Below are 72,089 nucleotides of genomic sequence, written 5' to 3'. Positions count from 1 at the left end.
GGGGCCGGGCTGGTCCTCACCAGCCCTGATGGAGTGATAGCCGAGTATGCCTTGAGGTTCGGATTTTCAGTGACCAACAACGAGGCGGAGTATGAGGCCCTAGTCACGGGACTCAAACTCACCAAGGAGCTCGGCATCCGGCGCCTGAAGGTCTTCACCGACTCCCAGCTGGTGGTCGGGCAGGTCCGTGGGGAGTTCGAAGCCCGGAACCCGACCATGCAGAATTACGTCCGGAAGGTGCAAGCACTCATTTCCGACCTCGGCAGTGTCGACATCCAGCAGGTCCCAAGAAGTGAAAATGCCAGGGCCGACAGGTTGTCCCGCTTAGTGAGCGCAAACGCGCACAACTTGTCGAGGGCGATCTACCTGGAGACCCTGGATGCCCCGAGCATCGGAGAGGCTGGAGCGGTGATGGCGATTGATCCGGAGCCGTCTTGGATGGACCCGCTTGTCGCCTACCTCGCCGAAGGGATCCTCCCTGAAGACGAAGATCAAGCTCGGCGACTTGTTATGAAGTCCGCCCACTACGTACTCAATGAAGGGAGGCTGTATCGGACCTCGTTCACCGCCCCCCTCTTAAAGTGCCTCCGCCCCTCGGAAGCGGCCTACGTCCTCGGCGAAGTCCACGAAGGCGTTTGCGGATCACACTTGGGGGCTAGGTCCTTGGCGCACAAGATCATGAGGCAAGGCTATTATTGGCCTACCTTGTTGGAGGACTCAAAGGATCATGTACGGAAATGCGACGCCTGCCAGCGCCACGCCAACGTCCAGAGAGTCCCTTCTGTCCCCTTGGCACCAATCACTGCACCCTGGCCCTTCGCCCAGTGGGGAATGGATATCCTCGGACCATTCTCCGTCGCTTCAGCTCAGCGAAAATTTTTGATTGTTGCAATCGACTACTTCACCAAGTGGGTGGAGGCAGAGCCGCTGGCCACTATCACGGAGGTGCAAGTCCGGAAGTTCGTGAAGAAGAACATCATTGTCCGATTTGGGGTACCTCGGGTCCTCATCTCGGATAATGGCCGACAGTTCGACAACAAGCATTTTCGTGACTTCTGCGAGGAGTTCGGGATCGAGCATCGGTTCACATCTGTGTCGCATCCCCAAACCAACGGCGAGGCCGAGGTCACAAATCGGACAATCCTCCAAGGAATCAAAGCGCGAATCGGTCGGACGGGGCAAGCTTGGGTCGAAGAACTCGAGAATGTCCTTTGGGCGTATCGGACCACGCATCGGACCCCTACCGGGGAGACGCCTTTCAGCCTAACCTATGGCACGGAAGCCGTTGTCCCCGTGGAGCTCGGACTCCCCTCACCTCGGGTGGCCGCGCACCGACCCGAGGCCAATTCGGAGCAACTCCGAGGGAACCTGGATCTCTTGGAAAAAGCGAGGAAAATGGCGCAGGTTCGGATGGCGATGTATCAGCGGAGGGTGGCCCGATATTACAACTCTAAGGTCCGACCGAAGCTTTTCAGAATCGGAGATCTGGTGCTAAGGCGAGCTAAAGCATCTCAACCTGCGGAAGGTGGGAAGCTAGCACCAAATTGGGAAGGCCCGTATAAGGTTCGCTGGGTAAACCGACCTGGCTCCTACCAGTTGGAGGCCCTAGATGGTCGAGAAATTCCAAGGAGCTGGAATTCCGCTAACCTGCGGATGTATTACCAGTAGAACGACGATGCCAGAAAGACAGTTCAAAAATGTATAACACTTTGCATTTCAATAATTTCTGGTTACAACGGCGTGCTCGTGTGATTACAAGGAATTCCCAGAGGGGAATTAGGGTGTAAAGAAAGTAAAGAAGAGGCGGAGACTCCGAGGAGCTGAAGATCTGGGATCCCGAAACCTCCATCCGAAGCGGCTGCAATCCCGCCGGAAGTGGGTGCTTCCAACCGGAGGCGCCATCGGCGTCTCACGAAGAAGACGAAGAGCCGGCGCGGATGAAGAAGAAGTAGACGAAGGAGAAGTCTACATTGCTCCTACCCAGAGGCGCCATCCACGCCTCACGAAAAAGACGAGGAGCCGCCGCAGACGAAGCTCCCGCTGCCTCCAGGGGAACGCCACCTCCAAGGGATATTCCGGTCCTCCCCAGTGTTAGGGGAGAGAAGGAATACAAGGGGGAAGAGCATATGGAGGCGCGGTCCCGGATCAAGCACCTGGTGCGGAGCTCAATCGGGAGGCCGAACTTCAAGGAGGGGAGACGTGATCCCGGATGAAACGCCTAGAGCGGAGTTCCGCCGGAGAGAACCTCCTTGTTGATCCCAGATGAAACGGCTAGTTGGCGGAAGTCGCGAAGGGCGCGCCTCCCGTTCCTTCGGCAGGGGTCTCTCAACCATGCGCCGGAGAGGAGGCCCACGATCCATGGCAACCTGAACAGCTCCGGCTTGGCAGGCTCCATCGCACCTGCACCTATATTTATAGCCAAACTGCGGCCCCCCGGTCGTTCCGATACGGGTGGCTCCAATAAATGCGGGCGCATTGAATCCGGAGCCGATCCGGCTCTCGAGGCGTATCTTCCCGCGATTTCCTAAGCGTCATTCTCCTTAATCGCATTTTTTGTGCAGGACACTCCGGGTGGCCTGTACCCCTAGGTCCACGTATCTCCGCTCGCGCCCCAGGCCGCATCCGCCTCGAAGAACGTGCGTATCGCGGCCGCTTAACTGACACTCCTCGCAAGCAGCAACTGGCGATCCGATTTCCCAGGTAACCCCTTAATTAGCATTTAATGCCCATCTGGTGTTCCCCAGGCGACGCTTGGAGAGGAGGAGAAATACGATCGCAGCTGGCCATGGAGAAATCCCGTCGGGCGGCAAGCGACAGGCGCACGACCAGCGAGCGGAATTTTCCGAGGCTCGGCCCTCGGATGCCAGGCTAACTCGATGATCATCCCGGGAGCAGACTAGCCTGAAGCCCCGACCGGTCGCCTCGGCTTGCGCCAGCCTTGGCCGACCAACGAGCGGAATTTCCCGAGGCTCGGCCCTCGGATGCCAGGCTAACCCGATGATCATCCCGGGAGCAGACTAGCCTGAAGCCCCGACCGGTCGCCTCGGCTTGCGCCAGCCTTGGCCGACCAACGAGCGGAATTTTCCGAGGCTCGGCCCTCGGATGCCAGGCTAACCCGATGATCATCCCGGGAGCAGACTAGCCTGAAGCCCCGACCGGTCGCCTCGGCTTGCGCCAGCCTTGGCCGACCAACGAGCGGAATTTCCCGAGGCTCGGCCCTCGGATGCCAGGCTAACCCGATGATCATCCCGGGAGCAGACTAGCCTGAAGCCCCGACCGGTCGCCTCGGCTTGCGCCAGCCTTGGCCGACCAACGAGCAGAATTTCCCGAGGCTCGGCCCTCGGATGCCAGGCTAACCCGATGATCATCCCGGGAGCAGACTAGCCTGAAGCCCCGACCGGTCGCCTCGGCTTGCGCCAGCCTTGGCCGACCAACGAGCGGAATTTCCCGAGGCTCGGCCCTCGGGTGCCAGGCTAACCCGATGATCATCCCGGGAGCAGACTAGCCTGAAGCCCCGACCGGTCGCCTCGGCTTGCGCCAGCCTTGGCCGACCAACGAGCGGAATTTCCCGAGGCTCGGCCCTTGGATGCCAGGCTAACCCGATGATCATCCCAGGAGCAGACTAGCCTGAAGCCCCGACCGGTCGCCTCAGCTTGCGCCAGCCTTGGCCGACCAACGAGCGGAATCTCCCGAGGCTCGGCCCTCGGATGCCAGGCTAACCCGATGATCATCCCGGGAGCAGACTAGCCTGAAGCCCCGACCGGTCGCCTCGGCTTGCGCCAGCCTTGGCCGACCAACGAGCGGAATTTCCTGAGGCCTAACCCTCGGATGCCTGGCTTAGCGTCGGAAGAATTTCCTGAGGCCTAACCCTCGGATGCCTGGCTTAGCGCCGGAAGAATTTTCTGAGGCCTAACCCTCGGATGCCTGGCTTAGCGCCGGAAGAATTTCCTGAGGCCTAACCCTCGGATGCCTGGCTTAGCGCCGGAAGAATTTCCTGAGGCCTAACCCTCGGATGCCTGGCTTAGCGCCGGAAGAATTTCCTGAGGCCTAACCCTCGGATGCCTGGCTTAGCGCCGGAAGAATTTTCTGAGGCCTAACCCTCGGATGCCTGGCTTAGCGCCGGAAGAATTTCCTGAGGCCTAACCCTCGGATGCCTGGCTTAGCGCCGGAAGAATTTCCTGAGGCCTAACCCTCGGATGCCTGGCTTGGCGCCGGAAGAATTTCCTGAGGCCTAACCCTCGGATGCCTGGCTTAGCGCCGGAAGAATTTTCTGAGGCCTAACCCTCGGATGCCTGGCTTAGCGCCGGAAGAATTTCCTGAGGCCTAACCCTCGGATACCTGGCCTAGCGCCAGAAGAATTTCAAGAGTCGGGAGTCAGCGAGACGCTACCAAGAGTTAAAAAGAAGAAGGACGAAAGTGAAATGAAGAAACTCTATTTGCATTAACTTTCATTGTTTCAGGGCCAAGACCCATACAACTTGGCAAAATGCCAACACACAAAGAAAAGAACAAAAATACAGAAGGTCAGCTTGGAGGAACCCCCGGGTCGAGAACGTCGGGCACGTCCGTAGGGGGTAGGGAGACGGTTGGAGAAGCAGCAGGCAATGGCGCCGGAGGGGAGTCGAGAAGGGAGATCCCACTCAGGTCAATTTCGGGGTACTTAGCCGACACCCTTGCCAGGCCTTCCTCGAAGCCTAAGACAAAGGAGTCGGACCCCGCGTCCGACATGTCACGGACGAACTCGTCGGACTGACGATAGGCCTGTATCGCCTCCGACATATCACGGGTGAACTCGGCGGACTGACGATAAGCCTGTACCGCCTGACGCCCGATCTCCGCACTCTTCTCGGCCAGCGTCGCCTCTGCCCGCTCCATAATCTGAGCCTTCGCCTCCAAGACCTTCGCCACAATCCGGTCATCCGCCTCGGAGGAGACCCTCAGCAGATCAGCCTGAGCCTCCTTGTGCTTCGCCTCGACAGCAATGCGAGCAGCCTCAGCCTCCTCCAGGCGCGAATGAAGCTCCTGGTCGCTCGCGCGGAACTTCTCCAAGGCCGACTCCAATTCGCCCAGCTTGGCTTCAAGAGACCGGGTTCGGTTGCGGGCGTTGTCGGCTGACCGCTGGGCCTTCTCCCACCTCTCCCGGTAGTCGGCAGCCTTCCGGGACTGCTTCTCGGCCCGCTCCTCCGCCTTCTTGATCTCGCCCTCGAGACCCGAGGCAACCTTGAGTTGCTCCCGAGCCTCCAACAGTTGCTTCTCGAGGGTGGCGAAGCCGAGTGCCCGCTCTTCGGCCACCTGGAGCCTCGTCTCGAGGTCCCTGGTCGTCCTCCCCGCCGCAGCCTGACCTCCCTCCTCTACTGCCTTCAGTTGGCTCTCGGCCCTCGCCAGAAGCCTCGCCTATTCCTCGTAGCACTCCTCCAGGCGGACCATGTACTGGGCGAGCTAAGAGATAGGAAAAACGAGGGCGTCAGGCGGGGATCAACAGAGCCTATAAATGAGGAAAGTGACCAAAAGAGCACTCACCGACATGAGACAGACGCAGCTGGCAGCCCCAACGTCAGGGACCCTCATCTCCCGGACCCGCCTGCGGTCCTTCTCCAGCAGCACCGTCTCGATGAGGTTTCGGGCGCCGGCGAAAGTGAAGGCCGACCTCGACTTCTCCCCGGAGTCGGACGGTGGTTCTGCAGCCTTACCCTTACCCATCGCTTGGGGAAGAGTCATGCTGACCATGTTCGGGGCGGGGACCGCCCCTGGAATTGACAGGGTCCCGCTCGGCCGGGGCCTCGGCGCGTCCCTCCTCGTATCATCCGGAGCCGACCGAGTCGAAGGCTGGGCTGGGGACCGATCACGTCCGACCCGTCCATCTCGGGCGCGCCCGGGTGATGCCTCCGGAGAAACGGTAGTCTCGGCATTGGAGGGCTGATACAGCGTCAACTCCCGGTCCGCGCCCACGGCGTCCCCCTGATCGGTGGGTCCGGACCCGTCTGTCGGCGTCGGAGTCGCCTGCCAGCGGGACTTCTTCGCCGGTGGGGCCCCGCTCGGAGGAGCTCGTTTCTTCCTCCGGACTGCTTCCAGTAGGGACGTCCTACCAACAGCCGTTGCCTTGTCCGACCGCATGACGTCGTCGATCTCTGCAAAAAGGACGAGGTGGTCGGAGGTTGAGAAACTGAAGGAAAGAACGAGACGAAAGAGGAGAAAAGAGCTAAAAAAGAAATGGTGGCGGGCTCACGGTCAGCGGGGACCGAGCTCAGACCGACGTTCACCAAGGTATCCTCGAAAATAAGGCGAGCCACCGGGGGGAGCCGGCCCTCGGCAACCAACTCCTTCAAGACGGCGACGCCATCGGATTCCTCCCTCGACAACCTCGATAGGCCAATCGGGGACTTCATCGGCGTCTCCCAGGTTGCCCTGATTCCCCAAGAGGGATCTGCGTCAACGAAAAAGAAGCGCTCCTTCCAGCCGTGAATGGAGGTAGGAGCCTCCTTGACGAGGCCGCACCCTCGCCGCGCCGCAAAGCACCACCACCCTTTATCCTGGGGGTGGCCGCTCAGGCCGTAGCATTCCCAAAAGACATTCAGGGTGGCGGGAACCTCGTGCATGCGGCAGAGAACCTGAAAGGCCGTCAGGGCGCGCCATGAGTTCGGCACCAGTTGCGTCGGCGCCACTCTTAAACCCCGAAGCACCTGAACGACTAAGTCCGAGGGGGGAAAGCGGAACCCGGCCTGAAGAATGCCCTCATTGATGGCAACCTTCCCTGGAGGAGGATGGGACATCCTCTCCTCAGGCCCCGGGAGTGTAACATTGCAGGCCTCGGGAAGGTGGTATCGAGCCACGAACCTATCTAGGTCTTCGGCGACCAACTCCGACTTAATGCGGTCTGCTCTCACTTCGCCCATCCCTAATGGCCAGTGAATCTACGGTCAGGACAGGGTCAAGAAGGGGGAAAGGACCGGAACGACTGGAGTACACTAATACAAAAGGAGAGTATGGAGAGCTCTAAATTAAAGAATGCGGCAACTCACCGGAAGAGAAGGAAGAACGGCTCCGAGAGCGTCAAAGGAGGAGCAAGCGAACAGTCCGACGGCGATGACGGCAGCGCAAAGGAGAAACTCGAAGATGTCTGTAAAGAGAAAGGCGGACGGAGGAGGACCCCCGATTAAATAGGCGGAAAGGTGGGTGACGCCCCGGTGACGCCAGAGGACGCCTGGCTGCCGAAGGGTCGCTCGCGCCCCAAAGGCGAATCGACGCCATTAAGGAAGGATGTCCGCCGAAATCCTCAGACTGCCAGGTCAGCAACAACCGCCATACGCAATAAAGAAGACGGGGAGCTCGAAGCGCGCGCGCCTCTCCGAGGGATGGTGGCAATCTCGAAGCATCACTTCCTTCACCCGTTCCCCTTCTGGTTCCAGGCTCGGAAGTGGGGGGCTACTGTTACGGGGGAACTCAGCCACCATGCCCCACGTGACCGACACGCGCGCCCAAGAAGACTACAGCCGCCCCTTGATCCAGTAACCCGACCCCGAGTCGGATATCTTCGGCTTCGCAGCCCGACCCCGAGTCGGCTGCCCCTTGATCCAGTAACCCGACCCCGAGTCGGATATCTTCGGCTTCGCAGCCCGACCCCGAGTCGGCTGCCCCTTGATCCGGCAATCCGACCCCGAGTCGGCAATCTCTCGACAACGACAGGCTGTTCCCCTGAAGCACGCCACGACCCTCTGCTCCACTACTCCCTGCAACGGTCGTATCCGGCGCTGCTCCACGATCTCCTGTAACAGCCGTACAAAGCGGAGCTCCACTACGCCCTGTCACGGCCGTACCCAGCGCTGCCCCACGACGCCCTGTAACGGCCATGTCAGTGGCAACTCCATCGTGCCACACGATGACCAACCCCCCAGAAGGACCCCCCAGCCTGGTATATATGCTGCGGGGGGGAGAAGGGGGGAGGTAAGCAAGAACTTCCAGTGCATTCTCCTACTGGCTACAATTATCTCTCCTTCTCCTCCAATCTCCTCTGACTTGATCGTCGGAGGGCCCCCACTACCCCAGTGGTGGTGCGAGGCTTGCTTGCAGGTTTTTCGGTGGAAAGTGGAGCGTAATCAATACCAACCAAGGCGACTCAGACGGAACCCCGTTCACACCGCTGTGCCAATCGTTCTCGGTTTGGACCACCAGCAACAGAACCGACTACTCATATTGGAAGGCTAGGATGAGAATATTTATCCAAGCACAAGACTATGAGATGTGGACCACCATAATTAATGGACCATACATCCCATCAATTTTTGTAGAGGGTGTTACTATACCCAAACTTGAAAAGGATTGGGATGACAATGATATAAGGAAGGCACAACTAAATGCCAAAGTAATGAATGTGCTTTATTGTGCTTTAGACCGAAATGAATTCAATAGAGTCTCGACTTGCAATTCTGCAAAAGAGATTTGGGATAGACTTGAAGTGACCCACGAGGGCACAAATCAAGTAAAAGAATCTAAAATAAATATATTAGTTCATAAGTATGAATTATTTAAGATGGATTCCAATGAAACTATCACTTGCATGTTTACTAGATTTACTGACATTGTCAATGGCCTAAAAAGCCTTGGCAAAAATTATACTAACAGTGACCTTGTCAGAAAAATTCTTCGTTGTTTGCCAAGGTCATGGGAGGCCAAGGTGACGGCAATCCAAGAAGCCAAGGACTTGAACAAGCTTCCACTTGAGGAGCTTCTTGGATCCCTAATGACGCACGAGCTCACAATGAAACAACACAGCGAAGAAGAATCCTCTCATAAGAAAAAGGTAATAGCTCTCAAATCTACTTCTTCTAACAAGGATTTATCTTGCAGTAGCAGCAGTGAAGAAGAAGATCATGAGGAAGATGATGATGAGGCTCTTCTCGTGTGTAAGTTCAGAAAATTCATCAACCGAAAGAAGTCCTTTCATCAAAGGAGAGGTCCCTCAAGTTCCTATTACAAGGATAAAGGTAAGAAAAGGGAAAATGAGGGAATCGGATGCTACGAATGTAAGAAGCCGGGACACTTCAGAGCGGACTGTCCTTTGCTCAAGAAGGCCAGCAAGTACAAGAAAAAGAAAGTCCTCGTCTCCATCCTATCGGATTCCGATTCATCATCATCATCATCGGATGAGGAACAAGAGGAAAAGATCAACCTCTGCTTTATGGCAAACGAAAATGAGGTAACATCTGAAACACAGTTAGATTTTACCTTTGATGAATTGTATGATGCATTTAATGAATTAATGGATGAATATAAGACAATAAATCTTAAGAATAAAGAGCTAAAACTAACCAATCAATCTCACCTCCATAAATACGATAAATTAGTTAAGGATAAGGATTTTATCATTAAAGAAAATTTAGAACTTAAAACAAGCAAGCAAATGTTAATTCAAAAAACTAATACCTTAATTAAAGATAACGAAAAACTAACCAAGAAAATTTCTGAACTTAAAAAGGATAAACAAATTGTTGCTGGAAATTGGACCCGGGGGCAATCTTCGGTCGAGGAGAGGGAGCGGAAGGTGGTTACTCACGGCGAGGCGGTGGTCCGTCGACGGGCGGCGTCCTCCGTCTGGGGCGATCGGAGAGAAGGAGCGGCTGGTTCCCGTGGCTGGGCGACGATCCGACAGTGGGCGGCATCCTCCGTCTGGGTGCCTGCACACGAACCGGTGGCCGGGTCTTCCGGCGCCGGCCCTCCGACGCTCAAGTCAGGGAGGGGGCAAATCGTGTAGAGTAGAGGTAAACAGTGCTTGTCTTGAGTATCGATTTTCCAACCCCCTTTTATAGACCGGGGGTTGGTTTACCTGCGATGTAACGGGGCGAAGCCGTAGTACGGCTCGGCATGTCGTTCAGGTCGGCGCTTGGTCAGGCGAATCATTGCACTGATGTCGGCGATGAGGGCGTCGTACAACCCGAACTAGCACGCTACCAGGCGAATTTATTGCATCAGTGTCGGAGGTATGGCCGAGATCAGAGACTTATCACAGTCGACTAGACTCTGCTGGGCTTATTTGCCGTGGAGAGCTGGGAGTCCGTAGATGACAGGAGTCATGTGCATTAATTGTTGAGTGAGCCGGAGATCCACATTTATTGTGGAGTAAGCCGGAGATCCGCATTTATTGTGGAGTAAGCCGGAGATCCACATTTATTGTGGAGTAAGCCGGAGATCCGCATTTATTGTGGAGTGTGCCGGAGGATCACAGCGGTCATGCGCAATAAATGCCGGAGGGGCGTCATAGTACGGTCTCTGGCCGGACCTCGGAGACGTACGGCCGTAGTAGGTGGCTGACAAAAGTAGGCCTCGGACATTGGGGTTTCTCTTAGGTCGGAGGATCCGAGTTCGGATGCCGACTTCGGCCTTCCAGGGTCGACGATTGTGCGGCTTCTTAGGGGCATTCGTGTCATTTGGGGGGAAAAACCTTATTCCCCCAACACTACCCCCCGACTTCCGAGTTCGAGCGGCTTGTGGGCTCGGACGTAGGAAGTAAAGTCCATCGTTAAAGTTGGGGGGCGAACTTCGTCCGCACCCTCATGTTTCTTGGAATTTTCATGGTAGGTCCTGCGCCCTTGGGCGTTTTGAGGTTACTTTGTTCGGCGAATTAATGATGGGGTCCATATCCCTACGTCTTTCGAGGCGACTATAGCGGGGGCGGTGTCTCTTGGATTACCGAGGTTGCTTCGCGAGGCGGACCCAGGATGAGGGTCCTCGGGTTCAACGAGGCGGCGCCTCGGCCCCACAATCGAGAGTTCCCGCTCATCAATGAGCGTGCCATTTCGGGTTTCAAAACGGACACGCGGCATGACCAGGGGTCGGACGCTTCCGATTTCGTGTTACCGGGTCATAATTTCGGGGGGGTGGAGGCCACACCGGGGCTCCACGTGTCCTAGATTTTATTAAACGAGGGGAGCGGGGGTGCCGTCCGCTCATTCTTTGAGGCGATGGGATTCTGTGGACCCATAATGAGGTCCGGAGATCCGATGGGACAACACTTTGATTTCGTATTCGATTTATTGATCCGGAGTGGATGCAGTGCCTCGGCCTCAGAGGTCGCCACGTGGCGCAGCCCGATCGGGAGATGGGAACCGACCCCATCGATCTGGGCCGTCAGGGGGATCTATATAAACCCCACGAGTCTGCCCTAAAGGTCTTGTTTGGCTTCCCCTCATTTTCGTCGTCTTTTTCCCCTTGTTTTCTCCCTCAACCGAATTTTGCCGGCGGTGCCCGAAGCAATTTCCGGCAATGTCCAGTAGGTTTTCTTCCTGTTTTCACTAGAGTTTCCTCTTTTCTTCTCCTCGCCAACTTCCATTTTCTGCTCTTAATTTTTACTTCATTCTTCTGTGAGAATGGGTCTCGGTCCCGAAGAAGTTGGGTCGAATATGTCAGAGGAGGAACTGGAGACAATCCGCTCCCGTTTCTTCTTCCAGCCCGGGTTTCGTCTTGAAACCGTAGGGCCGGGGGACAGGGTGACGCAGCCGCCCCCAGGTCGGATCGCGGTTTACCGCGAGACACTCTGGGCGGGCCTGCGTTTTCCCACCCATGGGTTCGTGAGCAGCTTGCTGGCCGAGTACCAGCTCGTCCCGGCGCAGTTGGCTCCGAACTCATGGAGGACCATAATCGGGTTTTTGTCCCTGTGCCTCGGGCACGGGATCCCGATCACGGTAGGCCTTTTCCGCCGGTGTTTTCTGTTAAAGAAGAACCCGGCGGACGCAGGGTGGCTATATTTCGCCTTTCGGGGCGGTATGTCACTCTTCCGGGGCGCCCCTTCCTCGATCCATGAGTGGAAGTTGAAGTTTTTCTTCCTGGCGTCCGCGGCGCCTTGGGGGTTTGAGCCGAGGTGGGGACACCCACGGCTGAAGGCCCTCAACAGACTCTCCGAGCCCACGGGGAGGGAGCTGAGGATCCTAGACTCTGTGCGAGCCCTCGGGAGGGACAACGACCTGACCGAGCTCCTGCGGGAGGACGCCCTGGCGAGCGTGGGTCTGAGCTCGGCGCGCCCCGAGGGTAAGGGCGGCTACGTTATTTTCATTCTTTGTCTTTCGCTTTTACTGCCACTGGCCTGACACTTAACAAAATTTTTGATTTCAGATATTCCCCGTATGCCGACCAGTAACACGTCGCTTTTTTCCCGCCTGAGGAGGCGGGAGGCCGAGGCCGGGGGGGCTAATCCCCAGCCTCGGAGGAGGGCGAGGACAGACGGCGCTTCCTCGTCGGCCGGGACGAGTGGCCCCGAGGCGGGGGCCCCTGCGGCCGACCCGAGGCGGGAGCGGGTGGTCAGTGGTGCGGGCCCATCGGCCCCTCCTTGCCCTGCCCCCCTTGCCCGGCGGGGGGAATCGTCCGCGGCCCGGCCGCAGCAGCCAGGACCCGGGCCTGCCCGAGGCCCCGAGGCGAGCGGCTCCGGGACCTCGGGTTCGATCGTGCCGAGCTCTTCCCGAGCTTTCCGAGAAGAGTCGGTTGAGCCGGACTCTTCCATTCCTGAGGGGAGCTCGGCCTTTCAGGACGCTGAGGTCGCACGCTCCATGTTGCGGCGTGCAGTGCTTCCAGCGGACCGGGCCGTGTTCCGGGGAATTTCGCTGGAGGAGGTCGCCGGCAGTGCTTACTGCAGCACCGCCCGGGTAAGTTCCCTTCTTAATTTTCCGGAGTTATTAGCGTGCATACGTGCCTTTCAACTCACAATACCCTCGCTTTTTTTTTTTTTTCAGCATATTCTCGAGCTCGACACCATGGCGTTCCTCGCCCACGGGTATCGGGAAGAAGTTCGGCAGCTCGGCCAGCAGCTGGAGCCGGCCAAGAAAAGAATCGCCGAGCTAGAAGCGGTGTCGGCCGCGGCCGAGGCTCGGTGGGCGGCCACCGAGGCCGAGCGCCTTGCCGTGGTGGGGGCGCTTGAGGAGGAGAAGGCGGCTCACGCCATGATCAAGGCAACCATGCGCGGCACGGAGGCGCGCTTGGGGGAGGTCCAGGCCAGGGTCGCGGCCCTCGAGTATGAGGAGAGGGCCCTTCGCCTCCGACTCGAGCAACTTGAGGCCCGGGAGAGGAGGGCTCTCGAACGAGCCGAGCACGCCGTGGAGCTCTTCAAAGAGTCGCAAGAGTTCCGCGATATGTTGGAGGAGGAGACGGTCGACGGTTTCCTTCGAGGCTTCGAGAACTTCCGAGAGCAGGTGCGCCTGTACTGCCCTCAGTACGACTTCTCGACGGTCCGTCCGAGGGAGGACCGGGGCTGGGGGTCCGACGTGCGAGCCCTTCCCACCATCCTGACATCCGAGGCGGGAATATATGAGCAAGAGCCCGCCGAGCCTTCGACGGGGGTAGCCGAGGCGGACGGTGTCATGGAGGTAGCTCTGGCGGCCGAGAGGGACGCTGTCCCGAAGGTGGTGCCCGAAGCTCCTGCTCCCGACCCCGAGCCTGTTCCGGAGGAAGGTCTTGAGGTCATCAATGTGCCGGACGACCCCCCGGATGTGGCTCCCGCCGCTTAGGACTTAGCATATTTTTCTTTTCTTTTTCATTGTATCCGGGGTCGGCCCTTGAGCGGCCGACTTCCAATTTTGTAATTGGCCTTCCGGCCTTTTGTTAATGAAAAAATATTTTTGCCATTCCGTGTTCATCTTTCCCTCTGTTGTCGTGACCGAGGCCAGGGCCTTAGCGAACCGCCTCGATGGCCTAGCTTTGCATTTTAATTTCCGGGCTGCTTAACGAAGTTGCCCTTCTTCCCGGGCTACGTCTTAGCCTTCTCGGGTTCCAGTCATCCCGACGAAGAGGAGCTCCGAGTCTTGAGTTTTTTAGAAAATTTCTCTAAGTCCTATAGCTCGGATTTGGGAGTCGTGGAGGTCATTGCGTTTAGCCTTTAGGGAAGTCCCAAGGCGTCGAGGTCGGGCCTTAGCCCTTTAACTAAGATCGGACTAGGTCTGTGCGTGCCGCTAATCGGGGAGTTTAGTCGGGTCTCCGAACTTAACTCCAAACCCCTCAGAGGGAGCGCGGGCCAATAGGCAGGTTATTACCGAAGGTTTTCGTAGTTATTGTTCTCGGACTCTGCCGAGGCTTCGGTGAGCAAGGCTGGGGTTTCCAGAGATTGCCTTGGTACCCGTGTTTGGCTGGCACATTCGTGGCCGGGACCACTTTTTCAGCCGGACGTAGGAGTTTACGTCGAAGAGCCGAGTTGGGCACTAATTTATGAAATCCTCTGTACCAGTTTCGGAGACTTGACGAACGGTGCATGCATAATGTAATTAGGAGGTCGATCCTAAGCCGACCCGTTAGAGAGGCCCGACTTTGGGGCGAGATAAGGCTCCAACATTAAGATTCCGCTCAGCAATATGTAAATAAAATTTGACAAGGAGGGCGTCCAGTTGAATGTACCTCTTTCATTCTCAGAGTTATGCTTCGCATGGTGGAGTAGGCTGCTTCCCTTCCTCGTCGACCTGCGGAGTCATTTTTGACTTTAAGGGGGCTCGGGCTTCTCACGGACCCGACAGCACCCGCCGAGGTTGAGAGGGCTTGGGGAGACTTTATTGATTTGTAGCTCTTTGCGAGGTCGAGGGAGTTTGAGACCCTGTGGTCGGACCTCGGGGCACCTCAACTTTGGTCGAGGGGTCTTGTGTCGGGTCGGCGGGTCTGCGGACGCTTTGCTGACCTGTGGTACCTCCCGAAGTCGAGGGAGTCTGATTCTCTACGGTCGACCCTCGGGGCATCCCGACCTTAGTCGAGGGGGCGCTAGGGGGGGCCGCGAAGGTACTACCCCGTTGTTGGTGAAGAGCGCCACGGGGGGCCACGAAGGTACTACCCCGTCTTCCCGAAGTGTCGAGGGGTCTGGGTACGCACTGTCGACACTCGGGGCATCTCGACCTTAGTCGAGGGATCGCTCGCTTCGGGGATCGGGGATCGTCGACCGCTCCTGGGGGTCCACTTCGTGGCGCCCCAGGTGGAGCCACCCTTTCCACCCCTCACGGCGCCTTTCCGAGGTCGAGGGAGTCTGGTTCTCTACGGTCGACCCTCGGGGCATCCCGACCTTGGTCGAGGAATCGTTCGTCAAGTCGAGGGGTCTGGGTACGCACTGTCGACCTGCGACGCTTTCCGAGGTCGAGGGAGTCTGGTTCTCTACGGTCGACCCTCGGGGCATCCCGACCTTAGTCGAGGAGGCGCTACGGGGGGCCGCGAAGGTACTACCCCGTTGTTGGTGATGAGCGCCACGGGGGGCCGCGAAGGTACTACCCCGTCTTTCCGAAGTGTCGAGGGGTCTGGGTACGCACTGTCGACACTCGGGGCATCTCGACCTTAGTCGAGGGATCGCTCGCTTCGAGGATCGGGGATCGTCGACCGCTCCTGGGGGTCCACTTCGTGGCGCCCCAGGTGGAGCCACCCTTTCCACCCCTCACGGCGCCTTCCCGAGGTCGAGGGAGTCTGGTTCTCTACGGTCGACCCTCGGGGCATCCCGACCTTGGTCGAGGAATCGTTCGTCAGGTCGAGGGGTTTGGGTACGCACTGTCGACCTGCTTAGGCACTGTCGAGGAGGCGCTACGGGGGGCCGCGGAGGTACTACCCCGTTGTTGGTGATGAGCGCCACGGGGGGCCGCGAAGGTACTACCCCGTCTTCCCGAAGTGTCGAGGGGTCTGGGCACGCACTGTCGACACTCGGGGCATCTCGGCCTTAGTCGAGGAATCCTGCTCCATTCCACGTTTCATCGTCTTGCGATTCTTCCCGAGGTCGAGGGAGTTTGGGACTCTACGGTCGAGCCTCGAGGCATCCCGATTTTGGCCGGGGAATCTGAGGATCACAGACGACCCAATATTAAAAGAGGATTACAGTTATCAAGGTGAGAGAAGTATTTGCAGAAAAAGGAGCTGAGTCCATTGTCCTGATTGTTTTGAACTCCTTAGGGTTTCATTGGTAATACATCCGTAGATTCTCGGAGTTCCAGCTTCGTGGGATCAGAGTCCCCTCCAGGGACTTCAATTTGTACGCCCCTGGTCGTTGTACCCGGGCGATTTGATACGGCCCTTCCCAATTTGGGGCGAGCTTTCCTTGCTCGGTCGGTTGAGAAGCCTCGGCTCTCCTGAGGACGAGGTCCCCTACTTTGAAGAGCTTGGGCTTGACTCTGGAGTTGTAGTATTGGGCCGTTCGCTGTTGGTATCTCGCCATGCGAACCCGGGCGACCTCTCTCGTTTCTTCGACAAGGTCCAAGTTGCTCCTTAGCTGGGAAGAGTTGGTGTCGGGGTCGTAATGCTCCACTCTGGGAGAAGGCAGGCCGATCTCCAACGGGATGACGGCCTCAGTGCCGTATGCTAGGTTGAAGGGGGTCTCTCCCGTGGGTAGTCGGAACGTGGTCCGGTACGCCCAAAGGACATTGTACAAGTCCTCGACCCACTGTCCTTTGGACCGATCAAGCCTAGCTTTAAGTCCCTGCAAAATAGTTCGGTTAGTTACCTCGGTTTCCCCGTTTGTCTGGGGATGGGCAACCGAGGTGAAACGATGATCAATGCCGAGTTCAGAGCAAAACTCCCTGAAATGAATATTGTCAAATTGTCGACCATTATCAGATATAAGGATACGGGGTAGTCCGAATCGGCAGATTATAGACTTCCACACGAAATCCCGCATCTTTTGCTCGGTGATCCGGGCGACAGGTTCGGCCTCGACCCATTTGGTGAAATAGTCGATGGAGACGACCAGGAACTTTCTCTGTCCGGTGGCGAGGGGAAAGGGCCCCAGGATGTCGATCCCCCATTGGGCAAACGGCCTGGGGGCGATGATGGAGGTCAGCAGAGCTGAAGGTCGGCGCTGGATATTGGCGTTTCGCTGGCACCGATCGCACTTGCGGACGAAATCTGTTGCGTCTTTTCGGAGTGTGGGCCAGTAATATCCCTGCCGCAGGATCTTATGGGCCAAGGCCCGGCCCCCCAGGTGATTTCCGCAGATCCCTTCATGGACCTCTCGGAGAGCATAGTCCGCCTCGGAGGGGCGGAGGCATCTGAGAAGGGGGGAAGTAAATGATCGTCGATAGAGCCTGTTCTCGTATAGGACATACCGGGGGGCCTGGCGCTTGATTCGGCGAGCCTCCATCTCGTCATGAGGTAGGGTTCCGTCCTGAAGGTAGCAAACGAGCCCGTCGATCCAGCTTGGCTCGGAGCCGATGCACATGGTAGGCTCGGGTTCCTCCGTGCTGGGGGTCTGAAGATACTCGAGCGCGGTTTCCTTAGGAAGCTCGCTCATGCGGGAGGTTGCCAGCTTGGATAGCTGGTCTGCCCTGAGGTTTTCCGTTCTGGAAATGTACTGGATGTTGAAAGAATTCAGGGCAGATATGAGTTCCCGCACCTTTTGGAGATACTTTTGCATGGATGGCTCTTTAGCTTCAAAATCTCCTTGGACCTGGTTCACCACCAGCTGGGAGTCGCTGAATGCCGTCAGGTCTTCCACGTTTAGTTCTTTCGCCAGTTTGAGCCCGGCGATGAGGGCCTCATACTCGGCCTCATTGTTCGAGGCCGGAAACTCGAGGCGCAGGGCTTGCTCAGCCACCACTCCGTCTGAACTAGTGAGGATAAGTCCGGCCCCGCTACCCCCCGAGGTTGAAGACCCGTCCGAGTGCAGGACCCATGGCTGCCTCGGGGCCTCCTCCGCGGGTCCAGATGGCAGCTCGGGGTCGTCCGGAAGGGTGCACTCCACGATGAAGTCGGCGAGTATCTGAGCTTTGATAGCCGGCCTGGGCCGATATTCGAGGTCGAATTCCCCGAGCTCGACCGCCCATTTGGCGACCCTCCCCGCATGATCCGACCTCTGCAATATTTGCTTCATGGGCTGGTCGGTCAATATAGCTATCGTGTGGGCTTGGAAGTAAGGCCTGAGTCTCCGAGCCGAGATGATGAGAGCGAAGATGGTCTTCTCAAGTTTAGAATATCGGGTCTCGGCATCCCTGAGAACCCGGCTGGTGTAATAGACCGGCTTTTGGAGCTTGTCCTCTTCCCGGATGAGAACTGAGCTCACTGCGGCTGGGGAGACGGCCAGATATAAGTAAAGGACCTCGCCTTTCCGGGGCTTGGTGAGCAGCGGGGGAGAAGCCAGAAGGCTCCGAAGCTCTTCAAAGGCCTGCTGGCATTCTTCTGTCCACTGGAAGTCTTTCGGCCGTTTGAGGCTCTTGAAGAAGGGGAGGCAACGCTCGGCCGACCGAGAGACGAACCTTCCCAGGGCGGCTACCCGCCCCGCAAGCCGCTGCACCTCCTTAACTGTCTTTGGAGGCGACATCTCTTGCAGTGCCCGGATTTTCTCCGGGTTGGCCTCAATTCCGCGCTGGGTCACTATAAAACCCAGGAACTTGCCCGAGGTGACCCCAAACGCGCACTTCGCCGGATTGAGTTTCATTTGATATTTTCTGAGCTTGGCGAACGTCTCGTCGAGATCGGCTATGTGGTGTTCCGCCGCTCGGCTCTTCACCAACATGTCGTCTACGTAGACTTCCATGTTCCGGCCGATCTGGTCTTTAAAAATCTGGCTGACCAGCCTCTGATAGGTGGCCCCAGCATTTTTCAGGCCAAAGGGCATCACCTTATAGCAGTAGGTGCCCTTGTCGGTGATGAAGGCCGTCTTCTCCTCGTCTTCTGGTGCCATTCGGATTTGATTGTACCCTGAAAAGGCGTCCATAAAAGTTAGCAGTTGGTGTCCCGAGGTGGAGTCGACGAGCTGGTCGATGCTCGGGAGGGGGAAACTGTCTTTTGGGCAGGCCTTGTTCAGGTCGGTGTAGTCCACACACATACGCCATTTTCCGTTGGCCTTCTTTACGAGGACTATGTTGGCGAGCCAGTCCGGGTAGGAGACCTCCCGGATGAAGCCGGCTCCGAGGAGTTTGTCCACCTTCTCGGCCGCAGCTCGTTGTCGCTCGGGGGCGGAGCCTCTTTTCTTCTGCTTTACAGGCCTGCTGGTTGGTTTCACCTGAAGTCGGTGGACCATGACCTCAGGGTCAATTCCTGGCACGTCCGCGGGCGACCAGGCGAAGACGTCGGTATTATCCCGCAGGAAGCTGACGAGGCGATCCCTCTCATGGGCGCCGAGGCCGGAGCCGACCTGCACGGTTAGCTCGGAAAAATTTTCTCGTAGTGGGATTTGAATAAGGAGCTCACCGGGCTCTACTTGCTTCTTCCAGGGGGTGTCCCTCGCATCGAGGGTTTCTATGGGGAGTGAAGGGCGCGTCGGGCGGTCTGGCGCCTCAGCTGGTTGTTTCACTGTGTGGGCCGCCATGTAGCATTGCTTGGCGACCAGTTGGTCTCCGCGGACCTCGCCTACTCCTTGGCCGGTGGGGAACCGCATGAGTAAATGGCGAGTTGAAACCACGGCTCGAAGGGTGTTTAACCCTGGGCGCCCAAGGATGGCGTTGTAGACCGAGGGCAGACGGACCACCAAGAAGTCCATCCTCACAGTGCTCTCCCGGGGGGCGAGGCCAACTGTGACAAGGAAGCTAGCCTCACCTTCAACCGAGACCGCATCTCCGGTAAACCCGACTAGCGGGGCATTGATTCTCCGGAGATGTCCTTCTGTCAACCCCATTTTTTGGTAGGCATGGTAGTACAAAATGTTGGCTGAACTTCCATTGTCAACTAGGACACGCTTTACATCAAACCTATTTACAATCATTGAGATGACCACAGCATCATCGTGAGGGGTCTCGACCCCTTCTAAGTCCTCGTCCGAGAACGAGATGACTTCATCAGTACGTGGGCGCTTCGGGGGTGTTCCCTGGGCGGCCGTTCCTGCCGAGGCCCGCCCGATCATGTTGATGGTGCCGGCGATGGGCCTGTTGTCGCCTGGATTTTCGGTTGGTGCGACATTCTCCGCCGGCCTTCTTTCCTCAGGTCGATTCCTCACGAACCGGTTGAGTACTCCCCGTCGGATGAGCGCTTCTATCTCGTCCCGGAGTTGGAAGCAGTCCTCCGTGTCGTGCCCACGGTCTCGGTGGAAGCGGCAATACTTCCTGGTATTTCGGGGAAATCCCGTGTCTCGCATAGGAGGCGGGGGTCGGAAGAAGTTCCGACCCTCAATTTCCATCAGGATCTCGGCCCGGGGAGCATTGACGGGTGTATAGTTCTCGTACCTCGCCTGGTACATCCGGGGCCGTGGTGGAGACCTTGGACGAGGAGGTGTCCTCTGCTGAGGTCGCCCCAGCTGACGGGGCGGACTCCTCAGTCTGGGGAGATTTTTCTCTCTGCGGGGAGACCGGCTCCTTTGTCGGCCGCGCTCCTCGCGGCGCTTCTTCTGCTTCTTAGAGGCGGGCTCGATTGCTCCCCGCCTGGAGGCGACTGCCTCCTCGGCCTTGGCATACTTCCGGGCTCGGGCCAGCATTTCGGTGAAGTCGGCCGGGAAGCTCTTCTCGATGGAGAAGAGGAATCGGTAGGAGCGAACCCCAGTTTTCAGAGCCGACATGGCTATCGACTGGTCTAGCTCGCGGACCTCCCATGTGGCGGCGGTAAAGCGGTCCAGGTACTCTTTGAGGGACTCCCCCTCCTTCTGCTTGATATCCAGGAGGGAGTCTGATGTCCGTCGCTGGCGCCGGCTGGCAGCAAAGTTGGTGGCGAACTGCCTGCCGAGCTGCTCAAAGGAGGACACCGTGTTCGGCTTCAGTCCAGAAAACCAAAGCCGAGCAGTCCCTCGGAGGGTCGCTGGAAAGGCTTTGCAGAGTATGGCCTCCGAGGACCCTTGTAGGGCCATGAGGGCCCGATAACTCTCCAAGTGGTCGAGGGGGTCGGTGATTCCGCTGTAGGGCTCCACCTGAGGCATTTTGAATCTCGCGGGAACCGGCTCGTCCTCGATCTGGCGGGAGAAGGGGGACTTGGCAGTGAACTCAAAGTCCCCTTCCTGTCTTGCCTTCTTGCCGTGGAGTGCCGCAATCTGGCGCTCCAGATGCTCAACTTTTCGGTCGAGCTCCCCCACCCGTGGGATTGTCGTTGTGGTTTGCGCCGGCCTTGGCGGTCCGGGGTTGACTCCGCCTCGGAGGGTTGGGGTCTCCGATCGAAACCTTCTCCCGGTAACTCCCTACGGGGAGCAGCCCGTTCTCCGTTGTTGGCTCTGGAGGAGCCATGCAGATTTTGACTGGGGAGAACCGGGCCGTTGGGGAGACACTCCGGCGGGGCCTGGGCCTGCGGGGGAAGCGCCGGTGAAGTTTCCACGCGCCGTAGGCCCTGAACGACGGCGGCCAGGGCCTGGACTTGCTGTACCAGGGCATTGAACTGTTCCGGCTGGACCTGAGGACCTGGGTCAGCTGGAGTTGGGGAATTCTGGACGGAGTGTCCAGGACTTTGCGGGGGACGCCGGGAGACGTTAGAGGCTCCCTTACTTCTCAACTTCATGACTGCTACTCGGGCCCTTCCTCTAGCGCCAACTGTTGCTGGAAATTGGACCCGGGGGCAATCTTCGGTCGAGGAGAGGGAGCGGAAGGTGGTTACTCACGGCGAGGCGGTGGTCCGTCGACGGGCGGCGTCCTCCGTCTGGGGCGATCGGAGAGAAGGAGCGGCCGGTTCCCGTGGCTGGGCGACGATCCGACAGTGGGCGGCGTCCTCCGTCTGGGTGCCTGCACACGAACCGGTGGCCGGGTCTTCCGGCGCCGGCCCTCCGACGCTCAAGTCAGGGAGGGGGCAAATCGTGTAGAGTAGAGGTAAACAGTGCTTGTCTTGAGTATCGATTTTCCAACCCCCTTTTATAGACCGGGGGTTGGTTTACCTGCGATGTAACGGGGCGAAGCCGTAGTACGGCTCGGCATGTCGTTCAGGTCGGCGCTTGGTCAGGCGAATCATTGCACTGATGTCGGCGATGAGGGCGTCGTACAACCCGAACTAGCACGCTACCAGGCGAATTTATTGCATCAGTGTCGGAGGTATGGCCGAGATCAGAGACTTATCACAGTCGACTAGACTCTGCTGGGCTTATTTGCCGTGGAGAGCTGGGAGTTCGTAGATGACAGGAGTCATGTGCATTAATTGTTGAGTGAGCCGGAGATCCACATTTATTGTGGAGTAAGCCGGAGATCCGCATTTATTGTGGAGTAAGCCGGAGATCCACATTTATTGTGGAGTAAGCCGGAGATCCGCATTTATTGTGGAGTGTGCCGGAGGATCACAGCGGTCATGCGCAATAAATGCCGGAGGGGCGTCATAGTACGGTCTCTGGCCGGACCTCGGAGACGTACGGCCGTAGTAGGTGGCTGACAAAAGTAGGCCTCGGACATTGGGGTTTCTCTTAGGTCGGAGGATCCGAGTTCGGATGCCGACTTCGGCCTTCCAGGGTCGACGATTGTGCGGCTTCTTAGGGGCATTCGTGTCATTTGGGGGGAAAAACCTTATTCCCCCAATACAAATTATTAGAGATAATTTCACAAAAGACTTAAACGCACTAAAAACAGAAAAACAAAAGTTGGCACAAGAACTTGAAAAATACAAACCTTTTGTAGAAAAGTTTACATATAGTTCTGAAAAATTAGAAATGATACTTAATAGTCAACGAGCTGTGTTCAATAGAGCTGGTTTAGGGTATAAACCTAAAAATAAGCAAAAGCTCCTTAGTAATTTCTTTGTAAAAGCAGGGAAAAGCAAAATTAAGAAAATAACCTGTTTTTGCTGTGGAACAATAGGACATAAAGCTAATGTGTGTGATCATAGAAAAGGAAAAGCTAAAGGAAAAATTAAAAAGGTTTGGGTTCCAAAAGGAACCAACATTATTAACCATGAAGGACCCAAGAAAACTTGGGTACCTAAAATTGTATGATTTCCTTGTGTAGGAGTGTCTTGCAGCCAAGGTCGACAAAAACTGTTGGTACTTGGATAGTGGCTGCTCAAGACACATGACGGGTGACAAAGACCAATTCTTCACCCTTGAGCCTAAAAAGGGAGGTGCAGTGACATTTGGAGACAATAACCAAGGTCACATCGTTGGTATAGGTAAAGTACAAATCACCTCCTCAACCTTTGTTGATAATGTACGATTAGTAGATGGTCTTAAACATAATTTACTTAGCATAAGTCAATTATGTGATAAGGGTTTTGATGTTCTGTTTAAACCATCCTTATGCATCATAACCAACTCAATTGATAATAGCTTAGTATTCAAAGTAATAAGACGTGGAAATGTCTATGTAGTAGATCTAGATGATCTTGCTAAAAACAGTCCTTACTTAGTTGCTAGTGATACTAAGGTTAATGATGCAAGTTGGTTATGGCACCGTAAATTAGGACATGCAAGTATGGATACAATATCTAAGTTAGTTAAAAGAGATTCTGTAATAGGTTTGCCAAAACTAAAATTTGAGAAAAATAAAATCTGTGAAGCTTGTCAATATGGCAAACAATCAAAAAACTCCTTTAAATCCATAAATTGTGTTTCTACCTCTAGACCTCTTGAACTACTACACATGGATCTATTTGGACCAACTAGAACCACAAGTCTAGGTGGAAACAAATATGGCCTTATTATTGTAGATAATTTTTCTAGATATACTTGGGTCATGTTCTTAGCTCATAAAGATCAAGCATTTTCTGTATTTAAGAAATTTCATAAGGAAGTAACTAATGCTAGAGATGCTTCAGTCATAGCTATTAGAAGTGACCATGGAACGGAATTTGAAAATCATCTATTTGATGAATTTTGTAGTAAAAAGAGGATAACTCATAATTTTTCTGCACCTAGGACACCATAACAAAATGGAGTTGTAGAAAGAAAGAATAGAATCCTAGAGGAAATGGCTATAACCATGTTATGTGAAAGTAACCTCCCTAAGTATTTTTGGGGAGAAGCCATTAATACATCATGTCATATACTAAATAGAGTGTTATTAAGACCCATTATAAAGAAAACACTTTATGAACTTTGGAAAAATAGAAAGCCCAAAGTAAACTATTTTCATATTTTTGGATGTAGGTGTTTCATTCATAATAATGGCAAGGATAACTTAGGTAAATTTGATTCTAAATCTGATGAAGGTATCTTTTTGGAATATTCTACATCAAGTAAAGCATATAGAGTATTTAACAAAAGAAATCTTGTTATTGAAGAGTCTATACATGTTGTTTTTGATGATACTAATGATATCTCTTCTAGCAAGAGAGTTGTTCCTGATGATGATGCAGAAATTTTTGAAGAAAAGATTGATGAGATGACATTACAAGAAGATGAACAAAAACTAATTGGAAATGCATCAACAAGCCAAGAGGCAATTGTGGATCATGGGCTGACTAAGGCTTGGAGGTATGCTCATGGGCATCCTAAGGAATTAATTTTAGATGATCCATCTCAACCTGTTAGGACTAGAGCATCTCTTAGGAACTTAAATAATCATCTAGCATTTGTCTCTCACTTTGAACCTAAACACATAGAAGAAGCCGAAAAGGATGTAAATTGGATAAATGCAATGCAAGAAGAACTAAACTAATTTACTAGAAACAAGGTATGGAACCTAGTTGAACGACCCTCTGAATACTCAATAATAGGAACCAAATGGATATATAAAAATAAACTTGATGAAAATGGAATTGTGATTAGAAACAAGGCTAGACTAGTAGCAAAGGGCTATAATCAAGAAGAAGGTATAGACTTTGATGAAACCTTTGCTTCTGTAGCTAGACTTGAGGCAATTAGATTGTTACTAACATTTGCATGCTCTAAAGATTTCAAATTATTTCAAATGGATGTAAAAAGTGCCTTTTTGAATGGATATATTAATGAGGAGGTGTATGTAGAACAACCTCCTGGTTTTGAAAATCATCAATACCCCAATCATGTGTATAAATTAAACAAAGCACTTTATGGTTTGAAACAAGCACCTAGAGCATGGTATGAAAGACTTAGCAAATTTCTGTTAGATCATGAATTCTCTAGAGGGAACGTTGATACAACATTGTTTTTAAAAAGAAAAAATAAAGATATGTTAGTAGTTCAGATTTATGTAGATGATATTATTTTCGGTGCTACTAACAATCGCCTCTGCGAAGAATTTGCTGACCTAATGCAGAGTGAATTTGAAATGAGCATGATGGGAGAGCTGAACTATTTCCTCGGGCTCCAAATCAAACAATCTGAAGAAGGGATCTTCATCAATCAAGCTAAATACATCAAGGAGATGCTTAAGAAGTTTGATATGGAAGGAAACAAGTCAATCAGCACACCAATGAGTTCATCATGCAAACTAGACCAAGATGAATCAGGTAAATCAGTAGATCAAAAGATGTATAGAGGTATGATAGGATCTTTATTATATCTCACTGCAAGTAGACCTGATATCATGTTTAGTGTATGCATGTGTGCTAGATATCAATCTAATCCTAAGGAATCACATTTAATTGCAGTTAAGAGAATCTTTAAATACCTAATAGGAACAAAAAATATAGGTTTATGGTACTCTAAAGAATCTAGCATAAACTTAATAGGGTATACAGATTCAGATTTTGCTGGTTGTAAACTTGATAGAAAAAGCACCAGCGGGTCATGTCAATTCTTAGGAGAAAATTTAATCTCTTGGTTTAGCAAGAAACAAAACTCGGTTGCACAAGCTACGGCGGAAGCCGAATATGTTGCTGCCGGGAGTTGTTGTGCTCAAATCTTGTGGATTAAACAACAACTTGAAGATTATGGCATTAAACAAGATAAAATTTTCATTAACTGTGATAATACAAGTGCCATTAATCTAACTAAAAATCCAATTCAGCACTCAAGAACTAAACATATTGAGATAAGACATCACTTCATAAGAGATCATGTATTGAATGGTGATGTGACACTTCAATTTGTGTGTACTGATGATCAACTTGCTGATATCTTCACAAAACCCCTGAGTGAGGATCGATTTTGCATACTTAGAAGAAGGTTAGGAGTGATTGATCTATTCTCGTGATACTCTCCTCTAATTCATAGATTTTGAGGATTAGTCTAAGGTAAACATAGGACTTCTTATCTATGATCATCAATTCAGCTCCTAAATCATGGATAAGTCTATAACTATCACTTGTGGCACGAAAATAACATGATTTTTGGGTGCGTGCCAGAGTTCGAGTCGACTCGGATACATTTTAGAGTCGGCTCATGGGGGAGTCGACTCGCGCATATTTCGGAGTCGACTCGAGGTCGATGGCATCATGGGGGAGTCGACTCGCGCATATTTCGAAGTCGACTCGAGGCCGATGGCATCATGGGGGAGTCGACTCGCGCATATTTTGGAGTCGACTCGAGGTCGAGTCGACTCGCGACTTACTGGAGTCGACTCGAGGTCGGGAATCCGATGTTTTAACCCTAATCGAAACGTTCATTTCTCACTTCTATTCACAGCCGACACTGTTCCAAAACCCTAGAGCCGTCTCCGACCTCGTCTCCGACCCAGTCTAGGTCTTTCCGGTCGAGCTTCCTTCCTAGTTTCCATGTCCTTCCCCGTGTCTAGGTCAAAAATGCCTAGAAAAGCAGTTGTACCGAGCCGGAAGAGACCCATCTCTGCGAGCGGGGCCGAGCGACGGTCCAAGGCTCGGAATGAACCCGTGAGGCCATCACCTCCGGTTTCTTCCCCGCCTAGGCCGGTTCCCTCGCATTCGTGCGCCGGGAAGGCGGTCTCCACCGGGAGGAAAGTCGACTTTGACTTCCTCTCCCGGGAAGGCTTCACCCTAGGGCATCGTTTTAGGGCACAAGGGCTAGAGTTTTTCTGTTCATTAGACCTTCCAACTTACCCGGGGTTAGTTAGGGAGTTTTATGGGACTGTAGCCCGGGATAGTGGTGGTATCCAGGGAACCGTAGCAGGTGTCCCTATATTCATCTCGGAGGACTTCATTTCTCAAGTCCTCCATCTTTCCTAAGAAGGGATCTCTCCCACTCATCCTCTAGATAGGACTGAGGCACTTACTGCAGTTTTAGAGAGTCCTCCACAGTCCCCCATAGAGGAGGTGTTCGCAAATCAGCTGTCGGCTGAAATGCGGCTTCTCCTTAGTGTCATTTCTAGGACTCTCTTCCTAAAGACTGGGAGGTTTGATTTTATCTCAGAGAGGGACCTAGCCCTGATGTACCATATCCTCCAGACACTCCAATCAACTTTCCCAAACTTATCTACAAGTACCTATGTGAGCCTCTAGATAAACCTAGGCTCAGTCTTCCCTATGGCATGCTGTTTACTTTGATATTTAGGGAGTTAGAGGTCCCCATTCCTGAGGGGGAACCCTCTCGCTCACTGCGATACACAGATCGCATGGGTGAGGGGACTCTTCATAGGATGGGATTCCATAAGGTAGAGGAAATCTGGGTACGGAGACCATCCACTTCTTCTGATCCTACCACTCATCACTCTCCTACCTCTGATCATGACCAGGACCACCATCCTTCTACCTCTGGTCCTGCACCTACAGAGCCCTCCACCTCCACTGCCCCATTCACTCAGCAGCAGCCACTGGAGGTTCGCATATCTCCTGAGCAGCTCCGGGAGTTGCGGCAGGAGATCGTGAGGGATCTGCGAGATGATCTGCTGAGGGAGCTCCGAGGTCCTCAGAGTACTCCCTCCACTGAGCTGGTTCCCTCCTTAGCAGCCGTGACAGAGATGGTTGCAAATCTGAAGGAGGAGATATTCAACATACGAAGCCTAGTTCAAGGTCAATACTGGAACATAAGTGACGTCAAGGACGACACAAGGGAGATGTGAGATAGCATCAAACAGGAACTAGGCAACCAGAGTCAGGGTGCTGAGAGACTAGCCAATGCACTGATCTTCAAACTTGACACCCTCCAAGAAAGTGTGAACAACATATCTAGGACTCAGTCTAGAGCCACCTCGGAGATCCTTGAACAATTGGGAAACATCAATGAGGGCCTAAGCATGGTCATCAAACACACTAGACTGAGCAAGGGCTAGAGTTGTATATTTTTTTTTACTTTATGTTGTACAGTCCCTTGAGGACTCACTTGATATGTAATTATACTTGTACTCAATTTTGGATAAATACAATGAGTAGAAATTTTCTTCAAAAATTGTGCATTCTTGAGTTCTTGCATCTTACTGTGCTTTCTGCCTTTTTGCTATGATGACAAAAAGGGGGAGAAAATATATTGAATTGAAATGTAAAGGGAATCAATAAAAAGAAAACTTTTAAAGCACAAAATAATTTGTTCTAAGTGGATTCAATACCTCGAGGCTCATTATCTCTCTGTTGGGGCTCCTAAAGGAGTAATCTCCAGAATCTATTCAAGGAATATTCGGAGATTAGTTGAATCATACTCAAGAATAAATTGGCAGATTTTCCCTCTAAAACCAAAAATTTAAGTTCAAAAGCTTCAATACACTAAAAGAAAATTCAGAGAATCTAAACAAAGTTGAATGCATGTGTTGAGGGGGAGAATCTGAAATCTTAAGAAAGCAAACTCATTAAATATATATAAGCCAAACAATTGATTGCATGACATGAAGGCTTATATAATTCCAAATGAAAGGGGGAGCTTTAACTTCAGAATTTACTGTTTCACACCTTTCAGTTTTGGATAAATTAAATGACTAGACACTTGAATTCATTTTAAAACTTTACTATAAATCTCCTTTTTTGGTTGAGCAATTCACTTTACAAATACTCAATGTTTTGTCATCATCAAAAAGGGGGAGATTGTGGAGTGATTGATTATAACCCTATTTAATTTTGATGAGCTCAAAGCATTTGAGTATATCTTATGTTATACTAATGAATTCAATCTAGTGTTTCAGTCAAGTATTTGTAAATTTATGTTTAAGTGTCTCTAGCTTTGGTTCAATACACTTTGGATAAGTATGGAAATCAATTTGAACCAAAGTCTGAATCTCGAGTCGACTCCGGAAGATTTTGAGTCGACTCCAAGCGTATCAGAAGCACTGGCACAAGCTCGAGTCGACTCCTGCACATTACAAGTCGACTCCGACTGAGAATAGACAGCCGGACAGAAAGATACATCCCAGAACCTGTCACCGAGTCGACTCCTGAAGAATTAGAGTCGACTCCGATGCTTGCCGAGTCGACTCCAGCATAGTACGAGTCGACTCCATGGAGTAACAGACAGAAAGACAGAGCAGCCATTTTGGACTCTGAGAGCCGAGTCGACTCCCGAAGAACTCGAGTCGACTTCGACGGTTGGCAGGTCGACTCCTAAGGAAGCAAGAGTCGACTCTCAGAGAAATGCAAGGCTAAAAGTCAGAGAGCCAACTTCGGTGTCTGAGAGCCGAGTCGACTCCCGCAAAGTCCGAGTCGACTTCAAGGGCAGTTCAACTCCAAAGACAGAAGACCGATATTTCGGTGTCTGAGATCCGAGTCGACTCCTGCAAAGTCCGAGTCGACTCCGAGGCAGTTCAACTCCAAAGACAGAAGATCGGTATTTCCATGTCTAAGAGCCGAGTCGACTCCCGCAAAGTCAGAGTCGACTCCGAGACAGTTCAAGTTCAAAGACAGAAGACCTGTCTTTTCGGCTCTGAGAGCCGAGTCGACTCCAAGGAAATCCGAGTCGACTCGAGGAAGTAAAAACGAGAGGATGATTTTGGAATCCTGAAGATCGAGTCGTCTCCAGAAGGGAAAGTCATCTCCGGACAATTGGCGAGTCGACTCCAGGTTCAGCCGAGTTGACTCCAGAATGGGACGGCACTCAATTTCAAATGTTGAACAGTGGACCGAGTCGTCTCCAGTGAAGCATGAGTCGACTCCAGCAACACTCAAGTCGACTCCTGATCGAGCGAGTCGACTCCGATCCCAACGGACATTTTGTCAGGAGTTGTAGAATGTGCAGAACGGCCTTGAATCTGTATCTAACGGCTATTTTTCTTTGGGAATGGCTTAAATAGCCTGAGTGAACAGTAATAAAGCAAGAAAGAGAGACTCCATTCAAAGCAAAAGGGATTTCCACCAACCAAAGCCTCTCTAGAGTGATTACAAGAAAAAGAAGGAAGAAGTGCATTGAAGTCAACTCTCCAACCATCTTCCTCACAGTCAAGGCTCTCCTCCTGACAGCAAGTCTACATCAAATTCAAGAGGAGTCAAAGAGTTTGAAAAGCCCCTTCCTCCATCTCCAAAATCAGTTTGAGGGCTTCTTACTCTTCCTTGCTTATATTGTTTAAATACGCTTATTGAGAAGCTTCCTTTTTATTTATTTCAAACTATTTGTTTCTTACTTGATTCAATCAGGGGATTGAATCAAGGGTGTTAAGGTTTGTTGGTGAGCCGAGGTTAAAACCAACGGTGTAAGGGTTTGATTGTGATCCCGGAAAAACAATCGGGTGGTTCTAGTCGGTGAGCCACTCCCAAGTGAGGCTTGGGGAGTGGACGTAGGAGCAAGGGTTAGCTCCGAACCACTATAAAATTGCTTGTGTTTGTGATTGTTTCATTGTCTCTTCCTTTTCCTTCATCCACTGCATATAGCAACTAATTAATCTACTTGCAATAGTTTTAAATTAGTTACTCACAAAATTTTTAATTGCAATAATTATTTTAAAATCCAATTCACCCCCCCTCTTGGGTTGTCTTTCTGGGCAACAGAAGAGAAGATCAAGACCACTCGAGCAGAGGCACAGGGCAGCTGGACCAACCCCTGGGCCGGCCAAACCGCAGGGGGCTCCATCAGCCAGCCGAGAGCGCCGAGAGCGCCGATAGCTGCAGCAGCCAACACAGGGCCGATGACCCCTCTTCGCTAGTCAGGTGACGTCAAGAGGGTCGAGCGTCCACCCAGGAGGACCTTGACGCTGGCACAAGTGGAGGAACGTCGAGCAAAAGGCCTATGTTTTCGCTGCGACGAGAAGTTTACACCGGGACACCGGTGTGCGTGGCCCGTCGGAGCAGTGATGTTAATCGACGGATTGGAGGATGAGGCCGTGGCTGAAGATGGTGATGAGGTTGCTGAGGACCAGCCCCAAGATTTAGAGGCCGAGGAAGAGGACGTGCCACCTCAGATTTCATTGCATGCCTACTCCGGATCGGCGACACCGAAAATGTTACACGTGGATGGCATGCTCAAAAGACGTGTGGTGCGTATCCTCATAGATACGGGCAGCACCCACAATTTCTTGGATGAGAGGCTCATCAAACAGATCGGTCTCATAGCAGAGCTGACATTGGGCTTCGACGTGGCATTGGGTGACGGAACCACGTTGAGGGTGGAGGGCATATGCTGAGGCATCACTTTGACGATCCAGGGCAGCCAATTCAAGCTCGATCTCTACCCGTTGGCATTACGAGGAGCTGATTTGATCTTTGGTACGCAGTGGCTGCAGAGTCTTGGCCCGGTTACATTCGACTTCGCCGAGATGTAGGTGACTTTCAGATGGAGCGGACGGCGAGTTAGATTGGATGGCATTCGGCCTAGCCTAAGGGCTGCACTTCAACCCCTAGTCTGCTTGCCCGGACCCGGTGCACGCAGCTACTTGATGCAGCTCTTACCTCTATCGACGAAGACCACGACGGAGGCAGGTATACTTACTAATTTGGCTGCTCTCTTATAGGGTTCCACTGATTTATTTGAGGAGCCTCATAGTCTTCCACCCGAGAGGGAGCACGATCATCACATAGAGATCATACCGGGAGCTGAACCGGCGAATGTGAGGCCTTATTGCTACCCGCACGTTCAGAAGGAGGAGATCTCGAAGATGGTACGAGAGATGTTGGAGAGCGGCATCATTCAGCCCAATAGAAGCTCATATTCATCGCCGGTGCTGCTGGTACACAAGAAGGATGGGATGTGGCGATTCTGCGTTGACTACCGGGCACTTAACGCGATCATCGTTAAGGATCGGTACCCGATTTCAGTCATAGAGGAGCTGTTGGATGAGCTTGCTGGTGTGGCCTACTTCAGCAAACTTGATCTCCGTGCCAGATACCACCAGATCCGCGTCAGGCCCGAAGATGTGCACAAGACGGCGTTTCGGACACACGATGGCCATTATGAATTTCGAGTGATGCCGTTCGGCCTCACCAATGCGTCAGCGATGTTTTAGGGGCTCATGAACGACATATTCAGACCATTACTACGACGGTATGTTCTTGTATTCTTCGCTGACATACTGGTTTACAGTCGTTCATGGCAGAAGCACCTAGAGCACTTGGAGGAAGCGCTGAAAATTCTGCACAGAAATCAACTGAAGGTGAAGCGATCCTAGTGCCTGTGGGCCGAGCCGAAGGTAGAGTACCTAGGCCATGTCATCTCTGCTGCAGGTGTGGAGACGGACCAAGCAAAGATACATTGCATGATTGAGTGGCCGCTACCCAAGAACCAAAAGGAGCTGCGAGGATTTTTGGGCCTAACCGGTTATTACCATCGGTTTGTGGAGGGATATGGAAAGATCGCCGCGCCGCTGACCCTGCTGCTGCGAAAGGGCGAGTTTAGATGGACCGAGGCAGCGACGGAAGCATTCGAGAAGCTCAAGGAAGCCATGACGACAGCTCCGGTTTTGGCACTATCCGATTTCGCCAAACCGTTTGTAGTCGAGTGCGATGCTTCCGGTGCCGGCATTGGTGCTGTTTTGATGCAGGAGGGACGGCCAATTACCTTCATGAGCAAGGCGTTGTCCCCTAGGACCCGCTCGCTGTCCACATATGAGAGGGAGATGATGGCGGTCATCCATGCAGTCACAAAGTGGAGGTCGTACCTTATCGGCTGCCGATTCATCATTCGGACTGATCAGCAGAGCCTCCCATTTTTTCTTGAGCAGCGCATACATACTCCAGCCCAGCAGAGGTGGGTGTTGAAGCTTCTCGGCTACGACTATGAGATGTTGTACAAAAAGGGCGGAGAAAACCTAGTGGCGGATGCACTATCGCGCCAACCCGAGTCCGGCGAGTTGGCGGCTTTGACTATGCCGGTTTTCCCTTTTATTTCAGACTTGAGGACCGCCACATGTGGGGATCCGGATCTAGTACAGATCCAAAGGGAGTTGGCAGCAGACCCGAGCAGTCACCTCAAGATGGAGGACCGAGATGGGTTGATTCTGGACCACAGGTTGATCCGCGTGCCCACCGATTTAGCCTTGCGGCAGGTATTGATCCAGCACTTCCATGATACTCCTTTTGCTGGACACGAGGGATTTTTCAGGACCTACAAGAGGTTAAGCCAGAGCTGTACGTGGGTAGGCATGAAAGCAGTAGTCAAAGCTTATGTACAACAATGCGATGTGTGCCAAAGGGCGAAGGCGGATTCACTGTGACCTGCGGGTCTACTTCAGCCTTTTCCGATTCCTAATCAGGTTTGGGAGGATGTGTCGATGGACTTCATTGAGAGGCTGCCATTAGTTCGAGGGTACTCAATGATCATGGTCGTTGTGGACCGCCTCAGCAAGTATGCCCACTTTTCAGCGCTCGCACATCCGTTTTCTGCTCGACGGGTGGCAGAGGTCTACATACGGGACGTTGCTCGATTACATGGTATGCCTCGGACTATTGTTTCTGATCGTGACTGCATTTTTGTTAGCACATTCTGGCAGGCTTACTTCAAACAGCAAGGGACGAAGCTTGCCATGAGCTCGGCTTACCACCCTCAGACCGATGGGCAGACGGAGGTGGTAAACCGCTGCATCGAGCAGTACTTGCACTGTATGATTAGTGATCGGACCCGAGAGTGGCTTTCTTATTTACCTTGGGCCGAGTATTCGTACAACACCGCTTTCCACTCAGCCATAGGGATGACACCCTTTGAGGCGGTGTATGGACGAGTACCACTGACGCTGCGAGTCTATGATCCACTGTCACATGCGGACTGGACAGAGGCAGATTTTGAGCTCTTAGACCGCGACGCTACCTTGCGGCGGTTAAAGTTCCACATAATGACTGCACAGAACAGGATGAAGCAGCTGCATGATCGGAAGCACATAGATCCAGTAGACGAGGTGGGCGACTGGGTATACGTCAAGGCACAGCTTATAGACAGTTGACACTGCGGCCTATGGCGAACCAGAAGCTCTCTCATCGCTTCTACGGGCCCTTTCAGATCTTGGAGCGCATTGGACCTGTGGTGTATCGCTTGGACTTGCCGACTACATCGAGAGTTCACCTGGTATTCCACGTGTCGCTTCTGAGGGCCCGGCTTGGATCCAAGACATCTGTCGGCTCGATCATACATGAGCCACCGGAGGACGAGGTAGTGGAGCCGGTTCGAGTGTTGGCGAAGCACAGAATACGAGTAGATGCACGACTGGAAACCCAGATACTAGTGGAGTGGCTGGGGAGAGCAGCAGACCAGGCCACATGGGAGTTTGAGACTGAGATACTTGATCGTTTTCCTGACTTCCGACCTTGAGGACAAGGTTAAGGGAAGCATGGTGGAGTGATGCGGTTGGATCGACTAGACCGCCTCAGACTGAATCATTTGGTTATTTTTACTTTTGAGTCCTTGATGTTAATTTTATTTCAGCATAGCCTTGCTCGGGCTAGCCGACTTGGCCTTTATTAGAGTCGCTTTGGGTTTAGTTGTTTCTTGAATTCAATTAGATCAAGTCAAGTTAAGGGGTCAGGTAGCCACCTATAAATAGATGTGGTGAGCACCTATTTCAGCATGGAAGAATTAATTGAAAGGCTTTTGCCCTAGCTCTCTTCCCTTCTCTCCTTTCGTCTTGCGACGCCTTCCTCCTCTTCCTAGGCCGCCGTCCAAGGCCGCCGCCCCCTCCTTCGTCCGGCTGCACCACCTCTGTTCCGAGAGGCCAGCCACCTTCTCCCTCTTCTTCCTCTCCTCCTTGATCCCTACCAGCCTCTACAAATAACTCCATCCCGTCGGATTATCAGCTTGTCCTCCCCTGCGCAATCATCAGTCGGAGGCTGATATCTCGAGATCCCGACATCTTCTCTAGATCCACGACCTACCGTTGGAAAGCTAACGCGGATACCTACAACATACCCAGAATTAAGATCAATCTGACGGACCGATCTTTAGGAATCAAGCCCGTAAGAAGGTCGAAACCATCCTCCCAGAAATTAAGAAAAGTCAAGAATCTTGAAATACGGATCGAATTCTATCGGATCGCATCACCATTTCATGAGCAACAAGAGGCTGAGAAGGAGTTTGGACACCATCTTCACCATCAAATAATGGGGTCTTTATGGAACTACGCCAGCTACTTTAATGCCGCCATTCTAAAAGTACGTGACCTGAATCATTCAGTTGCGATGTTTGCCATGAGGAGCAGACTAAATACTTCTCGATTCCTTTTCTCCATAGAAAAAAATTCTTAAGAGACTATACCAAGTTATTGACAAGGGCGGAAAAGTAAATCAACACCGAGGAGGCCATGACAGCACGATGAGAGTTAGATAGGAGCAAACCCGGCATAAAGAAGAATAATAAGCGGGCCTGTGATGACTCGACAACCCCCGCCAAGAAATTACGGAGGGATGAAGAAGCTCTTTATCAATTGAGAAGCCCGCTTGAAAGTTTGAGAGGTACATCACTGACAACGGGAAGAAATTTGACAATGCCCACTTCGACCTGTAAATTAGGCATCGTCTCACTTTGGTTGGACGTACCCAATCAAATGGAGAGGCAGAAGTGACCAATTGAAGAATCTTATAGGGGCTGAAGATGCAGTTAGATAGGGTGAGAGGGCTCTTGGTAGATGAGCTCTGTAGTATCCTCTAGGCCTACTGAACCACAACTTGAACCTCTACAGGTGAGACGCCTTTTGCTTTTACATACGGGGTCGAGGTGGTGACCCGGGTGGAGATTGGATTACCCTCACACTGGTTGGACTTCTTGGATGAGCGAAGGAACTCTGAACACCTACGAGCCAGCCTTGACCTACTGGAGTAAACTAGGGAGCGAGCTTGAATTTGCATGACTGCCTACCAGCATCGGATAGCCCAATATTATAATTCTTGGGTAAAGACTAAACTCTTTCGGCTCAAAGACTTGGTATTAAGAAGGGCCGAAGTTTCTCAACCGACCGAGCGAGGCAAACTCTCACCTAACAAGGAAGGACCATATAGAGTATCTGGAGTTGTGCGAACTAGAGCTTGTCGCCTCGAACATCTGAATGGGATGACTATCCCCCGGACGTAGAACTCTGCCAACCTCCGGATGTACCATCAATAGAGACTAATGGAGCAATCTTGTAAGTTGAAATTATGAAATAAGATTGTCTACTCTACCCCTCCCAAAGAAAGTTCTTTATGTTGACTACTCACTTGGTGAGCCAATCGACCTCTTTAGGTTGAAACGGCCCAAGCAGAGGTCCATCTTCCATGTCGAAGGCTTGGCGAGCCAACCAATCTCTTTAGGTCGAAACGACCCAAGTAGAGATCTGACCCCTGTACCGAAGGCTTGGCAAGCCAACTCAGGTTGAAATAGCTCAAGCGGAGGTTCAGCCATTGTGCCAAAGTGTCGACGCGCCAACCGACCTCTCCCAACTAAGGCAACCAAAGCGAAGCTATCAATCCCCATAGAAAGTCCCATAAGTTGTTGGAACTGCGGTGCCGGCCCTATGGGCAGTTTTCCTTCTAGCTAGCTTAACGCCCTCATTGACAAGGGTAGCACCCCAAAATGGATGGGAGCCACCCAAAGTGAGCACGACCGCTATGCACAGAAGCATGATGGGAATAAGAAGGAACAGAAGTAGTAAAGGGGGACAGATCGAGAGAGAAAATCTTTATTCATTGCTTTGATTACAGTAAAACTGACAAACCAACTGGGTATGTGTTTACACAAGAAAGAAAAATCAGGTAATGCATGCAAAAGCAAGGGTGATCCGATGGTAGCCAAATTTTCGCCGACTACAACATCCCGAATGAGTCCGATAGCCGCTTCCTGCTACAACCTCCTTGAAGGACCACACAACGGTCCTTAACTGAATCTCCTTGGCAAAGACTAACCTCTTCACATCTCGCTACAGTAGAAGCCCTGTGCCCTAAGGAAGGAGCAGCCTTGTCCTTGTCCTCGATGGCATGCAAGGACATGTTTCTTGATCTCACTGCTGACCCAACAAACTTGAGATGACCTCTCTATCCTAGGTCGCTCCCACTCTCGGCTTTGCTCCATCTTCACTAGCCTAATGACCGTCCCCTAGTGGAAGACCTCCATGAGCTGCACTGTGGCCTCTCCATAGCTCGGCGAAGGTTGATAGCAAGATGCTTGCTACAGTAAAGAGTTAAAAGAGGGTTCCCATCCTATTTATAGGAGAGATCCATGGTTAGAATTGAAGCGCCCAAGCTCAATTCGGAGGACACATGCCTGATTCATAGCCGGGCCACCTTTAATTCTAGGATTCCCTAGGAGACCAGTACCACCTCAACAACATTCTGGGTCATCACTCTATCGAAGCACGAGCCCCATTTAAGAAATACGCTTCAGAGTTCGGGCATGGATCCATATGACAAAACACACAGCTTTTTGAGAGAACAAATAGATCCAGTCAGGTGCCATTATGTTGCCGTGGCGCCCGCCTCGGCAACCCTTTTTAGGAAAATAGCGAAGTTACCAAATAGCCCTTCCCTAGACCAAGCAGCCCCTCAAATGAAAAGCTAATCAGTTTGGCCAAATAGACAAATAAGTAGAAGACAAATATACTTTTTGACAAAAGAAGAGGATATTACGAAAACAGTAGAAAAAAGATACAAGTTAACGACTCACATTTGAGCCGACAAGAAACCATGACTCATCCTTTCTCTACGCTTCCTCTTCTTCTCTCTCTTCATCTCCCCCTTCCTCAGCCTCTCTACCCAATGACCGAAGAAGGCCTCCTTATTTGAATACTCACTCAAGAAGGTTACCGAGCTGAGGTTGAGCTTAGAAGCCACCTTATAGACCCTTCCTCAACAGATGGTGAAGCCCTTCTTGAAGGAGTCTTGGGCGGGTTCCAGCATCTCATTGCAAAACTCTTCAGAAGCCTTGTAGTTCGTAATAGCCCGTTGGGCCTTCTCCTTAGCATGGAGGACCTCCTCCTTTGCTCGGATGACCTCTTTGGCTACGAGGTCGGCCCTCTCCTCAGACTGGGTGGCTTTGCCCTCCGTCCAAGTAAACTCTCCTCAACTTGGAAGGCTTAGAGCTCGGCTACAACAACCACATCCTTCAGGCGGGCAATCTCTGCATTGGCCTCTCACCTCGTGTAGGTCCCTTCCTTGCCGATGGATCATTGCATCTCCTAAAACCGAACTTCCATTTGCCCCAACTCAATCTAGGAGTTCTCAACCTGAGAGCTAAGAAAACGAGCCTGCATCTTAGCTTCCGCCCTTCTTCTCTCTGCCTCCGCCCACTCCTCCTTAGCACGGGCCTTGATGTGCTTGGTCTCTCGAAGGCGGCAATTGGAGATGTCCAGCCTCCGTTGATAGGAGCGGATGATCTCAATTAGTATGCAAGCGGCGTACACCCTCTGTGAAAACAAAAGGAAGGTCAATCATTCAAAAAAAAGGAGAGAGAAGAGAGAGAAGAAAGAAGAACTAATTAGATTACCTTGATGGCGGTGTGGCAGGACGAGGTGAGCATGCTCTCTAGCAGTCCCTATCGCAACTTCTCCTCAACTCTAGGGAGCATGAACCCCTGGACCATCTCCCACATAACGTAGGAATCGCCCTAGCGTAGCACCAAGTCGGAGGCCCTCACAGACTAGTTCGATATAAAGATCCCTGACTCTATGCTCCGTGGAGCCGGTCAGAGAAAAGGCATTGATGTATGCATACCTCCGGAAAAGGTTGAAGACTAGCTTGGACACCTTAGCCTGCAGCACAATGTTGAAGGGACCAGTGGAAAGTGGGGTCCCTCAGTTGGGGATGAAGAAGGACCGGATGCATAGGGTGCAGCCGGCGAAACAAGAATGGTCACAGTGGCCATCACAAAAATTGGAGCGGCTGCTAGAGTAGGAGATTGTATGGAGATGGAAAGGGCATTGAGCACCTCCACTTTCGGTGATCCTCCTCGATTGGCTCCTCTTGATAGGGGGACTCGACGTTGTTGGGAGCCCGGCCTTGGTGGCGGAAGGGCCTGCGGGTGTGCCCCTCCTCCTCTTGCCCAAGGAAGAACTGCCATTGCCAAACTTCCTCTTCCTCGAGGAGTGAAAGAGCTATTCTACCTCCAACTTCATGGATGTAAGCCTAGAAGAGAATTAAGTTAGTCAGCAAAGCAAGGCCAGAGCAAAATGAGATGAGGAAATATACCGACAAAAGAGGCAGGGCTCAAGCCGGCATCAACCAAGGGTGACTTCCAAAGTAGCTCGACCAAAGATGGAGCCTTCACCAGACAAAGTAGATCAACAGACTCCTTTTTCTCATCTGACAAAAATGGGAAGAGGCTCAAAGCCTGCATCCCGGGTGTCCTCCACAGGGTTGGAAAATCCTAGGAAGTCGCCAAAGATAAAGAAATACTAACCCTTCCACTTGTGAATGGATGAAGGGCCCAGAGGAAGGACATTGTAACCCTTCCTTTCTACAAAAAAGCCACCATTATCCCTTATTCCGAAGATGGGCCTTCACTTGAAAGAAAGCTCGGAACATCCCTGGTGTAGGAATGATCTCCTGAAGCTGGACAAAACAAAAAAAACCCACAATCATCCTCCATGCATTGGGGATGAGCTGTGCAGGAACAAGCTGGTATTGGGCCAGTAGGTCGGTGATAATTGACGGGATCGGGAGCCTTAACCCTGCCTTCAGGGACTCCTCGTATAGGGCTATTCAGTTCTCCTCGGGTGAAATCACCCGGTCCAAAGGGCCGGGGCGTTTAAAGACAGTCCTGAGGGATGGAAAATGCCATCCAAATTCGATCGAGGTTGGACTTCCCCAAAAAGCTCATCTTAGTATCTGGACTGGAGAATATCTCGAGGAGAATTCCCCTTGAGTCGCAGTACCTAGTCAAGAGAACTCTGACCTACCACTTCGTTGTCGGAAGACAGACCTCCAGCGGATGGATCCATGGACAATCTACAGGAAAAAAGACATAAGAAGACAATGAGAAAGAAGATGGAGGGGGGGGGGGGGGGACAAGGAAGGAAAACCTTGCAATGGAAGCATGGAAGTAACACCCTACACCTTCACACTTCCTCTCTTTCTAGGCTTTGGAGAATGAGGGAATGAGATGAATGGACCAAGGCGCCTTCCCTATTTATCGAGGGTTTAAGCAACCCTTTTTGATGCGACACTTCGCTAAACCAAGGCCACGTGTCCCTCAGGCATTCATCTCAGAACAATCCATTCGAATCGTCGCTAAACTTCAGGTGACTATTTAACCTACTGACGTCTTGCTCATGATTACACCGCTTCGAGAAGGATAGCACGGTCATGCTGCTTATAAATGTGGGATATAAAAAATCTCTATTTATCCAACGAAAAGGCACCATGTATCTTCCTCGGCAATCTCCATCAAGGCAGTCCTTCCGGAAAGACTCTCCAGGCCGACAACAATTCACTAGAAGGACCGACCAATCCGAATTTGCCATAGCGCCAGCGTGTGACTGGTCAGGAGCTACCACTTGGCTCGCCCAACACCGTGAGACTGAGTTTGCATCTCTTGAGCTCCCCGCGGTTGGCAACATCCTAGCAGGGGGCACCAGTGATCACTGAAATTCTATAGATGTGATAGGCAGAACGTCATCCGCGTGCGAGACGCTTACACCTAATATCCGGGCCGTAGTGTGGCTAGTCATTTTTGGCCAACCCATATGCCCTAATTCGTTTGTGCTAGGTAAACTCCATCACCTAAACAATCATCCAAAAAGAAGGAACTTAGGGGTAAATACTCAGATGCCCTAACAGACTGCAAGAGAACCTTCTTTTAATCTATAGTTTTATATGATCCAATTCATCAAATCTATTCTGTCTAATTTAACTCATTTTGCTTTGAGATAAGTATAAGATGGAAATAAGTAGCGGCCTGTCGCACCATGCATGACACCTTTCGGCGCTAACCTTTTCTTTTTCTTTTTGCATGGAGAGACGTCCATTGTCCGGATCCACCGACAGCCCCATGATCAAATAGTTGATAGGGTAACAATGCTGCCGGTGCTTCCTAAAAACGGTGACACAAAAGACAGGGACAGTTCAGCGATCGGGAGGGTAGTACAGTCACGGTCCGTGATCGTCGAATGGTTAATTCTGTAATTTTCGGGAACAAACGTGGGCGCTTTGAGTTGTTTCTCTAGGACCGGTGACCGACCCGTCTTTTTCTTTCTTGTCCACTTCCGGGGCTGCAAGAAACTTAGAAAGTATGGTTTTAGTCCAATAACGTTGCTACTTGGAATACGTACCGAATAATTCTTAATATTCACAGGCAAATCATAAATTTATCTTCGTACACTTAATTCTTTGACAACTTATGGCTAATGTCGTGATTTGGACTCCCAGGTTCAACCTTTTGAGCCAATCGAGACCTGCCACATGTGAACCCCAAGGTTTGTTTAACCAATTAGGTCTATTACTACCACAAATGTCTCAAAGGAAGGCAGATGTTTAGGAATCAAAATTATTTTTATATTTCCTACTCAGAAGATCAATTTTCTCATGGACATATGCACGTAATCATTAAGATTTTTTTTTTTTTTTAAAAAAAAGATGTTGAAAGAAGTCATACGCAAACTATTTATATTTTATAAGATATTGTGGTTTTCAACATGTCAAAAAAAACAGCAGATGTGTGTGAACTAAAATTATTTTTTATCTTTGCTAAGTCAAATACATAATTATTAAGACTAAATTTTTTAATATAATATTATAAAAGGTTATATGCAAACTTTTTATACTCCATAAGATAATTAATTGTTGATCAACTTTTTTTCAGAGAGTTGTTTTTCATAAATTTAAAATACAGAGTAGTGAGATAAAAACCAGGAAAGGCTCTATTTTTCAACCTCCGAGTCATTCCCCAAGTAGTTCTCCCACCACCGCAAAGCTAGTGTTGGCTGGTGCTAAAGGAGAGAGGGAAAGGGCGATGGAGAGGAAAGCGGTGGTGGTTTGCGTGGCGGCGGGCTTTCTGGGGCTTCTCTCCGCCGCGCTGGGCTTCGCCGCGGAGGCGACAAGGGTCAAGGTGAGCCAAAGCTCTTACTTTTTCGACAAAAAAGAGTGCGGTGTTTGATGTTTCTCCAGTAATAATGAGTTTCCTCCTTGAATGGTTTGTTGGACTCGAACTTCTACACGGGTCTTTCTTGGAAGGTGGTTTTGTTCCTAAACTCCTTGGGAAGTTGTTAATTTTTTTTTGGATATTGATTTGGATCTATGATGGGATATCGCTGATTGGGATGTTGTTTGAGTTGTTGATCAAGTTTAGATTGTTAATTTTTCAGAGGAATCTGTTTTTTATTTTTTAAGCATCGATTTTTTCCGGTTGGGGTCCAGTCTTCGACATGGGGATTTTGATGGTCACGGACACCTGTTGCAGTTGTTCTTTGCTACTTTTGCTCTATCAAGTTCTTCCGCTTGTGTTTGATTACTAGTTTCATGTTAGAGGTCAAGTTTTTCCATTGGAAGTTTGGTAAAAAAATTTGGCTCTGGACATGGGCTCTAGTCGCCATAAAAAAATCTTCGATGGTCATGTTATTTGGGTCATTCAATAAGCTCAGTTTTGTTAGATTTTTGACAAACTAAGTACTCTGTTGAGAGCATTAATTCGGTTTTGCTGGATTTAGTCTTCAATAAAGGGTTTCTAAAGCTTATGTCATTAGACTTGATTCTGAAGTGCTTCTTTTGCCATATCAAAGTCTTTTTTTTTTTTGTCTTGCTGGTACTTTCTATGTTAAAGGTCCAGTTTTTGTTAGCCTAGATGCACAAATATAATTGATAAATTAAATATTTGTAATATTCAAAAACAGTAAATAAGAAGAATAAATTAGCAAATAATTGACTTGACAATATAATAATAAAATGAAGAAGAGAGAGAAGATGGTCTGTAGATCGAAGCATGTAGATGCGTTGTCCTAGAAAAATTTATACCCCCCACGCACGGGTCTGCTGGCACAGATCTCCTAGAGATACGACGATCCAATACAGAACCACATCTTTCCCGTCAGTGCGCCTCCAGGAAAGAAAGAAGAGCATGTTCATGTTTGCAGATACCTCAAAAGAAACTTAGAAAAATTATGAGGAGAATAAATTTTTTTTTTTATTTCTTTCTTCCCCAATGATCCTTGGAGCTCTTTTTATCTAGACTCTTGGAATAGGAAGAACAGAAAATTTTGATTGTGGTTTGAAATGATCCCTAGAGCTCTTTATATAGGCTCAGGCACGTCAAAAGAAGAAGATTCCCCTTCCGCGGATTGATGATGTGTCTTCTTGTGCTCCTTTGATTCTTCGGCTTATTGCATCTTGGCCATCCATGTTTCCTTCCTTTTTCGAGGGGCCTTTCCATGCTTGCTCTTGCGCTGGATACATGACACTTATCATGGCCTACTTTCTTTGGAAATTTTTTCATGTTTGCTCCCTTGCTTGTGCGCGGATGCTTGCCACTTGGCCGTTAACCAATTTGGTTTTCAAATTTTTAAAATATTTGATTTAATTCAACAATCCCCCACATAAATTAAATATTTAAAAAAATTAAAATCAAAATAAAATTAAAAAAATTAAAATAAAATGCTGAGTATCTTATATTATGTAATAGGTGTAGATACCTTTCGGTTTGAACCTTCACTTAGTGACAATTGATTATCTTTGTGGAGCTAAGGTGGACTATACCTTGAACCTTGGTCCATGGCTCATATTTCATCAACAGCACACATAATATAGCGTGAACATGCTTGAAGCGGGTTTGCGCTTTACGGCCATGCGCAGGTATCTCTTCATGTGTGTTATTAGGGAACAACCCACTTTCCATAGTCGCGGCCTCATGACTACACGCATATAGGTGAATCCTAAAAAGGGTACGAGCAAGTAGGTACCCTGCCTCGTGGGTCTCGGAAACATTAAGAGTAAAAACTCAACCTAACCCTTACTTTTTATGAGCACTGTTGCCCAAGGGATGGGAAAAACAAATAGTGCTCCTCATTAGTCACCTATTTAGCTTGTTTCTACCTATTAAACCTTTTCAAGTTGGGTTACCACCATGGTGACTTTACTTATGGGCTTAGCCCCATCCCCCTCGACAACTCTAAAACCACTGTTCTAGACAATCCTTTGGTAAGCTGATCAGCTAGATTTCTTTTGGATCTTACAAAATTTAGTGCAATCAAGTTATTCTTTAATTTGTATCTCAATGATTTATGGCGCACTTTCAAGTGCCTATTCATTTTCACATTTGCATTTTCTTGATTGCATTTATCTATAGTAGATCTACAGTCACAATGAATAGATATAGAAGACAATGGTGAAGTCATAAGAGGTAAATCTATCAGTAGATCTCTAAGCCACTCGGCCTCAATGCTAGTGGTATCTAGGGCAATCATTTCAGATTCCATGGTGCTCCTAGCCACTACAGTTTGTTTGGTAGACTTGCATGATACAGCTGCACCTCCTAAAAGATAGACAAAACCAGTGGTGGATTTAGTGTCAACTGTATCACTGATCCAGTTGACATTATTATAGCCTTCCAGAACAGCATGATAACCACAATAGTGTAATTCCAGAGATATGGAACCCTTAAGGTACCTGAGAATTCTTTCTAAAGTAGTCCAATGATCATTATTAGGATTGTGAATATATCTACTCAGTCGGTTCACAGAGTATGCAATATCAGGTCTGGTATAATTTGCAAAAAATCCTAAAGAACCAATGATCTGGGCATACAAGCTTTGATTGACTGGATCACCTAAGTTCTTCTTTAGATGAAGAGATGGATTATAGGGAGTAGATACAGGATGACAATCAGAGTAGTGAAACTTTTTAAGTTAGATTTTCTATGTTTTCAGATTTCATATGGAGTTTTATCATTATATTTGAATGGAATTCTATTCAAGATATAAGATGCAATTACTAGTGCTTCCCCCCAAAGATTTTCTGGTGCACCTGAACTAATTAACATAGAGTTAACCATATCCATTAAGGTTCTATTCTTTCTCTCAGCTACTCCATTAGATTGGGGTGAATAAGGAGCTGTCACTTCATGAATTATCCCATGTTCTTCACAGAACTGGGTCAACTCAAATGAGGTATATTCACCTCCTCTATCAGACCTTAAGATTTTAATCTTTTTATCTAGTTGGTTTTCAGCCTCTGGTTTATAGAGTTTGAATTTATTTAAGACCTCATTTTTAGCTTTGATAAGATAGAGGTGACAGTATCTAGAAAGGTCATCTATGAAAGTTACAAAATATTTGTTTCCACCCCGTGAGGTTCTTCCTGAGTTACATACATCACTATGTATGAGTTCAAGGAGATCAGAATCTCTACTTACAGAGTGAAAAGGTCTTTTAGGTAATTTGGCCTATACACATATCTCACATTTGTCATTATTCTTAAGTTCTGATTTTGGGATTAAATTCAAGTGTATTAATCTTTTAATTGAACTATAGTTTACATGTCCCAGCCTATCATGCCAGACAACAGGAGAGTCAATATGAAGAACAATAGAATTTTCATTCATAGATGGAATAATTACATTGAGCTTAAACAACCCATCACAAAGAAAATCTTTTTTGATGAAAGAGACACCATGGGTTACTATAACTTTATTTGATTCAAAAACAATTCGGTATCCTTGCTGGATAAGCAAGGATCCACTAACTAGATTTCTACGGATGTCTGGAACGTGGTGCACGCCTTGCAGAGTGAGGATCTTTCTAGAGGTAAGTGTCAGATCCACTCGTCTCACTCCAAGCACGCACGCCACAGCATTATTACCCATGATCACAGTTCCTCTACATGAGATCTGATAAGATGAAAACCAGGAGCGATCAGAACAAACATGTATACTAGCTTTAGTATCATTCCACCAGTCAAGTGCTAATTGTGTCATGTTAACTTCAGGTATGAAGGAAACAAACCTGATAGCTGTCTCAGAGGAGTCAGCCCCACAGGTCACCATGTTGGCCTGGGCACCAGAAGTAGCAGGACCCTTACTTCTAGGTTGACGAGTAGTGATCTTGTAGAAGCATTGGTTGGTCATATGGTTGGTCCGACCACAGACAGAACAGCAACGAACAGATTTTCCTTCTTTCTTTTTCTTCTAGTTCTGAGAGAAGTTGGGTCTTCTGTTGTTGGGCTGAAAGGAGTTCCTATGGTTGAATGATTTCTTCTTGAAGGACTTGTTGTGGTTGGGACGGAAAGAACAATTCTGATTTTTGGATTTGGGCTTGGATTCAACATTGTTGACTTTGGGCAAAGGATTGGAGGAGTGGGATCTTTCTCTAAGGCGATGCTGTTCTTCAATCCTAATAGAATTTAGGACTTGCGTTAGAGACACTGGGCGGGTAGGTTTGATGCTAGCTTTGTTGCCTTGGCATTGGCTGATTAAAGACATCCTTGCAAAGGCGCCATCTTTCTTAAGTAAGATCATCTTGGGTGTGGCTCAAAGTCTGACTAGGTAGAGGAAAATTTGTCTATAATACAGGCAACTTGGAAAGACTCATCTAAGTGGGTTCCATTTGCCTGGAGCTGAAGAATCAAGGTTTCATATTCATAGATTTGATCATTCATAGGTTTGGAATCAACAAATTTAAACTTGCTAAAGTCAGAAGCTTTAAATCTCTTTACCCCGGCATCATCAAGTCCATATTTATTTTCTAGGATATCCCAGAGATCCTTGGCACTTTTAGCTATATAATAAATATCATAAAGCCTATCAGAAAGGGCTCCTTGGATTCTATGAAGACAGTGGTAGTTGGTTTCTTCTGGAGTCCTAGTGGAGGAGGCAGCATCAGTTTGAGAAGAGGAAGGAGCAGGGTTTGGGTTGTTGCTAGAGCTGATCACGGGCCTTCTGGCCCGCTCAGCCCGGCTCGAAATTTTTCGGGCTTGGGCATTAAAAAAAGGTCCATGGGTCGGGTCTGGGCAAGAAAAGCGGCTCGATCAAAAAAATCGGGCCGGGCCTGGTCGGGCCATTCTGGCCCATTTCCAGATTTCAAACAAAGAAAAAATCGGGCCTGTCGGGTCGGGCCTATCGGGTCGGGCCGGGCTAGACAGGCCTAGAACCAGATTTATAAAATCGGGTCGGGCCTGGATAAAAATTTAAGCCCGACAGTCGGGCCGGGTCGGGCCTGGGCATAGCTATCGGGCCTAATTTCTGCTGTAGAGCCCGGCCCGAGCCCGGCCCGACCCGGATTTTGATCAGCTCTAGTTGTTGCGAGTAGGAGGTCGTGAAGCAGATGGGTTAGACCCACCAATGGCGGAGATCAAGCCTAGGGTGGTGAGCCAGAACCGCATTTGATTCTGCCACTTTCTAAAGTTTTGACCATCAAACTTTTCAGGTTTAGCATTAAGATTTTCATATGTGTGGGAAGCCATTAATTTGTAGCTTAACACAGTTTTGACACCTGTGGAAAGGAGAAGATTTATGGCAAATTATTGCACTGATATCTAATTTGAACTTTAGATGTCTAGTTGAAAAATTCAAAGAATAACAGCCAGATCAGCTCCAAATCGGTAGTGGAGCATTTGGCTCACTTAAGTACCAGCCTTTCTTAAGCACGTATGCCTTTTTGACAAGCTTTTCTTAGACACCGTTATTCAATAGATAATTTTACTAGATATCGTTCAATTTTATTCTAAGTGCAATATTAAGCTAGCTCCTATGAATTAACCAATTTTCGAATTTCCGTTTGAATGGAATATGGAAATTACTCCGTGAGGAGTTCAAATGGAGGTATTAATAAACCTTTTGCAGGTTAAGCAATCTAATATTTTGCTTGAAAAATTAAGTACTAAAGTAAAGCTAGCATGAATGTGTAGCAGCTAAAATATAACAATTTACAATTGTGTAGCAAAATATATAATAAATGTAGCAATTTAAAATCTAGTGCTAATAGTACATAAACTTTTCTGGATTGTTAGCCTAGATGCACAAATATAATTGATAAATTAAATATTTCTAATATTCAAAAACAGTAAATAAGAAGAATAAATTAGCAAATAATTAACTTGACAATATAATAATAAAATGAAGAAAGAGAGAGAAGATGGCCTGTGGATCGAAGCATGCAGATGCGTTGTCCCAGAAAAGTTTATGCTCCCCATGCACGGGTCTGCTGGCATAGATCTTCTAGAGATACGACGACCCAATACAGAGCCACGTCTTTCCCGTCAGTACGCCTCTAGGGAAGAAAGAAGAGCACGTTCATGCTTGCAGATACCTCAAAAGAAACTTAAAAAAAATTATGAGGAGAACAAAAATTTTCTTTATTTCTTTCCTCCCCAATGATCCCTGAAGCCTTTTTTTATCTAGACTCTTGGAATAGGGAGAAGAGAAAATTTTGATTGTGGTTTGAAATGATCCCTAGAGCCCTTTATATAGGCTCAGGCACGTCAAAAGAAGAAGATTCCCCTCCCGCGGATTGATGACGTGTCTTCTTGTGCTCCTTTGATTCTTCGGCTTATTGCATATTGGCCGTCCATGTTTCCTTCCTTCTTTGAGGGGCCTTTCCATGCTTGTTCTTGCGCTCATGACACTTGTCATGTCCTACTTCCTTTGAAAATTTTTCCATGTTTGCTTCCTTGCTTGTGCGGGATGCTTGCCACTTGGCCGTTGACCAATTTGGTTTTCAAATTTTTTAAAATATTTGATTTAATTCAACAGTTTTTTTCTTTTATATGTAATTCATTTGCCAGGGATTTGGCTTTATTTCTGTAATGATTATGCTGTTTGCCTCATCCTGAAGATTTTTTTGAACATTTTTGGACATCTTTACAGGAGGTGTATTAAAATATCTTTCTCAATATCTGATTAAGGGACTTAGTCATCTTGCCAAGATAGGAAACTATGCTAGATATGGTTATAAGATCTTGAACCTCAAAGTTAATTTTGATGGCAGTGTTCTGAGTAAAGGTGATTATGGTGGGGTTAGTTTTGTTGTTAGAAACACTAGCGATGCGCTAGTGCCTGTAGAGGGAGTCCGACTTTTTGAGATGATAGCTCTAATAGCTCAGTCGCATGCTGTTTGGGAAGGATTGAAATTTGTGGTGATGCATTTGAAGGCGACCCACATTATATTTGAAGGTGACTCATTGACGATAGTTAGGTGGATTTCAAATCAATCAACTACTAAGACTAGTTCCCATCCATTGCTACAGGATTGCTGAAGAATGGCTGCTTCTCTCCAATCTTATGAGGTGACCCATGTTTGTAGAGAGTCTAATAGTGTGACTCATTTGGTAGCAACATAAGTAGCTAATCATATGGGAACCAATCTCTGGGTTGTAGCATCGGATATTTCTTTAGATTTTTTGCATATTTTATTTTTTGATTCATATGTGTTGCCCAGCTATACAGCCCAAGAGGGGGGTAAATTAGGCTTTTCAAAATTCTAAACTACAGGTGCAACGGAATGATATCTTATTAATGTGTAAGTGATGTGCAATGAGTGATATGAACAATAAGTAAGCCAATAAATAAAAAAGAACAAGGCACAAAATCCACGCACTGCAAGCACGAAAGATTTATAGTGGTTCAGTGCCAACCCTAGCACCTACGTCCACTCTCCAAGCTTCCTATTTGAGAATTTGAATCCATTAATCGTTCAATAACAATTACAATGTCGGATACCACCGACCAATCAACCCTAGCTCTCCAAGCTAGTCACTTATTTCCGACATGAGCAAGCCTTGCACTTCGTTTCTAGGTGTGGATCAACCTTTCCAAATTATAACTCAACTGAAACTTGTCCAACAAATACAATGAAGATAATATAACAATAATAATCAATAAATATAATCTAAGCTCCTTATTGAGTAGAAATAAATCAATTAAAAGCTCATTGAAATGATTGGAGAAGCTTCTTGATGTCCACTTCAATTGGGAGTGTTCAATGAATGCTTTCGAAGTGGTTGGTGAAGTTAGATTCAATGCTTCTCACTCAATGAATGCTCTTTTAATTCTCTCTCTTGTTCTTCTTGTTGTTGTCTTCTCTCTTGTCTTCCTTAGGTGTCCCCTTGCATTTATGGCTTCAAAAAGTAATTGGATGAGTTTCTAGCTGTTAAACAGGCTAAACGAGTCGTCGTGAGGCGAAACGACCATTCTGATCTCGCAAAAAAACTAGCCGTTACTATTGCCAAGCGTAGATGGGTCGACTCGACTACTTCAGGGGTCGACTCCTCTTCTCCGGAGGTCGACTTGAGAAAGCTTTTGTTTTCGCTACGCTCTATCTTTCGCCTGTGGCCATTGTAGGGGTCAACTCTTCTTTACTTTGGGATCAACCCATCCATGATTGGGGTCGACTTATTGTCCTTCAGGGTCGACTCGCTAACAAGCTGATTTTGGTTGCTTTCTGCCTTCTGTTTGTGTCTATGCTGGGGTTGACTAATCAAGTTTTGGGGTCGACTCTTGTTCAATAGGAATCGGCTCTTAAGGTTGATTCCTGAAACTGTCCAAAAGTGAACTCTTCTGTTTAGCTTATGGACATTCAAGGATCGGCTGGTAGTGTTTTGGTGTCAACTTCTCTAGTACAAAACTTTATAAACTTGAGTTTTATTCTTCCGCATTAAGAGTTTTGGACTAATATCTTTTTGGCTTCTTGTGAGCATTTTTGTGAACTCCAAGCAAGTGATTAGTAAACTTTTTTACTCAAATGTTTTGTATCATTAAAATCAATCCTTTCAGGTCAACAATATGGATGTATATTCACTAGATTGATATAATAAATCCAGTTCTACCAAAAACAAAAAAGAAACTTCTTTGCTGAATATTAAGGTGTATGGCATGAAAATGGATGTTTAGAGCAAGCAAAGGTTAATGTTGGGCTAAAGAAGTGCCTATTGCTGGTTGATGAAAAAAATATACAAATGGGGTGCAAATTAGCTCGCACTAGGGTGGGCATTAGAAGTACCTATGGTGTTTCAACAAAACAAAGACGGAAGCATTTTGAAATAGCACAAATATCAAATGAATACAAGGCCTTACACTTTGCCGAGGAGTTGTTAATTGTTGGCATGCCCCATAGTAGGAGGGGATTGGTGGAATCCATGGGATTTTGTAATTCATGGCAGGTTTGTGTGGTATGAAGCACCAATTCTCTTCTACCATATGATATGCCAATAGGGCAGAGGAATTTTTTGTAATAAGTTTGGGCCATTTTGCAAATCAAAATTCTCATCATGGAGAAGGTATTGTGAGCTCAAGTAAATAATAAAGTTGTGTTTGCCCTAAAAAATAATCAAAGTACTAGCCAAAAGACGACAAGGAACAAGGGCCTTGCATGATGGTAATAAATGTGCTTAAGGGAGTTATAAGCAACAGGATTTGAATATCTTATCAATGCGATTGCATGAAATGATGAAGCATGTAATCCTGGCATGAGGAGACATGGCCATTAAATGAGGGTTGTGAGTAGCAAAGCCACATCGCATTGGCTTTTGAGTCCAACCAAGCTAACAAATAGAAGACCCCAAGTGCTTGATGCCATAGACTAAAGAATGATTGACCAAGGGGTGATGGGTGGTGGTAGTCTGAGTATCAAAGCAGCCAAGGAAGTCACCCCAGGGATCGAAGGTGTCCCGCCTTGATGAAGGCATGGATATTTCAGTGCATCTCTTTGTTTGCTAGTTAGAAAGGTGTACATGTGATAGTGGTATTGTCTACATCCTGACTTGATTTGAAATGGGCCAATAGTGAGACAGTATGATGGATGCGTGATCAAGAGGAAAGAATCTCTCTTCAGTTTTGGGATGCATATAGTAAAAGAATTTATCTTACTTTTGTCATGTACTACAAAAGCTTTAAATTCCTAGTTGCAAGCTATAGATTTAGTAACCTCAATGCTTTCGTTTTTCCTGCTAGGTTAAAGAATTTATTACTATATCTATTTTTACTTTTCGAGAAAAGTGATCTAGCATTGAACATAATCATTTACCATCAAAAATTGAATAGAATTGTAGTCTAGGTTTTAGTATCAATTGTTGGAGCAGCACACAAGTCCACTGTCTGACTGTTGTTCTGGATAATTTCTAGACCTTCATGCTATGTTTTCCAATTTCTAGTGTTTTTTTTTTGTTGGATTCTGCAGCATGTTGATGAGCTTGAGAATAATGTGTATCAAAACCAAAGACAGTTCACTGGATGTCTTCTGCATTTTTTTTTTCTGTTCTTGGAGTTTCTGGTTAAATAATGTATTCGTACATAACCATATAAAAGCACAACAAATATGTTACTGTTATAAAAGCCGAACTTTGATTTGCCGATTGCAGATGCTATGTATTTTTGTGTTCTAACTGTTCATTTTAGGTCATGATTTATGATTAGAGATAAAGGCATAAGGCAATTCCCTATCTCAAACTGTCTCCTCAGTCCTCTATGTATAGTCTTTTCAAGTCTAGAAACAAGGAGGGTTAGTTCCTAGTTGCATGAGTCCACAATGTGTAACCAATAAGGTAGGTTTCTTTGCTTGCCAATTGGCCTTCTAGCTTTCATGGTAGGCCCCCTTCTTCCCAAAAGTTTCCTTGACAAGGAGTTCAGCACTAATTTAGAGTGCTTGTATCAAGCTGAGAGCTGGTGGCAGATCATCTTAGACCTTGAAGAGTAATACCGTGATTCACAAAGCCTACCCTAAGTAGATGGAGGAGGCTTGTTGGTTAAGGTCAAGGCTAAGGTGAGATGTCTCAAGTTCTGGAGCCAAAGGGACTAGAGAAAGTATCACTATCTTGGAGTGTTTATTGTCTTCTATTCATTTGATATGTAAATTTTTTCTTGAGTAAATAGATTCTTGCAGAAACTTTTCTTGTTCTACTTATTGATTGACTTAAATGATGGTGTATCCTACTTGTATATAAAAGTTGTTATCGGAAGGCCCTGCTAAATTGGTTGTCATAAAATTGGTATCTTTTTGTCAAGTTTGGGTATTTTTTGTTTAATTGATCCTTAACTTGCAGATCTCAGATGTTCAAACAACAATGCCAGGGGATTGTGTATATCCAAGGAGTCCAGCATTAGCTCTAGGCCTAACAGCAGCAGTAGCACTTATGATGGCTCAGGCAATCATCAACACTGTAACTGGGTGCATATGTTGCAAGAAGCATCTAAATCCATCGGACACCAACTGGACTGTAGCATTGATATCCTTCATTATTTCTTGGTAATCTTCTGAACAAGAAGTTTATATTGACTTTGATATTGCATGACTCTTGCTAACAGCTGTTAGCTCAGCTGGTTGGTTACCCCCCACCTAAGGGCTTTCCCTTGCGGGTGGTCCATGGTTTGAACCTTGTTGGTGGGACATTATGACCTGTGATGCTATAAGATGGTTCTCTCAAAAGATATTGCATGACTGCACATTTCTTTTTATTAAATACAAACTTCTCGGATATTTATTTCATACTTTACCTGCATTTCTCCTTCAGTATGGTATTCATTTGTGAGGCTTGATTGGCTTCATATTAGAATCAGTCAATATTTGTATGCTGTCAGACCACATTCTGGAGTTTGATGGGTTAAAATTTTCATCTCCTAAACAACTTTTTGCTAACATTGTTCATTAGCACTTTTGAATTTTCTTTGACACTTTTACATCTGTGATTTAAATGCCCTGAAAGTGTTTTCAATTAAATGTCTCCTACTAGCTTCTCTTTGTGCTCTTGCACTACAGTTTGTTTTTAAGAAATTCAACTGGGAGATCTACATGAAAAATGACTTAATGTAATTCTGACTAGTGATGTTTTGGATCATGCTTATGAAAACTCTTCTAGAAGGTCTTGTTAAAATAATCAAGCTATTAATATGGCTCTTAAATACACATGCAATTCTTCGCTGTTAGTAGGAAGTTAGATAATACAACAATGAGTTGGAGTGTGGGTTTGGTGATGCATGAGTAGCCTTTTGTTTTACATACACATGCATAGCAGGAGTGTGGGTGTTATTGGATTCTTCATAATGGAACAGGCTAATTCTGTGAGATTTAGAAAGGGAACAGAATCTCAAAAATTTGGATAACTTAATTTAGAAATGCATATATTCTCATGGAGGGTGGAAGCAAGCATCTGGACGTCCATTCTGTTCCCTCCTTTGCCTTTTTGATTTATGAAGGTTTAGTTGTCAACGAGTGCTGTACGTAGGTATGCCTGTGTATGACATGTTTAAATCAGATCTCCATGTCAAATATAGATGGATATGAGCAAAAAAGTCTACTTAGGGTGGATACTTGCTTCAGAAATTTGTCCATGCATGGGCTTTCTAAAGCATTTCCTTATTCCCCTTTTCTTTTAGAGAGAGAGAGACACACTTTCTTGTATTTGCACCCAAATCTGCTCCTGCCTCTAGCACCTAAGCATGGAAGTGCTAGTTCAGTGGGTATTTTGATCACATGTGAGTGAGTGGGCATGGATGACACCAGGTGTTATGTGCGCAAAACCATAACAATATTCTCACCCTTTCTTAGTATATACAATACTTTTTTCATCTATCTATGAGTCAATATATCCAAGTTTTCTAGCTTTCATCAAATAACAGATGTAGATTTCCAGCTCCCTTTGTGCTCGACAACCTTACAAAACATTAACATATAAGATTTTGGGAATATTATGTAAAAAATCCCTAAAGTTGCTAGTCTCATGGGATTAGGCACTTTTGTGGCTGTATTTTTAGGATCGTCCACCGTATAGTTTTGTGGATGCTTGTGCCATTTTACAATGCTCTCGCAACGAGTGATATCACACATTCTTCGATGCATTCGCATGTATGCTTACATATGAATAACATAATAGTGAAAACATGTGCCCCCGCTTGCCGTGCGAAAAAAAAATTATAACAAATCCTGTCCCGATTCCCCCATCCTCCATATGTGAAAAGTCTATCTTCCAACTCATCCTATGTTCCCCACATATCATCCCATCCTCCCTCTCTCTCTCTCTCTCTCTCTCTCGCTCAAAACAAAACTAGGTGAAGTAGAGGAGCAACAAAAGCAATGGTTGAGGACTCAATGCGATTTGGCATCATGGGTTGCACCAAGGTTTGCTGAACCGGCCCGAACCGGCTGGTTCAACGCATACCGTACCGGTACCAATGCCCACCGGTATGGCTCGGCTATTGAAAACAGTTCCGGCCCTATAGGGGCGGGAACAGACCAATTTCCGCTGTGTACCGGTGCGAACCATCCCGGTTCGCACTGGCCCAAGCGTGGGGTCCCGGTTCGCACTGGCCCAAGCGTGGGCTCCCCGCGCACCCCTCGTGCGGGGAAGAGCGCGCGAGCGGTTTCCCACGCTGGGAACCGCGCGTAGGCGCGGTTCCCTGCACAGAAAACCGCGCCTGCGAGCTAGGAACCGTACCTGCGCACGGTTCCCCGCGCCCGCACAGGATAGCTCACCTGCGTGGGGCAGTGCTAATGCCACTTTGTGGCATTTAACGCGGATGCGCGCACGTCCGCGCGGTATTTTTTTTTTTGTCTTCACTGGTACAGTACCGATTCAGTTCTGTACCGGTACCGTAGCGGGTACAATCGGTACGGCGGATCTTGGTTGCACCACTATTACCCACAAGGTCTCCCAAGTCATCTCGCCGCAATAGCAACATCGTCGCCATCAGTCATCACTCCCTTGAGAAGGCCTACCTCTTCATCACCGACACGGCCTCTCATGCCCATGGCTCCTATGACTCATCCTCAACAACCCAGTCATCAACACGGTCTGTGTTGATTCCCACCAACCTCAACATGCACTGGCTAGTGGTTGTGGCCGAGCATAGGAAGCATGTGCTCCTCAAGAAGCCCACACTACTCTCCATCGTCAAGCTGGATAGGACCTGGAGCTCGTGGATCCAACAGTGTGTAGTTTTTGTACACCACCATGTGGGTCAGCCACCTACGGATGGCGCAGATGAAGGAGCTCTTGTTTGATGCCAACCTTTTTGAACTCTTCGAAGTGGTGATCTCCTTCGATGTATGCAACGATGCGAGACCCTATGAAGGGCTCGCTTGGGATGGTGGCCCCCATCGTTGTTGGCTTCATTGTTGGGGCCAACGTCTTTGCTGCCAGCCTATTCGGTTGTGGCTCCATGAAATCAATAAGGGAGAGAGAGGAATCAGAAATGAACGGTAGGGAGATCGGAATTGATGAAGGGGCACACGTTTTCTTTAATTTTGGGAATTGGGATGTGTTGTCCTTTTTTGGGGGCCGGGGAAGGGGGTGGACGTGTTGTGTTATCAGCATATAACCAATATACATGCTGTCGCATTGAGTGGGCTGTGTCAGAAGTTGTGAGAGTGTAGGGAGGGGCATAACCATCTGCATAATTGTACAATGGATAATCCTAGAAATGCACCCTCAATCGTATCCAACGCTGTGAGAGTGGCATCTTTAGGGGAAATTTATATAATATTGTCGAAGATTCTCTCCAATTTGGACCTTTACATTTGTGCATCACTTATCTCATATATGAAATAGTGTATATGCACTACCATGTAAAATGCTTATTGAGAAAGGTGGAAATGCCACCATCAGGGTTCAACTTGGGACTTCTACCTGGTAGAAGAGGGGAGCCAACCAATTGATCAAGCCCAGTTGGCATGTACAACAGGCATATAGTATGCAATCTCTTTGGTCTTCATCAGTGTTGCATGGACATAGACATGAGAATCAGATTTGGATGCATATCCAAGTGTTTGATTTCACAAGAAGGAGAAAAGGAGATACCGGGATATGTAGGATAAATTATAATTTTTAACTAAATTATATAATTTATACCTTTAGTATTCTTTGTTTAAACTTAACAAATAAACATTAAGAAGATATTGTTAGTTAAGGTCTTTCAGTATACATATTTCTCATTCAAACTTCTCAATTAACTTAAGAATATAAGAAAAATAACATTTTCCAATGTAATTTCAATACCTCCATCCTTGGCTAATCGCTAAAAAGAAAGAATACGCACTTCTAGCATGAAAATGGAAGGTTAAACTCATTGTTGTGAGAGTTCAACTCCCATCCAATCCTTCAAAAAGGGGTAATTATAGAAATTCATAAGGATCTAAGTATCTTATAGGCTGATACTTATTCAACTCGGATATGTATCTTACATGCTTTTTAAGTCAGACGCGAGTGTCCAGATAACATAGGTCTTCGTTCTCATGAATGCTCAAGGTTAATAGTGGGTTGAAAATAAACAACTAACCACCCATGCAAGCACTCCTTATTTGAGAGTTGTTTCCCGTTCATTGTCAGGGCTTGCATTAGTTTGGTGATACCACCTCCTCAATTTTTAAGAAGGCAACTAACCTGAAAATAGTATAAAAAATGGAGATTCTATGTTAATACTATGTGCATTTGATTTTTTTTTTTTACTTTTTGTTTTTGTAAATAGCTCTACGTGGCTGACAATATCTGACCTCTATATTTATCCAAAGCAACTTGGGCTAGAATTTTGTAAGGACCAAAGCTTGGTGACTTTTCCTCAAATGGGGTTCTTTATTGTTATTATTTCCGTTGCTAGATAGCTTAAGTTGTTTGGTTACTTTCTTTTGCAATTAGTTTCAAACTAAGAACTTGGGGAATAGTTGTGGGTTCACGTTTCAATGGATTACATTCTTCATACGCTTCAAAATTACTTTTGTACCCACTCTTGAAAAGCACAAGCAATAGCATCATAGATCTTCTCCCATGACAAGACTGGTCTCCCATGGTATGTATGTTCTTTATTGGAACTATATTTTACTACACTGACTCTATACTCCTGGCCAATGGCGTATGATTATTATTTCTTTGTATAACAGGTTTAAGCTATCAGTTATCTTATTCTTCAACCAAATCAGTTTATTGCTCTAACACATCCATCCTCTAAATGCAACTCTAGCATGGAATAGAGAAGTCCTGCAAGTAACTGTCTTGCTCTTTCATGATAAGTGAGATGACAAAAAGAAAATGTTTAACAAGTACCCAATGTTGATATCTATCCATTCTTTCCATCATATCGACTCGCTTGATTTGTTGAATTCCTGCTCATTATTAGATAAACTTATACACAATAGATTCTTTGTAGCCATACAAGTTGAAAGTACACACACCCTCCCCATTGGTAGTGGTCCATGTCCGCCACTTTGGTGCATTTTTAGTTGGCTAGCACAATGGAAATTTTTTAGATATATAAAGAAGGAATTTTTTAAACATAATATCTTCTCAGAGTTTTCAACTAGCTAAGCAGACCGCCCAATCTAGCATCCTTATGTATATAAATGCTGGTCAGTGAAATAATTCAAAAGAATGTATGTTTGGACAGTTTAAGAACTACCAAGCTGTTCATTTATCCAAACCAATTCAAGACTGGCTGGTTCATTTAGGAGACCTCAATTAGGGGCATGGCGAGAAAGGTATTGGGGTAAGCATGAAGAACTGATTTGATCTTTAGAGGGAAATTGCTGATTTCTCAAAGCAAAGATAGGTTAAGATCTTTTAGGAGTTTTCTCTGTCTAAGAAGGAAAGAATGGTGTGAATCATTCCTATAATTATGAAATAATTGTGTGCACCTTGATTATGGGTTAAGCAAAGAGAAATCTCAGAATAACAGCCAAGATGAAGTAGGAAAATCTGTAGTTTTCTTCATATTACAAAATGCTAAGTTACTCTGCCATAGAAATGGCAAAAACTTCATCGAAAGTTCCCATACCAGTTCATTATAATTAAAGAAAGGTGATTGCGTAAAAGACTTACAGGCTTGATTGTCTCTATCCTCTAACAGTAGTTTCTGTCTGGTGCTGATAGATTAGTTTCAGTAGCATTACAATTGTCTGATGGATCCAACTTATCATGTTTTCATTAACTTGAAATTTGATTATTATCTGTGGTGCATGTAGACTTGATAAGCTTGGAACTTTGATAATGCACCAGAGCAATTTGTTGCTTATCATCAGAAAAATGAAGAGAGAATTTTCAAAGCTCTGGGAATGCTGGCCTTCTGTTGTCTTTCATTACATATGGTATTGATGTCTCTAGATTTTTCTTCTAGACTATTTTCTGTTACTACATGTCTCTTGATCTGGAATTTGTTTTGATGCTTGTTGGCTTCAAAGAACTGGTAATGTCATAACTAGTCATAACAGTTGTCTTTAATCTTGGTTCAGCCTGAACATCTTAAGTTCCTGGTAATGCGACCACCTAAAAAGCAACCTATTAATGCACTTTATCGATTGAGCTGAGCATTTTGTCATCATGCAGGGTGACCTTTATAATAGCATTCCTTCTGTTATTAACCGGTGCTGCACTCAATGACCAGCATGGTGAGGAAAGCATGTACTTTGGTAACTATTGCTATGTTGTCAAGCCTGGAGTTTTCTCTGGAGGGGCTGTAATGTCCCTCGCAAGTGTTGCTCTGGGGATCGTTTACTATGTTGCCTTATCATCATCAAAGAATGTGCAGTCTTGGGATCCCCAGCAAAACCAGGGCATTGCAATGGGGCAACCTCAGATCCCTCCGCAGAGCACGCAACCAGTTTTTGTGCATGAGGATACATATAACAGGCAGCAATTTCCCTGAATATGGGCTGTTTCCGAAAATCTTGCCAATCCTTTCCTGGTTCATTCTGCTCTTTCAGTTTGCCATGTGAATTGTATAAAGACAAACACCTGAAACACATGACTTCTAGATCACGAATTGTCTTCTTCGGGCACTGTATTGTTCTCTTGTTGCATGAGGCCTGGATATGTCTGCAGAGTTGGATTTTTGCTATGCCATAAGGTACTCATGTTCATCATGGAAGAAGGTGCTGCTTTTCCTAGTTGCAAATATTTAGCTAAGCGAGAAGAAAAGATGCTGTTGTTGTTTGTTGGGATTGAACTAGTGTACCAATGTTGGACTGCTATACAGCTTTAGCATTAGCAGCACTCCAATTGTAATGTATGGATAATACTATAAGCTAGTTAGTGGTGGACAGCATTTTGACGGCCATGAATTGATTTTATTAAGACATGGAGAAGAAATTTTGGATTGTGTAGAGAGATTAGTATTTTCTCATCAAATATCTGTATCCAGGATTAATATTCATGGATGTTGTAGTAGTCTTGTAGCGGCAGCTGTGTTGTCTCCAGGGTTAGCTACCGGCTTCCTGCTTCCCCAGCATACCTGTATTTCTAACTGCAGTGAATCTACTTGCAACTCTTGAACGGTTTCTCCGTTTATAAGAGTACTTAAGGTGTGTTTGGTTGCACTACAAATTTGGAATTGCAAGTTATGGTGGACCCACTGCTGGTGTATCAAATGGTCTAGGGGGCAACCTGGGTTAGGCTCAACCTCACCTGATGCCCTCAACCCATTCATTGGGTAGGGTTGGAGTGAGGTATTATATAGTTCGATTGGATTAGGATTACAATTGACATTCAACGCAACCCAGATCTGACTTTAATCCAGCCCGAACCCACTTGACCTAGCTTGATTTAACCCAACATAATTTGATAGTACACAAATAAATATTTATACTTTCCATAAATTACTTATGTATTTATATAATTATATCTTCTTGTGAAATTATGTATTTGTGCATCATAAAAATTGATTAATAGTCAATAAATAAATTCATGGATTGTAAAAATTGCGACTACAGTCATGATTAATTTTGTGACAAGTTTTGAAAGAGACTAATTTCTGAATATAAAATATTCCAGCGATCAGTCTCAACCAGCTAGGTCTGAAATTAAGAAAAGTGGCTCTTGAATATGTGGTGCTAACGATCCATTCTGTTGGCTAGACTCAAATCAGAGCAAGACTAAAGAGCAACATAACATAAGCTCTAAATTAATTACTTAGCCATATAACAAATTTAGATAAAAAAATGCTCAACAATCTATTTGATACAGCTTAATCATGTCTAGTCAAACTCCACTACGTGGCTAGGGTCAAGTACATATTTTATTAGCATGGAGACACGAAAAATGTTGTGAATCCTATCAAAAGAGAGGAGTAGAGCAACGTGGTAGGCTACGTCTCCTATCTTTTCCAAAATTCTGAAGGGATCCACATCTCTGGGGCTCAGTTTATCCTGGACACCAAATCTCATTACATCCTTAGTAAGGGATATCTTGAGAAATACATGATCTCTTATTTGGAATTTTAATTCTCTGCTCTTATTATAAGAAAACTCCACTAAAAGTAAGTGTTCATCGTAGGATCCCTTCAAATTCAATACAAATGCTCTTAAACATATCTTCTAAGGTTTGAATTATTCTCTTTAACTATCCATTTGTTTGAGGATGAAAGGCTCCGCTGAATTTTAATTTAGTCTTCATGGCTTGATAAAAACTCTTCTAAAACTGAGATATAAATTTTGTATCCCTATCAAATACAATGGATACCAAAGCCTCCTGGAGCTTTACAATTTCATCAATATATAATTTAGTTATCATTTCTAGAGAGATTGATTTTGATAGGTGAGAAATGTGCTAACTTTATTAGTCAGTATACAAGCATTTCCTCCAGAAGTCTTTAGTACCCTAAAAGCAAAGTCCATCTCTATATATTTCTACATCCAGACTGGAATAGAGACGGGTTGCAGTGGCTTTGCCGGCATTTGGTGGTTAGCTTTTACCTAACAAGTGAAACACTGAGCTATGTATTGAACCATTTTCCCCTTTCATGCCACTTCACTAGATATTTCTTAATAGATTCATGTATATTTTAGTACTTAAAGAATATATAGTTGTTTCCTCCTCGTTCCATCTGTGGAGAGAGAGAGAGAGATAGAGAGAGAGATGGAGAGAGAGAGAGAGATAAGCATGTTTGAAAGCTTGTTAGCACCTTTTTCACTCATTTGGGAGATAAGGTTAGATACGCAAGTGTGACACCAGTGTCAGATTAACTGGAAAGGGGATAATGAAAGGATAGTGATAAAAGTAGCATGTGTCCAAATACCTTGACCTTCAAGGACTTTTCTATCATCACACCGTCTGTTTGAAAAAAAGAAAAGATAGAGTATAGCTGGGGCTGCAATCAAAGTATGCCCTATTGCTATTCCTACTAGTAAATTGGAATCCTATCGAGAAGCTAAAAGCAAGAAATTAAAAGATAAAATCAAGGGTAACTTGAAGATAAATTCGTTTTATTGATTAGCGAAAGGATCTTTCATTTAGATTATAATCTATTATGTATACTAGAAGACAAACCATATGGTAATCACTCACTCTAGTAATAGTAGCCCAAGTCTAGCCTCCATCTTTGACAGTTCTGGCAACTGATGCCAATTGCCCTCCACTATTTACGTTTATCATAATGGCCAAATCCTATGCTATTTGTTGGACCGATTATCATATTTGATTAGCCTCATGTCTGTCGCAATGTCTTCATTTGATCTGCTTACAATAGTTTACTTTGGCCATCCCTATCTATTCAGCCTATAGAGTGATGCCCCATGTTAAGATACCTTCAAGCTGGCTTGGTCAACTCCTTCTTATGGCATTTGCTGGTTTTGTCTATCAAGTGATACTTTTTGGTGAGACCATATGAAAAATTGTCTTATTTAGCTCAAGATTTGGAACCCCTTGTTGATCATATCTCGAAGCCACCACACGTACAATGATCCTTGGATGTCAAAATATGGTGCAAATGATACCCACCATGTCCCATCAACCATCAATCAGAAGGATGATGGGATGTTTCGAACACCACATCAACTATAATTAATATCAATGTTCAAGCATTTGAAACAAATTTGTCTTTTGGTATTCCTGCACTTTCCAAAGATTCTTCCCGATTACCTTGCATACGGAATTTGACCCCAATGTTTGTGTTCCTTAGAGATCAAGAGTTCTAGTTTCCACCTAATTATGGAGATTGAGTGTTAGATCGTTTTTACAATTTGAGAGAGATAAAAGTAAAAGAGGGGATCAGGCTTGACTTAAGGTTGGCCGATAGGGGGAAGAGAGAGACTCGGTTTGGGGTCAACCATGGAAAAGAAAGAGAGTGTTATAGGTTCAACTTTGGCTTGTGGGAAATTAAGAGAAGCGGGAGAGATAGAGAACAAGGGGCTTGGATCTAGTCGGTGGGTGACCAAGAGAGGAGAGAGAGAACTAGGGGGCTCGGATTTGGTTTGTGGGCCACCAAGAGATGGGGGGAAGAGAGAGGTGTTCTTATAAAAATAGAGGAAAGGCTTCTTCTTGCAATTTTCCTAGAAAAGAGGAACAACAAGGGTGATGCAGTTTGATGGTGGTGTTATTGGGTTGCAATTAGAGGACCTGTGGCAAACACCCACAAGTAGTGATGGGTGACTAGAAGAAGAAAAAAAGAGGAAGTCCATCCAAAATAGGTGACTGAAGGGTTTGGCATCAAGTCAAGCCTCAGCTCACTTGTTGGCAGCTGAACTACATCGTCTGGCCATGGAAGGCGTCAAGGAAGGCTTGGCAAGAGATGGATTGTGGTTTTCAACTATAAGGTAGGAGATGAGGTTGGGTAATCACAGAACAAGGGGTAATAGGGGATTCATGCAAACTAGGAGAAAAGAGAGATGTTGGAAGGAATTCAGCATCGATAGTGGCAGGAGGAGGTTAGTGAGGCGGTAGGGATCATAAAGAATGGGTGATTGGGAAATGGTTTGATAATAGAAAAAGGGTGGGATAAGAAAGGAAGTCAGTTGGTGGTTGTGCACGTTGCCGAGGGTTTCATTCATGCCCACAATCTCGATGGCAAGTTTGAGCTACTATTTCATCTCAAAAACTTAGATGGTGTTCATGAACAGGTGCCACATGGATGAGGTTAAGGGCTAGGATGATGGAAGTCATGTGATCCCTGCTAGACCTAATAAGACTCAACTATGATAGACTGGCCATGATAAGTGTAGAAATGCAATTGAAGGAACAGGACTTGGCTAATGATGGAGAAACCATGATGAGTTTGGAGACACAAGTCGAAGGAATGTTAACTTTATTTTGGAATGGGATATGGCTAGAGAATATGTTGTACATGAGTTCATGGAATCATGGAGGAAACTTTCAGAATCACTATGAACTGTGATAAGCCAACATGGACAGTTACAGGAACTCAATGGTTATTCAACGGTTTTAGTTATGTGTATAAATAATAGAATGTAATCTGAATAAAAGATCATTTCGCAAATCAATGAAACCAATTTATCTTCAAGTTATTTTTACTTTTATCTTTAAATTATTTGCTTTAGTTTTCTAGTAGGACTTTAATTTGCTAGTAGGAGTAGTAGTAGAGTACTTTGATTGTAGCTTTAGCTATACCCTATCTTTTGTTCTTCCAAATAGATGGTATGACAATAGCGAAGGTCTTTGAAGGTCAAGACATCTAGATCCATACTACTCTTATTATCATCCTTTTATTATCTCCTTTCTAGCTAATTTGATACCAATGACACACCCGTGCATCTACCCTTACTTAGCCATTAGGCTTTTTACCACTCTTTGCTACCATTTTGATGAGACAAAAAGATGCCAACAAGTTTTCTAGCATTCTTGTCTCTCTCTCCAATACCCGCGAACAATATTCTTTTGTACATATCCAATACAATAATATTGGTCTCATTATATCTAATTATAAGCTATTATCTCGTATATAGAACAAGACACCTCATGAATAATATTCTATTGTACATATCCAATACAATAATGTTGGTCTCATTTTATCTAGTTTTAATATATTTTTCTTATACTTGGAATTCAAGAAAAATCTTTCATACAAATTCACTACAACAATGTCGATCTTATTCTATCTAGCTATAATATATTTCTTTTTTATTTGGAAACATAAAATATCTTTTGCACAATTGCCTGGTTGTAGTATGCAAGATCATGAAGTAAAACTTGGTATCACTTTACTAACACCTTCTGCAAAAAAATTGCAAGGGTGCTTTGATCAGTCAATACATAGGGCCTTAGAACTATATGATCTTATATGATGGTTCATCATCAGCAGCATATTGTGGCATTTCTTGGCAAAGGTTTGCAATTTAAATTGTGTCTTCCTTCTCAAGTTGGCAAGTGAAATCTGTGTAGAACCACAAACATATGAACCATCAATCTCAAATTGCCACTCCAAGAATTGTGCTATGAATAAATTTGATCAAAACCCCAACACTTCAACCTCACTATAATATTATATAGAACGGCATGCTACCTAGAGTAGAATGACCACACTGGCCCAAAATCTAAAACAAATACCAAACACAAAAAATATTTGTAGAGAATTATGAGAAGAAAATAAAAGTGGAAGAAAAAATTTGGGGGAGAAAAACATATTTATTCAAAAGAAAATAAAGGCCAAAAAAATGAGTTTGGCTCTCCCTCACAAAGAAGCCTCACGTCTCTCCAACAGGCTTCACCTCACCAAAAACAATTCTCTCCTTTACCATAAAAAATGTCTCACCAAACTCTCCCCCAACTCTTCATGAGACTTTCTCCTACTATTCGTAAAACCACAATCTCTCCTCCACTACTGCACAAAACCATCACCATCCCACTCCAACTAAAAAAGCAAATTCAAAACAGAAAGTTATAGTACTCAAGCGAATGGGTGTGTGTTTTGCACTCTAGCTTTAATTTTCATGCTCTCTCCTGTCCCTTTTGCCGAACAGCTCGTGTGCATCGAACAGGGGTGACTGGGGTGGTAGCATAACAGAGGGTTCCTCATCGAACATGGGTGACTGGGGTGGTAGCATGATGGAGAGTCTCTCCGGTGGTGATGGAAGCCATGGACCGCCATGTTCTAGGGAGGATGACCTGACATGGGCAAAGGGTGTGCAGGGTCTCCCGCAGCCGCTGGCGGGGACGAACTATAGGATCTCCAAGGAGCTAGAGAACCTTTGGAGGCATTTCACAGAGGTGCTTGAGTTGCCGGAGGACCAAATTGAAACCACCAGGCAGTGCTGACAGAAGTTAGCTGTGATAACGCCGAGCTTGGGGAGTCGAGTGCCGGCGGAGTGGGTTGCTCGAGAGTTGAAATCGAGAGGAAACCTTTAGTATGAGGTCGAATCCTTTTCTCTTACTAAAGACCATTTCATCTTCTGATTTAGAACGGAGGAGGATCGGGATGCTGCCCTTGTGGGCGGTCCTTGGCTGGTAGCCGGGCAAATCCTAGCGATGGAGCCATGCATCTCAAACTTCATCCCCATGATGGACTAGGTGAGGGCAACCATAGTCTGATTGAGAGTGAAGATGGAGATCGACACCCTGGGGCCACTAAAGCTTGGAATACTTATAAGGGGATGATCTATGGTTTTTTGGCAACCCTTTGTCTATAAGAATATCACTCTACTTTGCTTTCAATGCGGCATGACAGGGCATCAAGAGGACACCTGCAAGTTCCCTCCGAGATCGCTGACCGACTCGGATGGCTAGCAGAATTCGACAAAGGTGGCATGGTGTCGATTGCCGGAGAAGAAGGGAGAGACAATCGAGAAAATGGTGATTGGGTCCGGTACTAGGTTCAACCCATTGTTGGACTTGGGCTCGCCAAAGGGGCCTAAACCGGTCAGGTCGAAAATGCTAATGGCGGAGGCCAGCTCAAGCCCGACTCAGCAAAACTGGGCCAAGAGCCCACCCAAGGTATAGGTGGGTCGCTCGCATGATCCCTCCAAGTTGGGCTCTTCGCGTGTGGTCCCGGGGGGACTGAGGCTTCAATTTAAACCAGTAACTGCCTCCCTCATCGGAGAAGATGGGGCTATGAAGGAGGGTGGATCTGGCAACAGCCGCTCAGAATCCACATTGGGTGATGGAATAACAACCGGGTTTGTATTATCCTAATCCATCCTACATCTGGTACTGAAGAAGTTAAACAATTCTTTTCTAATAACTAGGGGTGCAAATAGGTCGATCGGACCAGGTCATGAGTGACCTCGACCCAACCCAGTTCCTTATTTGGATTCTAATATTGGATCCAAACCCAACCTAATAAAAGATTAGGTTGAGTCGGATCGGGTCTATGGCTAAAATTTTTGACTCAATAGATCATTCGGATCAAGTTGGGTCCATGTATATCCCGATCCCAACCCAAAAGATTCAGGTTTGGGTCAGGTCTACGTCGAGTCAAATCTCTGTACTTGTTATTCCTTGTACTTGGTTTCTTTTGCAATGAATAAAAACTATAGAAAGCAGATTATGTAGGATCATACAAGTGAAAATGTCTAAGCATTAAAGATTGATGCCATTACAAACTAACCTAACAATAGGCTCAACCTTGTTAGCTTCAAGAAAATTTTTTTATTCATATATGCAATACTTTTTTTGAGTAGGAAAGAATTGCACCAATGCTAATCATTTTTACTCAACAATGATATTCGCCGAATTTATTAGAATTTATTTACTACTACTTTTTTTCTAAACATACTATTAGAAAAACATACATGGACCAAAATAAAGAATATAGTTTTGATAATGACACATGACAAACTTCAACAGCTGCAAAGGACTCGTCATGAACTCATCTTCTTCCACATGGCAAAATTAACTCTATTTTGCCTTCATTCGTTTGCAGGAGCGACCCAATGCATTTGGGGGCCTAAGGCGAACTTACTAAGAGGGACCTTTTTTTCTTTCTATTTTGTTTTTGAGATCTTTTGCTACAACGGGCCGGCCTAAGGAAAACTCACTAAAGGGGCCTTTTTTCTTTCTATTTTGTCTTTAAGGCCTTCCTTATGGTGAGCCTTCTTTGGCCCGGAGCCTTAGGCGACCGCCTCAGTCGCCTAAGGATTGGGCAGGCCCTGTTTGTTTGAACTTACTTCTTAGAAAAATAATATTAACATTTAATATAACCAACCTAAGCCTTAATATAAAATTTATAACATTCGACAGTAAAGAAAAGATAATCTCTTCTATTCCACTCGTCCTCAAACACAATGAAAGATTGGAGGAATGAAGCGTTAGAAACCCTTAAGCACTCCTATAGGCCCTAGCGGTGCATTGGGTTCGGTCAGATTGGGTCGGATCATAAGGTAAGAAACCCAAAATTGCCCCAAAAATCAAATAGGTTAGGTCGGATCGGGTCAGAATTTAGTAAACATAGATCCGACACAAAAAATGAAACGGGTCCAATTTTAGAACTCGATCCGACCCATGGCTCCTTTAAATCAAGTTGGACCCGACCTATTCGCAGCTTTACTAATAGCAGTTTCATCCTCCATATTATTTCTACCATCATCTTTAAGAAAATAAATTCCACTCCTCCTAAGAATTGTGGCTTGATGAAAAAACTTTGCATTCCTATCACCCTCCTTGAGCCATTTAATTCTTGATTTTTGTCTCCTCACAGTTTCTTGTTGGCACACACGAGAGGGATGTTGAGCAAGACTGGTTCGAAGAATGGATAAATCTCCATCAGAAAGATCTCCCTCATCACACTCCTTCCCCCGTAGCTCCAAAATCAGTTTTTCAACATCCTCTAGTCTTCTAAAAAATATCTCCCACTACCGTTCTACTTTATGATCTCAACCTTCTTTTAGTGAGCTTCAACCTTCTAGTCATGAGGTACACATCATTCCCTCTAACAGGATTATTCCACATACTACGAACAATGTTCCAAGGTTGGAGCTAATAGAACCAATTTTTTTCAAATTTAAAAGGAGATTTAGATACCTTTCCAATGCCAAAGTCTAACTCATATGTCTCCTTACGATCTCACCATGTACAAAACCAAAACCCTTTCAAGTGGGTTTTACGATTCTGGTCTAAAAATTACAAGAAATATTTGCTGCAAATTTGTCACATATATTTCCTCATTACATTTCACGAACGCCTAGATTTTGTTTCCTGTACAACTGAATGGATATTTATCAACCAGCAAATCAAAGTTATATTATCCATTCAGCATATAGAGACATGCGGGCATGGCATCCTTACAATCTCATCGCAATAGACACTTAAGGGTATGGAATCATTTGGATGATGTAAGTAATAGTTCCATTGAACCAGTTTGGGCCGATTGAGAGGGCCCGGACTGAACCCTTTGTTTTTTTTTTTTTTTTTCTAAAATGGATGCGTCCAATAAGATCAAAAAAACATCAAGTCCCGAAGAGCTTTTTGCAACCTCCCTTCCCCAACCCATAGAGTACCCTAGAATGACTGTCCACATCCAAAGCTATCCGGTCCATGCCCCGTTATCCTCTCACCCTTCATGTGAATAGAATGTGAATGGAAAGGAGAAGTCCTACCAGGAGTCTGTCTCCTCTCCCGACTTCATTGGGCGTGGGAGTCTAGGGCGAATGGATCGAGCCACGATCCTTTGTTTTGGTTGTTGGCCCTCTTTCCTTTTCTTCAACACTACCACCAGCCACCACCACTGTTGCCGCTAGATGCCATCATGGGCCACAACTCTCCGGCCATGGCAGCTGCTTGGGCAGCGCCCCTTATTTTCCTTTCATGCGAGGAAGAGAGAGATACCATCTCGTATCTCTCTCTCATTTCCCTCTTCCTTCTCTCTCTCTTGCTCTCTCTCTCTCCTCTTTTTCTCTTTCTTTTTCACTCTTTCTCTCTTTATTTTTTTCTATTTATCTCTCTAGATATCTGATGGACTAATAGAGGGTCCAAGTACTTATGTGGATTTTTGTTGACCCTAGGAGGCATCCCAACCAGTATTTTGTGACTAGGTTTTGGGTTAGCATTGTGCAACCACCTATCCTATCCTTTTGTAATTTTCCATCATTGAATATAGACATTTACAACTAGCGCTCGTTTGGTTCACGGGAAGCATTTTTCCTCCTAGGAATATGATTCTTGGGAAGCAGATTTCTAGGAAGAGGATGCTTGGAAAAGTACTTTTGGCATGTTTGGTTAACCATGGAAAAATGACAGATTTTCAGATTGCTTATGTTTGGTTGACCATCCACTTTTCTGAAAAAGTTATGTGTAATGCCTATTATACCCTTAATAAAAATTAGGTCTTTAATGCCTCTTTAATGCTGAAGGGCCTTTTTAGAAAAAAATAAAGATGGAATGATTTCCGCCTAATGGGAAAGTAACTTTTCCATGTTTCTCATAGGAAAAACTTTCCCATGAAATGTGGGAATCATATTTTCATGGGAATACAACTTTTCCATCTCTCTTCTTTGAAAACTCCAACCAAACAAGAGGCATCCCGTTACTTTTCCGTTGACCACACTTTCCCCCCTTCTTTTCCCGCGAACCAAACAAGCCCCTATTTTGATGATGAGGCCTGGCTCTGTAGGTAAACAATTGTCTAGGCAAGACGGTGTTGAGCAGAATACTTTACCCCCAAGTTTATGATTGAAGAGCGGGTCGATATTCACTATGCTTGAGTATGTCAGTGGTAAAAGTAAGAATCCCTAGACATGATTACCCACATGTAAACCTATTTATGCATTGCATGCTTTTGGTCTCATGTGGCTGATTTTTATTAATAAGAAAGAGGTGATAATGTATACCTATTTATGCATGCAGAATTTAGGTGATTGCCATTACAATTATTTAATATAATGTTATATTATATTTTCTTGGCATGAATAGGATTTAATAAATTGATAATTAAGAAAGAGATATGTAGATTAGCCATATTAAACTATGGATAGCCTCATCATGGACAGGAATGTGGCAATATAGATAGCCTCATCATGAGCAAAAATGTGGCATTATGGATAGCTCGCCATCGGCAGGAACATGGCATTGTGGATAACCCCTCCATGGGTAGGAACGTGGTACTTAAGATTGCAAATAATAGGCTGGAGTATGGCCATAGTTTAGTCCAAAATCTAATGGTTGATTTAGATCCTATTAATGAGAAATAGATGATAAATAATATAAAATCATTAAGAATAATTGTAATGGATTTGTGATGATAGACAATGTATGTTAAATGCATATATAATAATTTTAATTATACTGGATGCTTAACATAAGGTTTCATGAATTATACTTGGTGCAGATGTGTAGAAATTTTTACTTAGCTCTCATATCATTTTTTTTCTTTCAAAGTCGCAGGATGCATAGTTTTGACTGGGTTGGGCGTGGAGTTTGAACGATAGAGCCATTAGTTAATTTATTTTCTGATACCAAATGGATAATTAAAAATTTTATAATTGAATAAAGTTGATTATGATTGATTTATTTAGTTAGATTATTTGATTATTAACAATTAATATAAATTTTTAAAATTATTAAAATCGATTTATTCTAAATTTTGTATGACTTTTAAAGCATTGTTCTAGCTAGGTTCATACGGTCGATCTAGATGGTAGGTCGGAGGCACAATAATGGGTCTATTCGGTAACGTAGACCCATCGCTTTTCGTTGGACGGTCTGAAAACTCAGATTCGGACACAAATTAATTGGAACATGAGATCATATAAAGACACCATGTGAAGGTGTACCCAAAAAAACACCTTGTGATGGATATTCGTACATGCCCAGTGCAATACTTTGGTCTTATTTTGTATGGTTGTAATACGTGAGACGTTGACAGAGACATTATCTATAGAAAATATACTCTGGCTAGCCGTCTTGTACTGTTATGTACAGACCATTGCATGCAAATGGGAGAGAAATCACCCACGTAACAAAGGTGTTCTGGCTTTATCTTTGAATTTTATCTATTTCCATTGCACTTCAATTTACATCGGTTGATATTATTTTATTACAGAATCATAGTTCAAAATCTTATGGTGGCAGAAGAAAATAATTAGGATTTATCTGTAACTGATCAGTTTTTCTTAGAGGCACGAGCAAATAAAATTCTTTCTACTTCAATACTGAATAGAGACATTGCCGCTTGGTTGGGCTGGGATCCTTCATATATATTATCTATCAAAGATGCAGGTTTATATTAAAAATTATTTTATCCTAAAAAAATATTTATTTATATAAAAAATAGTATTTATTCTAAAATTATTTTATTTATATAGAAAGTGAGGAAAGGATGATCCGATCAAATTCATATGACCAAGCCTACCATGCCAAATATTAGAAAATTCAAGATTTAGAATAAAATGATGATCTTTATTAGAATCTTTAGGAACACTCAAATTGAATAGGACTTCATATACAAAGCTTTTTCCAACAAACTCATTAGTACTTACAAGCTTATTAGATTCTAATATAATCTTATAGCCTCTCTATATAAGAAGAGATCCAATAATGAGATCCTCTTAATATTGGGGATGAACAGCAATTCATGAAAGATTAGAGTTTTTCCAGATATCATCTTTAGGTCCACTCGTCCTTTTTCTAACACTTGTGCTGAGGACTTGTTCCCAAGT

At 46.5% G+C, this 72,089-nt stretch overlaps 1 protein-coding gene across 1 annotated transcript; it reads left to right on the top strand.

Annotated features, from left to right (window-relative positions):
- The first annotated feature begins 41,715 nt into the window (after positions 1–41,715).
- LOC103697492 (protein MODIFYING WALL LIGNIN-1) lies at positions 41,716–59,926 on the top strand. Its single transcript, XM_008779360.4, has 3 exons — positions 41,716–41,926; positions 52,837–53,039; positions 59,101–59,926. The coding sequence occupies exons 1-3, from the start codon at positions 41,831–41,833 to the stop codon at positions 59,417–59,419; spliced, it is 618 nt and encodes a 205-aa protein (XP_008777582.1). The 5' UTR covers positions 41,716–41,830; the 3' UTR covers positions 59,420–59,926.
- Positions 59,927–72,089: the final 12,163 nt, after the last annotated feature.

The sequence above is a fragment of the Phoenix dactylifera genome, unplaced genomic scaffold, assembly GCF_009389715.1.
Source record: "Phoenix dactylifera cultivar Barhee BC4 unplaced genomic scaffold, palm_55x_up_171113_PBpolish2nd_filt_p 000895F, whole genome shotgun sequence".
In the NCBI taxonomy this organism is placed as follows: domain Eukaryota; kingdom Viridiplantae; phylum Streptophyta; class Magnoliopsida; order Arecales; family Arecaceae; genus Phoenix; species Phoenix dactylifera.
Note: the sequence above shows the minus strand (reverse complement) of the source record. Positions and strands in the feature narration are given on the sequence as shown.

Excerpts from the sequence above, each read along its gene's own strand:
- LOC103697492 (XM_008779360.4), top strand. The coding sequence starts at position 41,831 with ATGGAGAGGAAAGCGGTGGTGGTTTGCGTGGCGGCGGGCTTTCTGGGG. Across the intron at positions 41,927-52,836 it reads CGGAGGCGACAAGGGTCAAG|ATCTCAGATGTTCAAACAAC; the intron begins GTGAGCCAAAGC and ends CTTAACTTGCAG. Across the intron at positions 53,040-59,100 it reads ATATCCTTCATTATTTCTTG|GGTGACCTTTATAATAGCAT; the intron begins GTAATCTTCTGA and ends GTCATCATGCAG.